Raw genomic sequence first — 70282 nt, forward strand, 5'->3', positions numbered from 1 at the left:
AATAATCTTTAAAAAATAATAATTACTTTGACTCTGATGGTGCTCCTAAGAGTGGGGTGGAGCTTGTGCAGCTGATAGGAGTTCACACTGTGCTGAATGTAACCTTCTTTGGTTTTCCGTAACTGGATTTAGCTTGGCTTCAGTAACCCAGGTTCCAATGAGGCAGTGAGTCGCTCCTCCAAGCCTCCCTTGTGAGTCTCTCCTCCATGCCCTCAGCTCAAACTCTTCCTTTGGGTGTGAAAGAGGTTCTTGATCGCTGTGCAAGCAGTCCCACTCTATGGTTTATAGTGTAAACCATAAGCTTTTGCAATTCTATTTTTTCCTCTCCAAAGTCCCCAATTTGACACCAAAAAATTAGTTTGGCTTTCAGACAGTTGTCTTTTCAAAAGACACTGAAGTCTACATAGGAAGTTGAAAAACAGATAGGTGGCTCCTCTAGGGCTCAATCTCCTCCTCCACTGGCCCTCTCAGAACTCCCTTCCCCCACCAATTACCTTGATTATTGGGGGAAGAGCAGTGGATAAAAGGAATGAGAAGAGCGACTTCTCAATATCACAGACTATTCTCCACCACGTTTATTTACATCTCCCTAATTTATTTCAGATAGGACTAGAGATGGTTCACCTAGATATGCAGAACAAGATAAAGTATCTTCAATGTGAGTAGAGGAGAAACAGACAAAAGGGAAGTGAACATAAGAAAGATGAGGTGCTCCATGGGCTGATCTCACTTCTGTTGTGGAAGCAGGGTTCTGGGAGAGGCTCCCACTAGCATGTGGCTCACAAACTACCTCTACATTGCAACTTCAGGCCCAAGACCTGATGAGTGCTGAGCAGTGTCAGGCCTGCCTGGACCTGGACATAGCAGCTGCTTCGTTCATCCTTATTGTACTGCTAACACTTTCCAATGGTATGGCAGTGGGATTTACTAACCCAAATTCTGTTCACCATGCCACCCTCCTCTTCAAAGAATGCTCCCAACAAACCTGCTCCTTAATTCACATCAGACTATAGTCAAGAAAGCCCCCAACTCTTGCCACTTTATTGCTAAGCCAATTCTCCTGTCTTGTTAGATTGAAATGATGTCACAACCAACATCCCTGACTGCAGGGCTGAGTCTCCACCCATGGTCTTCCCCAGCAACCCAACATTTGCAAGCTGGGTAGAAAAATTCATGTCCTCATCTGTGGTAGAGACCATGCCAGATGTTTGCCACAGTATCTCCTTTTCCTAGGCACAGGGGAAGACTACATCTCTCAAGCTCATTTGAAGTTCATTCTGGGTATTAAAAAAGTGGACAAAAGAAAAGTAGGTCACTTCTACACTGGGCCTTAAAATATTCTTGCACAATCCTCTGGCAATCCCCTGCCCTTCTGCAGTAACCCTGGAGAAGCAACCACAGTATAAGATGTCAGTACAGGGCAGCCCCATGGCGCAGCGGTTTAGCGCCGCCTGCAGCCCAGGGCGTGATCCTGGAGACCGTGGATCGAGTCCCACGTCAGGCTCTCTGTATGATGCCTGCTTCTCCCTCTGCCTGTGTCTCTGCCTCTCTCTCTCTGTCTCTATGAATAAATAAATAAACTCTTAAAAAAAAAAAGATGTCAGTACAAGATGGAAGGATCAAGAACCCCGTGGACTTTCTTGGAGGAAGCCCTCCCCCCAACCCAGGAGAGCCATCCAACCCACACTGGACAGTGATGTAAGTGATAAATGAAATTTCATTATGTTAAGCCACTGAGATTTGATGTTGTTTCTTACAACAGCTAGCATTAATCACCTTGACTAATACACTACCAAGTTGCTGATGAAAGCCATAGCATGGCCCCATGGCAGTCATTAAAATGTCCTCAAGATGCCATTATGTCATCAGTCAACTTCAGTTCTCCTGTCATGGGTAGGGACAATCATCTTGTCCAACCCCTCCATCCCCCAAGCAGGTAGTCTCCTATTCCCTGCCTCAGTCACCTGAGGATATTTTGCAGATATACTCAGAGGCTTTGAGTAGTAGGACATGACAGGACTACAAGATATTAATGCCTAGTTTGGTCTCTGTCTACTCAGTCCAAAGTGGCTGGATATGACAGGTGGACTTGGCATGGGCAAAGGACACCAGCTAATTTTAAACTTATGTCTGGGTTTTCCCAATCAATTCTTTTCTGCCCCTCCCCCCTCCAGTCTCCTTAGCCAAACCACTTACCCAGCTCTCAACACCTCCTGAAGGAGGAATCTTTTAGCCAAACTCTGATAAAATTTCACTGTGCAGTGCATTAATTTGCTAAGGTACCATAATAGAATACCACAGACCGTGTGGCCTTTTTTAAAAAGATTTATTTATTTATTTATTTATTTATTTATTTATTCATTCATTCATTCATTCATTCATTCATGAGAGACACACAGAGAGAGGCAGAGACATAGGCAGAGGAAGAAGCAGGCTCCCAGTGGGGAGCCCGATGTGGGACTCCATCCCAGGACCCCTGGATCACGACCTGAGCCAAAGGCGGATGCTCAACCACTGAGCCACCCAGGTGCCCCTGAGTGGCTTAAACAATAGAAATTTATTTTCTCTCAGCTCTGGAGGTAGGAAGTCTGGATCAAGATGTTAGCAGGCTTGGTTTCTCCTGGGGCTTGTAGATGGCCATCTTCTCGCTGTGTCCTCACATAGTCTTTCCTGAGTGAATGCACATCCTTGGTGTCTCTTTATGTCCAAATTTCCCGTTCTTGTAGAGAAAGCAGCCATGCTGGGTTGGCCCCCACCCTAACAGTCTCATTTTTACTCCATTACCTCTTGAAAGGAGATAGTCACATTTTGAGGTTCTGAGGGTTAGAAATTCAACATCTGGACTGGAAGGGACAAATTCAGTCCATAACAATCAGGATCCATTCTATGGTGTTCACAGTCATATTTCTGTGGATTATTTAAGAGAAAAAAAAAAGCCTGTTCTCATGGAAGAGTCAGATTAATGACAACACAGTCTTTACAGGGCATCAAGATTGGACTGGATGTTTTCCACAGTTTTCTAGAAGAAAAAAATTGGGAGAAAATCTCTATACCACCTTGGGTTTGGTGATGAGTTTCTAGATACAACAGCAAAAGCATAATACCCCCACCCAAATCTAATAAACTGGACTTTATTAAATTTAAAAACTTTGCTCTGTGAATAGCACTGTTAAGAGAATGAAAATACAAGTTACCTACTGTGAAAAAATATTTGTAAATCACACTGCAGATAAAGGACTTGTATCCAAAATACACAGGTTTAAAAAAAAAAAAAAACTCTGATAACTCAACAATTACAAAAATTTTAATAGGCAAAATATCTAAACAGATACCTCACCAAAGAAGATATACAAGTGGCAAATAAGTTTATGAAAAGATGCTCAACATCATTTAACATTGGATAAAAAAACAAACAAACAATGAGGGAATCCCTGGGTGGCTCAGTGGTTTAGTGCCTGCCTTTGGCCCAGGGCGCGATCCTGGAGTCACGGGATCGAGTTCCGGGATTGAGTCTCGAGTCTCGCGTCGGGCTCCCGGCATAGAGCCTGTTTCTCCCTCCTCCTGTGTCTCTGCCTCTCTCTCTCTCTCTCTCTCTCATGAATAAATAAAATAAATCTTTAAAAAAAAAGAAAAAAAAAAACAATGAAAACAATGAGAGACACACACACACTAAAGTCCCAAATAACCTTTAGACCACCAATTGCCCACAACAATGTGGAGCAACAGAAACTCTTCATTTGTTGCTGGCAGGTTGCAAAATGGTGCAGCCACTTTGGAGACAGTTTGACAGTTTGAGAAAACTAAACTTTGTTTAACTGTAATCATACAACAATTGTACTATATATTTACTCAACTGATTGGAAAGTTATGTCTGCCCTAAAACCTGTCTGTGATTTATTCATTATTGCCAAAAACTAGAAGCAATCAAGATGTCCTTTCATAGGTGAATGGGTAAAGAAATTGCGGTACATCCATACAATGGAATGATACCAAAAAAAAAAAAAAAAAAAAGAGCTATCAAGACACAGAAACATGGATGAATATTGCTAGGTGCAAAAAGGACAGTCTGAAAGGCTACGTATCATATGATTGCATTTATGTGACAATCTAGAAAGGGCAAAACTATAGAGATATCACTTTATAAAGAGATTGGTGGCTGCCAGAAGATGGGCGGGGGGGGGGCAGGGGCAGAGAGATTGAGTGGATGAAGCACAGAAACTATTCTAGGGTGGTGACACAGTAATGGCAGATAAATGCCATCACACACTTGTCAGAATCCATAAGCAGTTATAGCACAAAGAGTGACCTTCAATGTATGCAAATTTAAAAATCTCCTAGCAAGTTGGGGCATCCTAAGATGAAAGACAGAATGTGACCGAAAGAATGTAACTGCATTACAAATGTCTAAGGTAACCTCAGTGAGGGGGACAAAACGAAAGGGTGCTGAACTGAGTAAATGTGGGACCAATTGGAGACCACATGGCTAGGGGAGCATGTGTGTGCTTGCCATCAGTGACCCAGCCGAGAAGCAATGACATCCCAGAAGCAATGAACACATCCAGTGCCCAGAACTTAGTTTTGAATATTATTCCCTCCTCTTCCAAGTAAATCAAAGCACCTTGGAGAAATGGCTGATTCTAGGGCTGGGATGACCCTGGGACCAACTTGTCACGCCAATTGTAAAACGCACATATGCACACATACCACACACACACAGAGCAATGGAGACTTGCCAAAGGAGCATAGGAGTGAGCTAAAAGAGACTCCCCTAGCCAAAGATGGAACAATATGAGCAACAAAATAACTTAGTGCTAGATTATAACCCAAAGTATAAAATAAATATCCATAAATCCATACTGATATAAATAAATGATCAAATAAATAGGGGAGAAGAGACATATCTCCCATGCATAAGGATTCCAAATAATTTATGTTGAGCATAACTCTACCTTCTTAAGTGTGGACTGCACACAGTGACTGTCTTCCAACGAAGACAGTATTAAGGAGTGGGGGTCACAGTACTTTACAGTGGAGAAACTGACAAATCCAACCTCAGATAGATGATCAAGGTTAACAGCATGTAAATCAGGCTTTTAGCATGTGCCATTGATAAGATGTGATGAGAATGACGTTTTTTATTAAGATTTTATTTATTTGAGAGACAGAGAGAAAGAAAGAGAGAGATAGAAGGAGCAGGGGGGAGGGGCAGGGGGGGAGAGGGAGAAGCAGACCCCTGCTGAGCAGAGAGCCTGATATCTGAGCAGAGAGACTTTTGTTACCAGCTTCTTTCACTTAGCATACTGTTTTTAAGGTTCATTCATGTTATGTGTATCAAGAATTCACTTATTATTATTATTGAGTAGCATTTCATTGCATAGATATACCACAGTTTGTTTATCCATTTGCCAATAGATCAATGTATAAATTGTTTCCAGTTTTGGGCTATTGTGATTGGTACTGCTATAAACATTCACGTCCAAGTCTTTATGTACACATATGCTGTCATTTCTCTTGGACACATAAATACCTAGGAATGGGATGGGCAGGTTGCATGATAAGTGTACATTTAGCTTTCCTAAAAAGACGATTTTATTCATTTATTTTGAGGGAGAGAGAGAAAGCATGAGTAGAGAAAGAGGGAGAATCTCAAGTAGACGCCACACTGCGTATAGAACCCAAGACAGGGCTCGATCTCATGACCCTGAAATCATGACCCAAGCCAAAATCAAGAGTCCTGCGCTTAACCCACTGAGCCACCCAGGCATCCATAACTTTTATTTTTTTTCCCATAGGCTCCATGTCCAGCGTGGGGCTCAAACTCATGACCCTGATATTAAGAGTCGAGTGCTGTACAGACTGAGCCAGCCAGGTGCCCCACGTTTACCTTTTTAAGAAAACATCAAGCAGTATCCCATAATGGATGTACCATTTTACACTCCCATCAGCAGCATTGCGTGACTCTATTTTTTTTTTTACCATGTAGAGAAACATCAGTTTATTAATCAAGAAGTCAAAAAAGCACACCAAGTAAAGCCACTCATGTGACTGTCACAGCTTATGCGTAATTACCATGTAGCACAACAATTACGCAGCCTGTTAAGCATTTGGAGGTATGCTCAAAGATGTATTTTATTCCAATATCAGTTGTTCTTCGACCATGTTCTGGGGACACTGGTTCACGCACAGTGTTAGGGTTTTTTCCCCCCAAAGAAGATATACTGTAACCTACCCAGCAGAGTTTGTAATGTAAATGAGACTAGAGAACACGCATAGACACATCTACCTCTCTACATGCATGCAGTGCATGCACTGCATGCACACACAATAATTTAGAGCATCCTTGCCTAAGCAAACTGCAAAACATCCAGCTCCATCGTGATGACCTATTAAAAATACCACCCGATCCATCTTTTTTTTTAAAGATTTTATTTATTTATTAATGGGAGACACAGAGAGAGAAAGAGGCGGAGACACAGGCAGAGGGACAAGTAGGCTCCATGCAGGGAGCCGGATGTGAGACTCAATCCCGGATCCTGGGATCTGGCCCTGAGCTGAAGGCAGACACTCAACTGCTGAGCCACCCAGGCATCCCTCACCTGATCCATCTGATCCCCATCACCCACATCCTCAGAAAAAAAATTTAATAAAATTTTAATTTTAGAATACTGTTGGGTGTGCAAAAAAAGCTGTTATGGTAGTTCCCTGTTGCCCCACACCCGACATCTCCTATTGCTGGTGTCTTACATTACTATGGTACATTTGTCACAACTGATAAATGTTGATCTTTATCATTAGTTCTGATTCCTTAGCTTTCACCTAATGTCCTTTCTCTGTCCCAAGATCCCACACTGCATCTAGCCATCAGGTCTCCTTAAGCCCTTCCAGTCTGTGACAATATCTAGACTATCCTGTTTTCGATGACCTTGACAGTTTTGAAGAGCCAAGTATGTTTTGTCTGTATCAGTATGGACCCGTGGATATTTATTTTATTTGGGTTATGATCCAACACTCTCTTATTGACTTTGTTGCTCAAATGCTTCATCATTGGCCTCTGGGAGCTCTTTAGGCAGGTTCCTGTGTCCCTTTGACAAACCTCGTGTTTTAAGAATGTCCCTCAATTTAAGTATGCTGATGTTCCTCTTTCTCCGAGTTGAACGGTTATGGGTTTAGGGGAGGAAGTTCACGGAGGCAAAGTGCTGCTCTCATCACATCAGATAAAGGGCACATGCCATCAACCTGACTTATCCCTGTTGCTATTAACTTCGATCACCTGCCTGAGGGAGGGTTGATCATTTTCTTCACTGTGAAGTACTGTGACCCCCACCCCTTTGTACTGTCCCTGTTGGAAGGAAGTTGCTACGTGCAGCCCACACTTAAATGGGGGAAAGTTATAAATCATTTGAGATTCTTCTGCATGGGAGAGATGTCTTTTCTCCCCTACTTATTCAACCATATGTTTACATCAGCATAGACTCATGGATATTTATTTTATGTTTGGGGTCATAACCTAGTACTACATTATTTATTTTGTTGCTCATATTGTTCCATCTTCAGCCAATGAGATGTCTCTCAATTTGCTCCTGTGTCCCTTTGACAAACCCCACCATATGTAGGTACATGCACGTGAGTGTGTGTGTGTGCATTTAGCATTTGTGTACTCTCTGGTACCAGAAGATGCTCTAGGATCCTCTTGCATGCTTCCTGCTCCAGGCCTAGAATCAGTCATTTGTCTAAGGATCCTGGACTCCTTTTATTGGAGAATATTAGAAGCCAAGGCCTGGCACTAGATATGCTCATTGCTGCTGGGGAGTCTTGCTTCTAGGCCCTCTTGCTGACAGAATAAGCAGACATAAGTCCATATACTAACCTATGTATAATACACACAGTCATAAATATTTCCACAGCTGTAGTAAGCAAAACACGAGTTCATACTGACATCCCCAGCTTTGATCTAGTACCACGTGGATTATTCTAGCTTTCCCCTTAGCTTGTCTATAACCTCCCACTCCACTAGGGAGAAACCTGGCTCCTGCCATCCATTTACATAATCATTTGATTCCAGTGTGCATGTGTGTGATTTCAGAATTGTTAACCTGCACCCTAGTGGGAAACCTCCTAGAGTACAGGACTGTGTGCAGTTCCATCTGCCTTCAGTTTTACAGACTCCACTCATTTCCAAAGTTACTTAGGTGAGCATCTTTTTGCCCATCCAAACCGGTTTTTCTGGGCTGGATCTCACCTTTTTCTGAGGATAAATCTGACCACTGGGGCTCTGGCAGTGATATTCTCTGTGGAGACTGGATCCCCACGCCCTACTGAGTCTCACCAACCCCCTCTTCCATCTTACATTCCCTCATCTCAAAACAGCCTAGATGAACCCTCTCAAACCACCCACCGAGTTCTATGACCTCATGGGTGTACCCAGCCCATGGCCCAGCTCCAGCCAGCCTCCACTCCTGCCTGAGCATAATTGCTTGCCCCCCAGGACCACACAGCAGGGGCCAGCCACTCTGGGCCCTAGCCAAGCTGTCCAGCCATCCTGCTGGTCTGCCTGGTAACTGGGGCCTTCTCAGGTTACTCAGAGGATCACTTTGCCTTAGAAACTCCAGCTGTCACCTCGGGCTCATCAGTAACTGACGCCAAGGTCATACTGTTCGTACAGTAGCAGAGGGCTGGCAACAAGCAAGTGTCCCCAGGCATTCCACAAGCCCTGTGCTCTGTCCCTGCAACCACTGAAATCACCAGTGAGGAAGGTGAGCAAACTTGGGAGCACGGGGTGGGAGAGGCACCCAATAATCTGGGATGGGTAGCCCTGAGATGCCTCCCTCTCATGCCCTGAGATAGCCCATCAGCCCTGTCAGGAGCCTGGATTTCTGTTTCTAGGTGAAGGTGAGAGGGCAGACTGGCCCACACAAGGAGTTCTGGGTGGGTGGGAGAGAGCTTGGGTGACTCTGCAGGGTTGGCGACACATAGGAGGGCTTGACATGGTGCAAAAGCCCAGTGGGGTCTGAGTGCTGGTAGCCACTTTTGCACTGTGGGCTCCACAGGTTGGGTGTAGAGGTATTAGGCATTGCCTGCTCTGGTCTCTGACAGGCAGCCTTGCCACGGGTATGTGGGCCAGAACAGGTGTGCACATGTATGGGAAACATATGCCTCTGCCCCAAATTCAGAGTTTACAGCCAGCCCCTCTTTGATTGTGGAGGAGCTACTACTTCTCTCATGGTATAAGAACTGACCTCGGGCTCCTCTAAGACATGGTGATGCCCCCGACCCCATCTGGGCCCAGTGTACCCAGGAGTCCAGTGCTGCCATCAAGCAATAGAGTAAGTGTCCCTGAGGCCCCATGGCAGCATGGCCACCTGGCAGAGGAGGACCAGGTCCCCTGGAATGGGCTTGGAAAGAAGCTGGCCAGCCTTGGGGTGTAACAGCCTCCACCACATGCAAGGTGAAAAGTGTTCACACTGTCCTCTGGTGGCCAGGTGAGTCTCACTGTTGGTCACTTAAGACCATTTTTTACTAGTCCACGACGCTGCTGGAACCCTGGATCTCCTCCTCACCCCAACTCTCCAGTCACTAAGACATGTTCAGGCATCTTGGGAAAGGGAGCCATAAGAGGATGACTGACTCCATGCTGGGGGGCTCTGAGCATCTGTGGAGGGCCTTCAAATCCAGCCCTCAGAGGTTCTTTGAAACCAGAGTCAGGAAGTCCTCAGAACTAAAGACTCTTCCTTGGAAAACCAAACCTTCACACCACATATTGCCTACAGTTTCAGAGGCCATCCATGAGCTCTAAGCAATCCCTGCTCTAAATAGACATGTAGAAACACACCTAGATTGTTCCATCTGGGACAGTCACCCTTTTGCCTCCCCAGGCTGTGTTTGTTAACCTTAAAAATAAAAGTTCTTTTTCTAGTAAAAATGGGTTAACCCAGGAATCGTAGAGAATAGCAATTCAGGACAAACAAGCTATGGCAAAAACCATAGGCAAGTCCAACAAACAAAGGAGAGGAATTTTATAGAGAAGAATAAGGAAGTTGGGAGGGATTATTTTGAATAAAATAATAATAATCACGGTTGCTCATTGGCTGAGTTGCAAGGGTGGTCCTCTTGTAGGAGAGGCAATGCGTGTCTTTTCCTGTTGGGCTTGTAATTGATGATTTTTTTCTGTTTGACGATTCTCCTGTTGGGCTTTGGGAGAGATAATCCTTATTATAATTGAGGTGGAATGGTATGGCTCCCCCTTCTTGGTATGGCTCCCAAGCCTCCTGACTTGGGTTTAGTGAGATTTCCCTTTATTTTCAGGTTTGTGTCTCGTCCCACCTCACCAGGCCACACAACCTGGCCTTTTTTGGAGGACAGAGGTTCCCCCTCCCCCTGAGCCTGTCCTAGAGTCAGGACCTGGGAGACCTCCAAATCAGTCATACCATGCTTCCCCAAGGAAGTCCAAAAGGAGAGTCCTACAATTCAAAGGGCAAATACCTGCCAAAGTCAGTAGGCATTTGTGAGCGCATGGCACTGGGAAGTCCTTATTTTACATGGAAGTTGGTGAACTTAAGGCACAGCTGAATCTAGGAGTTGAGACACAATAGTGTCTTAACTTAAGCACTAATCCTCCAGCTGGAGGCAGAGAGAAGTAGAGGCCCAGACTGGCACATCTCCTGGGTCTTTAAGCGGCCTGCAGCGCAGCAGACCAGGGCCTCGATGAATCCCCTGTGCCCTCTCTTTCCCTCTTCAGCTGCCCCACCAGCGCTGCCATGCCCGCCACCAACCAGGGCTGGCCCGAAGACTTCGGCTTCCGTCTGGGTGGCTCGGGCCCCTGCTTCGTCCTGGAGGTGACAGAAGGGAGCAGCGCACACGCTGGGGGGCTGCGGCCCGGAGACCAGATCCTGGAGGTGGAGGGGCTGGCTGTGGGTGGCCTGAGCCGGGAGCGCCTCGTACGCCTGGCCCGGCGCTGCCCGCGCGTGCCGCCCAGCCTCGGGGTGCTCCCCAGTCCCGACGGCGACCCAGGCGCGGGATCCCGCTGCGCATCCCCGACCGCAGCCCCGCGGCCCGCGCGCTGCGGCCCGGGCCTCTCCCTGGGCCGCGAGCTGCTGCGCCTGGGCCGCCGCAAGCGCCCGGATGCTGTGCACCGGGAGCGCAGACGCAAGGCCCAGGAGTTCAGCCGCAAGGTAGGACGCGCGGGGGGTGGGGGGGTGTGGTTGGCCGGGTACCCTTCTGGGGCCTGGTATGGCTCCCACAACCTGGAGCCGAGGAGTCTTCTAGGGACACATTTGCCAGAAATATAAAGACACGCGAGCTTCAAGGCCCTTTACCTAATTTTGTAATTCTGTTTGGTTGTTTTATGGGGGTTGCTTCTCTTTTTTACTGAGATACACAGGTGTAAAGTACATTAAGTGTACAGCTCACTAGATTTTACATGTGCACACACCCTTGTAAACCACCCTGATCAAAATGCAGATCGACAGAATATAGGTAATGATAGAAAATGGAATGATTCCTTCACCCCCAGAAAGATCCTATGTTCCCCTTTCTCTATTGGTTCCATCAAGAGGTTGCTGCTATTTGGGCTTGCATCATTAGAGATGACTTTTGCCTGTTTGTGAACTTTTTAAAAAAGATTGTATTTATTTATTTGATGGAAAGAGAGAGAGAGAGAGCAAGCAGGGGGAACAGCAGAGGGAAAGGGAGAAGAAGTAGGTGTCCAGCTGAGCAGGGAGCCCTACTCAGGGCTCAATCCCAGAACCTCGGGATCATGACCTGAGCTGAAGGCAGATGCTTAACTGCCTGAGCCACTCAGGTATCTCCCTTTTGTGAACTTCGTATTAATGGATATACAGGGGACGCCTGGGTGGCTCAGCAGTTAAGTGTCAGCCTCCCGGCTCAGGGCATGGTGCTGGAGTCCTGGGAATCGAGTCCCACATCAGGCTCCCTGCATGGAGCCTGCTTCTCCCTCTGCCTATGTCTCTGCTTCTCTCTCTCTGTGTCTCTCATGAATAAATAAATAAAATCTTTTTTAAAAAATGGATGTACAGCACATAACTCTTTGGTGCTGAGCCTCTTGTGCTCAACATTTTGCTGTGACTTTCATCCACATCGTGTGGCAGTGGATCATTCCTTCTATTGTCTGTCTGACTAACGTAGTGTCTTAGTCTGTAACAAAATCCCAGAGACCAGGAGGCTTATAAACAACAGGAATTTATTTCAATTCATTTCTCACATTTCTGGAGGCCTGAAGTCCAGGATCTTAGCACCAGCGGATTTGGTGTCTGGTGAGAGCCACTTTCTGGTTCCTAGCTGGTGCCTTCTCACTGTGTCCTCACACGGTGGAAAGGGCAAGGAAGCTCTCTGGGGTCTCTTTTGTAAGGGCACTAATCCCATTCATAAGGGCTCTACCCTTATGATGTAAGCACCTCCCAGAGGCCCCACCTCCTAATGCCATCATCTTTGGGGCTTAGGGTTTTAAGATATGAATTTGGAAGGAACACGAACATTCAGACAACAGCACATAGTTGTTTTGTTTTGTTTTGTTTTATTTTTTTGTTTTGTTTTGTTTTGTTTTAAAGAGCCACACTTGTTTTAAGCCCTCACAAAACTGGGATCTGGCTCTGCCTTACACAGTAGTCTGGCTGGCTAGTTGGCAACAAGAGGCCCTGATTCAAGTCCCCTGATCTTCCAAAGGCATCAGACTTTGGCACGAGCAGGCCCTAAGGGGTGGCTGGTGGAAAGTTAGGACTTCCCTGAGGACTGAGCGTCAGATCCTATAATGACTAACATCCTTAGCCACAAGAGGAGCCCAAGGTCTAAGTCATCTACAGGAAGCAAGAAGCAGCCACCAAGAGAGGTAGAGACCCAGAGCTGGAAAAGGACTTCTGAGGATGGAGCTGGCCTTTAGACCTGAATCCCAAGTAATCCCTGATTTGCAGAAACCTGGATCTTTTCTGGAAAAATCCAGGCAACCTGGTTGGGACACAGTCAGGGAGAAAGAGGCTGAGTAGTATCATCATATCTACTGGGACCTACTGGAAGGTGTCAGTATAGCAACTACCTGAGACCTTCCAGAGGTCTCCTAACTTGTCCTTCAGAGTCTTCAGATGTGGATGCCCAGCCCAACATCCTGGAAACTCAGTTTGGTGATTAGGACACTTAAGTTCACAGGCACCCTCACTTTTCCTCCATGGAAAGGGCACTGTTCATTCCTCCTTTTGGCAGAGCTTGGCCATGAGGTTTTGGTGGGCAGAGGACTAGGAGCCCTGCTATTAGAGAAATGGCTCCCAGCCCACTGCCCAGGTACCAGATCTCTATCCACCTGGCCTTCTTCAGTGCCCAAGCATGGTCCAGTCCTCCTTCCTTCTAAACTGAATCCCCTCAGGAGCCTCATCCCCACCATGTACCCTGGCATGACCCTGTGTCTGGGCAGGACCCCAACTTGAGCCTTTTAGCCCATGATTCTGAGCAGGCCAGCCTCTGTAGCCAAGTGTATGCAGTCACTCACACATACATGCAAGATTCAGCTCTCGCCTCCCTAGGTCACCAGGGTACAACTCCTCAGAAGATGCAGTTTCTTTCTATCCCCAGAATAGGCTCTGCTGTTATAGCAAACAGCAAACATCTTGGGTCCTTTGCACACCCCACAGGTTTATTCTCCATCCACACAAAGTCCTCTAAAAGTCCAGGCAACTCTCCAGGATGGCTGACACAAGGCCTCAACATGCCAGACGCCCCCATCTCAACGTGCAGCTTCGGAAGTTTCTGTAGAAGAGGAAGAGAGGGTGGAAACGTGTGCATTGGCTCTTAAGGACTTCAGAGAGGGAGCAAAGCACTGCACCCGCAGCCCGTGCTCATTGGCCACAATTAGTCACGCCATTGCTTCCAAAGGGTGCCGGGAAACGCAGTCTTCTGTGCGCTCAGAGAGGGGAGGGGAGCTAGCAATATTGGTGAGCACTAGTGGCTTAATCCCTTCTGGCTGCTGTAACAGAATATCAGCCTGGATGGCTTAGAAACTGCAGGAATTTATTTCCTACAGCTCTGGAGGCCAGAAGTCCATGATCAGAGTGCCAACATGGCAGAATGAGGGCTCTCTTCTGGGTTGCAGACCTCTCGTGTCTTCACTGGAGGGAAGGAGCTGGGAGGTCTCTGGAGTATCTTTTATAAGGACACTGATCCCATTCGCAAGGAACCACCCTCATGATCTCATCCCTTCCCAAAGTTCCCACCTCCTGATACCATCACATTGGACATTAGGTTTGCAGCCTATGAATGGGGGCGGGGCGGGGGACACCACCATTCAGACTGCAGTCACTAGTAATGTCTGCTATAATTCCAGATGACCTGCTACAGAACCAAAGGCGTGTCCCAGACTCCATCCAACCCCTGCAAAGTTGTAAGAGGGCATGCTCAGAGCCCCCAGAAGGGCAGGGTGGACATGCAGACCTGGCCACAAAGCAGGGCCAGGGTGGCGACTGCCAGAGGGAGGGAGGAATCTGACTGGCTGCCCAGGCCAGCCATGATGTGTGTTCTACCAAGGGGGAGTGGGAGTGGTGGGCTCTGGTTTGAGCTCACCAAGCACCTGCAAAAACTGAGAGCAAATCCCCAGAAGAGACTGCCTGGGGACAATCAAGGACTTTCTGACAATTAGCTCCCGGGTTGTCGCCAGTGCTCTCTCTGCCCCAGTTTTTCCTCCTTGAAGATTCTGATATTTAATAGAAAATCCATTAGCATCCCGTGATGGTGCCTCATGCTTAGATGTAGGTTGAGAGCATCTGGGTAATGGCTGACACCAAAGCCGCACTGTGGCACAGGCCCCGGAGGGGGGGGAACTATTTTTTCCTCTTTCTTACATAAAACGTCTTTCCAGCTAGCCATGTTCTCCTTTGAATTGAGGCTGCAGCTGACTTTGATTGCAAAACCCTAACCTTCCTTGGCACAGTGGATGTGTGTGTGTGTGTGTGGATGTGTGTGTGCCGGTGCTGCAGCCTGCCCTACTCACTGCCAGGGAAACTGAGGTCGCCAGGGGAGTCACAGGAAATGCAGTGAGAGAACAGCTGGCCATTTGTGGCTCTTCAGTTCAGTTCCATAAACATTCACTGAGTGCCTACTATGTGCCAAGCCCTGTGCTTGATGCTAAGCAGGAACAAGACGTTAGGTCTGGGTCTCAGGCCATCATATGAGGTCATAGCAGGTGGAGGAGACAAACAGTAACACAGACTTTGTGGGGTGCACGTGCTAGGACTCTGGCATGATGCCCTTGAAGTCCCGTTTTATGGCATCACCACCTCTGGAAAGCCTGCCTTAATCTCCTGGTGCGACTATCTAGGAAGGAGTTGGGCATGCCATTCTGAAGCTCTGGAGCAAGCATTGGGCTGAAGATTGAGCTCCAGAAGTCACCCTTTGGGGTCCTTGCCCAGAGAATTGCCACGGAGTGCTGCAGTAGATCAGGATAGTAGTATCGAAGCAAGGAGTGTAGACAGCTCTGGGCCAGAAGAATTAAGAGGTTGCTTGGGTTGCAGGGTAAGAGGACTTCATGTACTCATGTATTTATAGGAGAGACTTGAATATTTATGCAAGCTGAAGGGAAGAAGGCAGTAGAGACACTGAAATCCACGTGTTTCGCCATCATTGGTTGTGGATCTGTGATGCGCTGAGACCGGGGAGATGGCTGTGATGAGGACAAGCAGGGAACCTGTTGTCCCTGTGGGAAAAAGCCAGCGAGGAAGTGCACAAGTCTATAAACAAGCTATCTGAGGATCATGATTGTGGAAGGAAGAAATGAACAGGGAGATGAGAGAGAAAGTAGGAGGGCTGCTTGGCCAGGGTGGTCAGGAAAGCTCTGTGAGGAGGTGACTTTCGAGCTGAGAGCCGAGTGACAAGTAGGTGGAGGAAAAGAAGGTGGGGTCGTGTGGGGCCGTGGGTGTCTGGATTGGAGGGTTGACCTTGGCCAGGGGGATGGGGAGCTCTTCATCCTCTGACAGCAGAGGGTGGTGGGGAAGGATGCTGTCTACGGATGTTGGGGGTGAATGGAAGGTGATAGAGGTGGTATCGAACAGCCCTAGCTCTGGCTAAGGTTGCATCTACTCTCCCCTGAAAGCGAGACACAGCAAACCCACACATTGACTCCACGCCCAGCCTCCCATCTCTGCTTCAGGGTCAGCTCAGGGCGTCAGCGTTCAGACACCCCCAGACCTCCTGACTATCACAGGAGGCCTCTCATGGAGTATGGACAGACAACGTTTAAGTGTTGCAAAAACAAAAAGTAACAATTTCAGACACAAAAGTCACACACTGTATGATCCCATTCACAAGAAGTATCCAGTATAAGCAAATCCACGGAGAGAGAAAACCAATTAGTGGTTGCCAGAGGCTGGAGACGAGGGGAATGGGGAGCAAGTATTTCATGAATACAGAGTTTCTATTTGGGGGGTATGAATATGTTCCGGAACTGGATAATGGTGATAGTTACACCACACAGTGGATGTACTTAACGCCACTGAATTGTACATGTTAAAATGGTTATAATGGTAAATTGTATGTTATGTGCATTTTTACCACAGTAAAAAATAAAGGAAAAGAAAAGGAACAATAATAACATGTTTCCCTTTTCTTGACTGTATAAATCATACAAGCTTGCTATAGAAAAAATGGAAACCATTGACTTATTTTAGAAAATCCAAATCACTATAAAACTTAGTGCATATTTCTAATTCATAGATATATGTGTAATCATATATATCTAAAAATATAACACTGTGTATTCCATTTGTTTTTTTAAAAGATATTATTTATTTATTCATGAGAGACACAGAGGCAGAGACATGGGCAGAGAGAGAAGCATGGTCAGTCCCAGGACCCTGGGATCACAACCTGAGCTGAAGGCAGATGCTCAACCACTGAGCCACCCAGTGGCTCAGACAACCCTGTGTATTCCATTTGTAAACTGCTCTTCTCACTTGCCTGTTCATCGCATTTTTCTGCATATTTTATAATGGCCTTATTGAGATAGATTCACATATCATACAATCTACTCATTTAAAATGTACAATCCAGGGATCCCTGGGTGGCGCAGCGGTTTGGCGCCTGCCTTTGGCCCAGGGCGCGATCCTGGAGACCCGGGATCGAGTCCCACATCGGGCTCCGGGTGCATGGAGCCTGCTTCTCCCTCTGCATATGTCTCTGCCTGTCTCTCTCTCTCTCTCTCTCTTGACTATCATAAGTAAATAAAAATTAAAAAAATAATAAAATGTACAATCCAGTGGTTTTGGGTATATTCATAGATTTGTGCAACCATCACCATGACCAGCTTTAGAATACTCTGGTCACTCCCAAAAGAACCTCCACACCCTTAGCCATCACTCTGCATTTCATAGTTCTATTTTTTTAAAGATTTATTTATGAGAGAGAGAGCAGGGGAGGCTCAGAGGGAGAGAATCCTCAAGCAGACTCCTCACTGAGCGTGGAGCCCAGCATGGGGCTTTTTTTTTTTTTTTTTTCCAGCATGGGGCTTTATCCCAGGACCCTGAGATCATGACCTGAGCTGAAATCAAGAGTCGGACACTATCCACTGAGCCGCCTAGGTGCACCTTATGGTTTTATTTTATTTTATTTTTTTTAATTTTTTTTTATTTATTTATGATAGGCACACAGTGAGAGAGAGAGAGGCAGAGACACAGGCAGAGGGAGAAGCAGGCTCCATGCACCGGGAGCCCGATGTGGGATTCGATCCCGGGTCTCCAGGATCGCGCCCTGGGCCAAAGGCAGGCGCCAAACTGCTGCGCCACCCAGGGATCCCTACCTTATGGTTTTAAATAAAAATCCCCAGCATCATTCTTTCTGGCCAAAAAGTATACATTGCATCAAATTGAAAGCATGTTAATTGCAAGACACCCCATTTGTTTGTTTTTTTACCACAAAAAGAGAAATACCTCTGGCAATAAACCCATGACACATGCTTCCTTATCACCTTACTTTTCACTTGATTTAGTAGTTATTGCAAAAGGACTTTAGACTTATTTGAACATATTTAGTACCAGCAATGCACATAAATCAGTGTAAGTAACAATATGAACACCCATGACTACATCCATATATACATGCCCAGGAATGGCTACTAGTCATAAGATACATCCTGATTTCAGGGACGTTAAAATATGAAAAAAAAAAAAAAAAAAAAGGTTAACCCAGAATCAACGATATCCAGTACTACAGAATATCAAGTGGACTTGGCTCTCAAACAACAGAAGTTGACTCTGCTAACTTAGGCAGGAAAGGGATTTGATTTGTGGGAGGAACAGTTTGCAGAATCCCAGCTGGATATCCAGCCTTAGAACCAGGATGGGATGGGCAACCTGGAGCCCAGCTGTCCTAAATTACCCCACTAGGGAAGTCTGCTCAGGGTACTCTGTGGGCCTTGGCCACCACCCTCAGCAAGCTCTGCTGTCCCCATCTCTCTGCATCATATTTTCAAGAGCCAAAACCCTAGACCAGAGCCTACAACTGCCCCAGACTACCACATAACTGCCAGGGTCCTGCCTCCCACATAGTCTGGGGTTTCCTCTTTTCTTAGCCAAATAGCCAGGACTACAAATATCCCTCAAATGGATGAGCTAAAATTATCCATTCCATATTATCAGATATCTATATTGCTTCCAATATATCTGTTTTATGAACAATGCAGAGGTGAACCTTTTCACTCATATATCATCGTGCACCATCTTGTTTCTCAGGACATACCTAGGATCCATTTCTAGATCATTGAGTAAGATGATGGGTGCATTTTTAGGCTCTGGATACACTTACCAAAGCTGCCCTCCAGAAACATGGTGCCTATTTGCATGCCCCTTTCCAATAGCTGCATGGACTCCTCTGAATAGATGTACCTTGATTTGTATCAGCTGGTTTGTACACAAAGCAGAAAAAAACAGAAGTCCAGAGGGGGCACTAAGGGAATCCAAATTCAGGGAGAGGCACACACTCCAGGGCTTCTTTGTAACACCAGAATATTCTCTGTGGGATCTCTCAGTGAACAGTGTGGTGGAAAGGAGTATAGTGTTATAATAATAGTAACTAGCAATTATTGAGTGCCTGGTGCATTTTAAAGCTCTTTTTTAAGAGCTTTTAAAGGATTCCTTTGATCCTTATAATGCTCAGTAGAAGGCCTTTCTCTTAGTATGAGTCCTGACCCCATGGCCTTGGGCAAGTCACTCCACCTAGACTAGCCTAGGTTTGCTTGGATGTAAATAAAGATACTGGCCCTGCTATCTTGGATGGCTGCCCTGAGGCTGGAAATGACGTCATTTGGGTAAAAAGCTTGCAACAGTGCTCAAGCAGGGCTCCCTTGGCAGCTGTCCTGTGGAGGTAAACTGAGGGAGGAAGGGAAGAAGGTGAGCAGGGTTCCGCTCTGGTCCATGTGGTCATTCACCAGACCCTTCCTCACAGGTGGATGAAATCTTGGGGGACCAGCCAACTGCCAAGGAACGGGTATTTGCTGCACTGAAGCAATTCGCAGCTGAGCAGCAGGTAGATGACCTGGTGTGGGCGCTCACCCTGGAGCTGCCCCTTGAGGCCCGTGCACCACTCCTGGACAACCTCAGGTACCTCATTTGGGGGAGGAATAGGCAGGCAGGGTGTGCCTAGCTCAGAGGTACCCACTCTCCCACCAGCACCCAGGCACTGCTGCTGCACGTCCTGCTACTGAACTGGGCCCAACACTGACCCACTCCCAGGGTGGGCCAGTGACCCTGAACGCTGACCCTGGTCAGGGTGGCTGTTGGCTCTGCTGGGTATGAGGGCATTGCTGTGGGTGAAAATGGATTGGCTGCTAGATGTTGGGCTGGCACAGGCTGCAGAGAGGACCAACCTCCTGCAGAAAGGACATCCCCATGCTACAAACAATGGGTACCCTCTGCCCTTTGATGATGCCAAGCCCTGTGCCGAGGACCTCATCAGGGCCTAGAGGAACACTCTCTGGATGAATCATCCCAGCATGATTGTTATCCCCATTTCTTGGAAGCGAACTGAGGCTCAGAGAGATTAAGAGGCTGGCCCAAAAGTCACACAGCAAATGAGCAGCTGTCACAGGACCGTGAAACCATCAGCTATGCACTTTCTGTTCTTCTGCTTAGCTTTGGACCCCTGTACGTTTATCCTTTAGGAAAAAAAAATTCATGGTGGGTTTATACCTGGAGTGGCCCTGGAATTTTCCGAACCCCCCCACACTCGCCACTTTCCTGCCAGGGCATCACTGACCTGTACAGCACAGCTTTGATCAGGCCCCCTCTGGGCCTTAGTGATGCCTTTGCTGCCGGGATCCTGTGGGGGGGGAGGGGGTGGTTTCTCTCCTCACCCTGCCTCCAGGGCCTGCCACTGCTCCCCCCACTTCCTGGGCACAGCCCGCCCCCTCCCCTTGCTGCCATTCACCCCGCAGCCTGCCCCTCCCTCTGGGCCTGGCCAATGTCAGGGATGGGGCTGGCCAACCTCCCCCCCCCAACAAAGCCTGGGCGCAGCAGCTCAGCTCTGCAGCGGAGCACAGAAGGCCACCGAAAGAGGCCACCATGAGCTGCCTGGGGTGAGTTAGGGGCTTGCCCCTTGCTAGGAAAATCCAAAGAGGAAAAAAAAGTTATTTCTACAGCCTAATTGGCAGTGGAGATGATGCGCTGGCGCCGAGGGCTCCCTGGGGAGGTGATGAACGGGAAGCCCCCTACCCCGCCCAACTCCACCAGGGCTGGGCCAGGGGCGCGGGTGGCTGGCTGTCCCCTGGGAAGTTGGCACGCGTGTCACAAGGCTGCTAGCAGCTGGCCTCCGGACTCCACTGGAGGCCCCCGCAGTTCCCCCCTCATCTCCCTTCAGAGCTGCCCTGGCTTCCATCTGTGTCGCCTCTGCCTCCCGGGACAGCCTGTCTCCCCACGCCTGCTTTCCCGTCTGCAGTTCATCCCCAAGCGACTGGCAGTGGGTCAAGAAGAGCCCAAGTGGGGGAGGCACCCCCTTGGGTGCACTCAATTTAGAGCCTGGAAAGCGGGAAACCTGGACACCTGGGGATGCCCGGTCCCCCGCAGCATCCCCGAGACGCTGGTGGGGAGGATGAAACAGCAGCCTCTATTGTCAGCGCGTGTCAAGCGCGACATGAAAATTGGGGAGGATGCTGGAGGAAGGGGCGGCGCCCAGCTGGGCTCTGCAGGGAGCGGGGTACCTTGGTAGTGTGGTTTCAGCCACCCCAACCCCCAACTCCTTACCCTCTACCTCCCCACCCCACCCCTAGGCTGTGGTGGGCCACATGCTGGGTTCCAGGATTGCAGTAGGGATCCTCATGCAGAACTTTCTATGGGAGAGTTCTGAGGGGGCATGGAGGAGTCACAGATACAGTTATCTGTGATTCTGAGGGCTGAGTGCCAGCAGCCCAGGGCTAACTCAGCGGGGGGCAGGGTGGGGGTTAATCAGGGCAGGCTCCTTGGAAGAGGCAACAGGTGCCAGTGCTCAACTCATTGACCCTCAGAGTCTGGCAGTATGTCCTATGGGGGCAGAAAGACAGTCCCCAAGAAGAGTTAATCAGGGCCAGGCATCTAGCTACAGAAGTGGACCTTACCAAGCAAGGGTGGTGCCACTTAGTACCCAACACTGCATACTCAACAGTACCATGGTGTGAACCACCTTGCCTAGGATGGGTGGCCACAAAGAGCTACAGTGGTGGCCTTAGGATGCCCCATTGAGGAGAGATAAGGTTTAAATGAGAGATTGAGTGCAAATAGGTGAAGCTGTGTGTGTGTGCATGTGTGTGCACGTGTGAGCATGTGTGTGTCTGTGAGCTTGGCAGAGGCTGGAACCCACCCAAGTTACTGTGTGACCTCTGAGAGGTGGTCTCCCTGGCCAAATCAGAAGGCTTGGGGAGGGCAGCCCCAGTGGCCCAGCGGTTTAGCGCCGCCCTGGGCCCGGGGCATGATCCTGGGGTCCCAGGATCGAGTCCCACGTCAGGCTCCTGAGTGGAGCCTGCTTCTCCATCTGCCTCTCTCTTGGTCTCTAAGAATGAATAAATAAGAGCATTATCAATTGCCTTTAAGAAAAAAAAAAAGAATGCTTGGGGAGAAAGGAGAAGGAGCAGTGAGACCAGGAAGCACAGTAGCCACATGTGGCTTTTTAAAATTAAATTCAGTGGATATTAAATAAAATTTAAAAGTCAGTTTCTCAGTCTCATTAGCCACATTTCCAGTGCTCAATAGCCCCATATGACTAGCAGCCACTGTGCAGGACAGTGCACATTTAGAACATGTCCATCATTGAAGGAAGTTCTCTTGGACGGTGCTGCCATAAGAGTAAAATTTGGGTCAGTGATGGTAATGTAAGCAGAGGGTCTCATCTTCCTTCATGACGGCAGTTCATCCTGCAGCTCAGAGTCTAATTTGGGTCTATCCCCAAAGGGATCCCAGTTTGATGAAGTGATAAAATGACTTTCTAATTAGGACAGGCCAGGCAGCTTGGGAGGTGTGACGTGGTTAAGAGGGAGCAGCTTTGTGGTCGGCTGTATTTCAGGAAATCTGGAAGGAGAGGGAGGAGCAGGCAGTGCTGGAAGAAGTTAGGATCTGGAATCCTGACAGACCTAGCTTGGACCCCCCAAGTCTGCTCACTGGCTGTGCAACCTTGAGCAGGTTAATTGACCGCTATGGTCTGCTTGTAAAATGGGGTTGGCAATCCTTACGTGTTCCCAGCAGGGATCTTGGTAGGAAATCATATAAACGAACACTGCCAACTGCAAGCAGAAAAGAGATTAGTTGAGAATCTGGGGGTAGGGTGTGAGGGAACACGTGTACCCCCTTCATCCTCTTCCGCTTTAATGACAAATGTCAGACACACCATAATGCAAAAAGATTGGGAGAATTCTATGAAACTGTGTAGAAGTACAAAGGACATACATAGTATGTGCTCAGCTAGTGTGGGCTTCCCCTAAGGAAGGTGTCTTTCTCCGTCGAGCAGGTTTCTCAACCATGGCACTTGTGACATTTGGGGCCTGACATTTGGGGGCTGGCCTGTCTGTTGTAGGATGTTTAGCAGCATCACTGACCTCCACCCATTACATGCCAGTAGCACACTCCCCAACCCAATTGCCATTTTGTGACAACTAAAACTATCTCCAGGTAGTGCCAGATGTCCCCTGGAGGGCAAAATCACCAACTGAGAACTACTGCCCCAGAGAATGAATGAATAAATAAGAGCATTATCAATTGCCTCTCGCTGGGGCAGGTACTTCAGCCAAGGCTAGCTGTTGCTTGACCTCCGCCTCCCCCATGCTGTCTTGGGCTATCTGGCCAGATGCACCAGCTGCTGTCCCTTTCTGACGGCCTCACTGTGCAATGGGACAGAGGGACAGCATACAGTGTGGACAGACAGGGACAGGGATACAAGAACACTGGGCCCCATGGAGATGTGCACTTCTGCCTCTGTCTGAATTTGAGCATGAGGATTCGCTCCCTACTCATGCCTCCTCTGCCCCCAGTGAGGTGGACAGCTGTCATAACCTTTGGGCTGGCCTGGTTCTGGATGCTGGGCCATTGCACTCAGAACCAAACTTCGGAAATGTCTCTATCATGATACGCTGGCTGTGGCCCTACAGATGTCAGGGAGCTGTACTCACTGTAGAGGTTTTCAGGGATCTCTCTCCCTGGCAGGGCTGAGGACAAGGCCTGGAAGGATGTGGCATGAGTGCTGGCTCTGACTTCCTAATGCTGCTGGGGAGAAAAGCAGCCCTGATTGGTCACAGGAAGGTGGTGGCCTCACTGGGGCCAGGAACGTGGGGGCTGAGGTGTCGGGCAGCGTGGTTCGAACCCAGTACCAGTCAGACCATCAGGCCTGTAGGTGCCTCTCTGTGACCCGCTGCAGGAACCTGTAGGCAGAACCATGTAAGATGTTCCTTCCTTCTAGCGACTGAGACACAGGGAGAGTCCTAGGGTTTTCTGCCTCTGCAGCTCCAGTCTGTCTGGGTAGTGGCCAGTGCCTGGTGAGGAGAGAGCCTTGTGTTAATGTCCCCCAAGGAGCCCCTCCTCAGGATGTCCTGGGCTGGTTCCCAGGTATCTATGTGCCCTTCCACCCGCAAGCGGGACAGGACCACCGAGAAATGACAATGCAGTAGCTTCCCTGCAGTGAGCACCTGCTCTGACTTCCACCAGCAGCAGGCCCAGAGCCAAAGGTCCAGACTCCCTTTCTTGTTATCACCCTCTTTTACCTTTAGCTGGTCCTCCCATCCTCTCTCCCAGGAGGAGACCCTCTGTCCTCCCCTACACCCCAACCTGACTCTCCTTCCTCATTTTCACTCACTCATCAGATCTCATACATTCCCTTTCCTCTGTGTTTCTTAGAAGCTAGCCACTTGCCCCACTCCACACCCTTCCCTGTTCCCCTCTCAGCCTCACCCACTCCCCGAGTGCACCAAAACCCCTGGGGTCCCTCCTCCTCTCCTTAAATCCAGAGACCCTCCCCGGGCTCCTCAGTGTTCTCAGAGTTCAGCGATAGTATTCAAGGCCTCCCTCTCTAGCCGCATCTTGATTGGCGCTTTGCCCTGGGTAGGTGAGGAGGGCTTCCCCTCGCGGACCAGCTCCCTAGCGCAAAGGCCACACCCTCCGGAAAGCCTTCGCAGGCTCTACAAAGAAAGTCGGGGCTTCTTCCGAACTGTGGGGTTCAGTCTCGCCGCAGCCAGGTGCCAGGGACTCGCCACGGTGCCGGGGACCTGGGCGCGGCGGCCCGAGAGGTTGGAGGCGAGACACCTGGGGGCGGCCGAGAGGAAGCGGCGTTGGCCGCGCTGAACCGCCCCCCAGCTCCCCGGGAGCTAGCCGGAGGGTCCCCCGTGGGGGCGGGGCGGGGCGGGGCCACCCGTAGGGGGCGGGCGCGGGGCCGCGGGCCGGGCAGGCTCGGGAGGGGCCGAGTGCGCTCGCCCGGCAGAGGCTGGCGGAGTCGCGGCGCCCTCGCTCTGCTCGCGGGCTTGGCCACCCATACCTGCCGGCACCTGCCACGCCGCCGTCGCCGGCTCCAGATGGGGAAGGACCAGGGCTTCTCTCGGCACTTTCGGTAGTTCCCCCCCGCGCCCCGCGCCCCGCGCCCCCGGGAACTGTGCGCCCTAGGCGCGGCGGACCCGCCTCAGGCGGCCTGAGAAGGGGTGGGGCTGGGGTACTGAGGTGGACACTCACCCGGCGCAAGGGGGGCGAGCTCCCCGCGTTGGATGCCTGGAACCTCCACGCGCCCCTGGGGGTCGGGATGGGGGTCGGAGGGCACCGAGGGTCGGGACCGGAAAGCCCTCTTTCCTTTCTACGATTGGGCAGGTCTAGGGAACTGGGGATGTGGTGGAGAGAGAGAGGACCCTAGCGCAGCCTCTAGGAAGACTCTGGACACGGATTTGCACCTGACCCCCCAGGCAGAGGGAACGGAGCTGGCTGACAACATTGTGTGGCCAGGGAAGAGCCCTGTGGTCTCCAAGAAGCCTGTTGGCATAGCAGGGACCTGGACATCCTGGGGCAGCTGTACTGTCAGGGTCAGAGGAGCAGTGATGTGCCACAGTGGTCCATGAGGCCCCATTGTGCCTGGCTGTCCTGGGGTGGGGGGGGGAGTGGATTCAGAGCAGGCCCAGGGCTAGCCCAGACTCGTGACTGCATGGAGGGCCAACACAAGCCAGGAAGGGCATCTGGCTCATGAGGCAGCCTTGCGCTTTGGCTTAATCCCAAGGACGCAAAGCAGGGAAAAGGCTACCAATCATCTCCCACCTGTGCACTTGGTGACTCACCATGGTTACCACCGGGGTGGGGGGAGGTGAGGGGCAAGGCCTTTTTGAATTGCTGCTGGAGAGTAGGGCTGGGATGGTCATCTGGCCCCTGCCCAGGTTGGACCTAGGGTCTTCTGGAGCCTGAGGCTAGAGCCCAAAGCATGAAGTGGACAATCTCCAGCTTGTCATCCATCTTTGACTGGGCATGAGGCACATGGTAGATCTGGGAGGGTGTGGGTAATGTGCAGGCCAGGCAGATGGAGGTGTCAGGTTCCAGGGACCTTGAGTAACCATCTGGGGAATGAGGCCTAGGCTCTAGATTTTTGGGAATCACTGTGAATGGGTGAGGATGAGCATCAGGCCAGAATGCTCCTGGAGGAGTTGAGTAGGTCTTTCATTTTGGCCTCCTAGAACATTCAGACCCAGAACAGAGGTCACTGAGGGGCAGCCTTGATGCACCCGCCTCCTGGAGGATCCACATTCCTTCCCCCCCTAGCAGGCAGCTTATACTGCCTGCCTGGTCTTATTAAAATCCTACCCATAGAAGTCAGGAGAACTAAGTGGAGGACTCCAAACAACCTCAGAGGAGTTGTATTTCAGTTGGCTGCAGAGCCATTGTTCCCATCTTCCTTCCTCCTCCCCACCATGCCCTTGGCACTGGCTCCTGGTACAAAGAGCATGGAAGGGAACGTTGGGATGCAGTCAGGGAGGCCTCACTAGCAACCAGAACTTCAGAGGCCCTCAGCAGAGTCCTGCCACAGTGCTGAGGCTCAGAGGCTGGCCTTCTGTCCAAGCTGTGCCCAGGGCCAGCTGTGTAGCCCTGGCAAGTTAACAGATCTCCTCTGAGCCCCCTGATCCTCTGCCACAGAGAGTCCACTAGGATGTTAACTGCTGCCATTACTTGGAGAGGTACGTTTATGCTGCTGGCGGACCCCCCCCCCTTGTTTCCTGAGTCACTGAGTCCCTCCCCGTGCCAAACTCTGACTGGTCACTATGGCTCTCAGCCCAGCTACAGATCTAGCCCTCAGGGAACTTCCAGCCTTGCAGAGGACACTCACAGGTACCAGGGAATCATCCCAGGGTGTACGCTCTGCACAGGGTCCCTCCAAGCCTCCCCACTGCCTCCCATCACATCCAGGTGCCCTCTCTGAGAGGAGGAACCACAGAGCCTTCAGCTCTGAACCCAAGTGCCTGGCTGGCACAGACAACAGAGTCTTACTGAAGCATGTAAGATCAAACTCACAGAGGGCCAGCGCTGGGCGTTGAAGGTTGAGCCCAGTGTAGCTAGGAAGCAGAGAGAGGACCCTGGGCGAAGGGCTGCAGCCAGGGCAAGAGTGTAAGAGGTAGGGCTGGATGTGGCGGTTCTGGCAATTTCTGAAGAGGCAGCTATAGAAAGGGTTGGGCAGAGAAGCAAGCAGGACGGCTGGGAGTGTGATGAGTGTCTGGAGGAAGTCTGACCGTGGCCGGGCTGTGGTTTCAATTTCCTCCAGCAGACTTGCCGGGCATCAGGTAAGAAGAAGATGGGTGGTGGGGGATCCCTGCTGGGGTTTGGCCTGGCAGGTGCAAGAGCATGAAATGAGGAGAAAGGCCAGAAGTGGGAAGGCAGAGACAGGAGGAGGAAAAGGTCCACGGATGGGATTTGGGGGCCCTGAGTAATGGGGGCGGTCCGATTGTGACTTTTCCGAGGTGGAGAGCCAGGCACCGCGGTCCTTGTGTGCCCACCCCCCCGCCCCCGCCGGTTGGGGCGCAAGTGCCAGCACCGCGGGGGAGAATGAGGCGCCGGCTGCTGGTTCCCTTGTTACCCCTCGGGAGGGGCGGGGGGAGAGCCTAGGTCGGCGCCCAAGACAGGAGACTTTTAGGGCGCGGTCTGGGGACGCGCCCCGACTCAGCGGTCCTCGCCGGCAGGATCTTCATCCCCAAGAAGCACCGAGCACGCTTCGACGAGGTGGTGTCGCAGGGTCTGCTGGGCAAGCTGTGCCGCGCTCGGCGGACGCAGGGAGCGCAGCGGCTGCGCCGGAGCCGCAGCGAGGAGCGGCCGGAGCGCCTCCTGGTGTCCACTCGCGCCAGCGCCGCCCCGCGCCGCCCGGATGAGCCGCCCCCGCGCAAGGCTGCCTCGCTGCTGGGCGGCCGCGCGGGCCCGGGGGGCGCGCGCAGGTACCCGGGGCGCGCGGGCACGGGCCGCGGATGCCTCCTAGTGGGCGGGCTGGGATGCACATCTGCGCAGAGGGCTGGGGTCTGGCGTGGACACCCGGGGGTGGGGGTGGAGGGCAGGACGCGGGACATCTCTATCCTCTACCGCCTCCACACCCCCCTCCCGGCCCAGTCTCCCTCTCCCGATGCTGCCAGCCCCCGACCCCGCCCTTTCTTTCTTCCCAGGACAGTCCGAGTCTACAAGGGCAACAAGAGTTTCGGCTTCACACTGCGCGGTCACGGGCCTGTCTGGATCGAGTCTGTCCTGCCTGGTGAGGGGTGGGCGGGTTGTCTAGGATGGGGTGAAGCACTGTAAGGCTGATATTCAGTAACACCCCCCCCCCCCCCACACACACACACACTCTGCCCCTAGGTTCTCACCTTATTTAGCCTGTGTCCTCTAAGTGTCCCAGAGTCACTGTCTGAGTTGGGGCAAACCTCTACCAAGCTCAGGGTCACTGAGCTCAGAGAGCCAAATGTTCCATCCAGACCTTTGGGGGCCCTGCCTCAGACACTGGATAGCCAGGACACACCTGTGCTTGCCCAGGCTGCACCCAAACAGCATGCCCTGTGTGGAGTGCCCACTATAAACTGGCACTTGCTGGGCAGGCCAGACTCCGAGAAGCATCAGGCCCTCGGGATCTCTGCCCGCTATATGGTCCCCTACCCCTAATCTGGACTCTCCTTCTACCCCCACCCAGCCTGCCTCTTTTTGATCCTGGAACAGTGATATCTTGAAGAAGGCAGAGCCTTCTCAGTGCAAGAATTCTTCCTGCCTCTCCAGGGTGGGTGGGGGGAGTGTGGGAAGAAACTCGTTCCTTCCTGAGGTAGCACATTCCATTGTGGAAGGTCTCTGTGGGGCAGAAATGTTTGGTGGTGCTAAACTGAACCCTCCCTCCCGCTGACCACCCCACAGGGCTGGGTCACCCGCTCTCTCTGTCCTGCACCCATATCCTCCCAGCACCTGAGGATGATGCTCCTGGTGATGCATCCCCATTGGTGGCCCTGCTCATGATGACTCCTTTCTACCCTTCCCCATCTCGCACCTCTCATGCAGGGATTTGTGGATTGGACACCTGAACCCCAAGAAAGTGCCCTCCTGCCTTTACATCATTGTTCTAGCCATCCGATCATTTTGAGACCAAATCCTTTTGAGGCTGACATGTCCCAGTTCTTCTCAAATTTGTGCATTACTAAGTTGTCAACACAGTGTTGTAGGGGAAAGGGCCAAGACTGGTCCTTTAGAAATGAGTAATCTCTCCTCTTTCTCCTTTCCAACTGTGCCACAACCAGCACAACTACCTCCCATCACCTACATGTGCAGACAGGGATATGAGCTTGGGGCCATGTTTCAAATCCAGCTGTGATGTTCTCCCCAGCCCAGCCTCCAGGTTGGAAACCCCATTCCTTCCTTCTCATAGGAAGCCAAGTGGATGCTTAAGTGAGAGCTTTTACAGATTGGGAAACTGAGGCCTTTAGAGGCTCTGGCAAAGCAAGGACCAGAGCCTGGGATCTCCTGACTCCTGATCCAGTGATCTTGAATCCCCAGCTACAATCCCTCTGGCCCTCCCACCCCAGGCTGGCCCAAGCTTCCCAACAGGCCAGGTTGGATTTATCACCACCATCGTCCTCCCCTCTCCTTCTTTTCAGTTCCAGGGGAAGGATTCCCCTTCCCAGAAAGTCTTTCATGAGCTCCCTCTTCCTCCCTGGACAAACCCCACAGCCTCACCACAGAATTCCTCACAATCTGAGATTTTCTTTAGGCATTTGTCACTAGCCCCCCTTGCTTCCAAATCAAATTTATTTTTTTAAAGATTTTATTTATTTAATAGAGAGAGCCAGAGAGCACAAGCAGGGGGAACAAGGTGGTGTCCAAGCGGGAGAGGGAGAAGCAGGCTCCCCACTGAGCAGGGAGCCTAACGCAAGGCTCAATCCTAGGACCCCAGGATCATGACCGCAGCCAAAGGCAGACACTTAACCAACTGAGCCACTCAGGCACCCCCTCCCCACCAATCAAATTTAGACTAACAGCTGACAAAAGAGGCAGAAAGAAAAAAAAAAAAAACCCTACATCCACAGGAGCAAATCTACCAGTCCCCTCCCCAGGTGTTACATTACTCAAGGCTACCCAGGCAGAGTGAGAATCAGCTGCTCCCATGTGTATAAAATGCAGGTTTTATTATTATTCTGGTATGGTGAGGCCAACAGATCAAGAGATGGTTACCATTTAAAGAAGAGCTTGTCCCTCACAGTTCCCAAGAGCAGGGGGCATGCCACACCACTCAGGGCCATAACACACAGGGCCATAGTGCATGGGGAAGGGAAGGATAGGCAAAGCAGGCTGAGCAGGTACAGGATTAGTCTGAGCTGGCTCTGAGGCAGAGGAGCTGTCCCCAGTTGGCAGGTACCTGGCCCTGGGAGATTAGGGCAGTATGCAGATGTGGCCCAGGGTGTGAGAGCCCCATCAGGAAGGGGTTTGGGCGTGGGCTCTGGATCAGTTGGTGTGCATACAAGAAGACCTCTTCTGAGCCAGTTATTTACCATGTAGGAATTGGCTAGCCAGTTGGAAGGCTGTGCTTCCTGGTTCAGCAAGACCCCAAAATACCAAAGCCTCAGGAAGTACAGAAACAAATAAGCATGATTAACTCGCCATGTTTCCCAGCCTGGGGGAGGAAGCTGCCTCCCTGTAGGCAGATGCATTTTCTCCCAATAACAAAGACACAGAGGAATCTATGATGTGAACTGTTACATGCAGGGCAGAGAGCGGGGTTCTCAGCATGTGTACAGATGCTACAGAAATACGGCTCCCAACAAACTTCCTTGTTTCTGCTCTCCCGCAACAGCTCAGGCTGATCAGAGGTCCACACTGCCCCAAAGCCTCCCACCCTTACCCAGGGGCTCACTCCCTGCTCAGAGCAGCTGAGAGCAGAGGGATGCTGGGTCTAATGTGGGATGTGCTGGCCTGAATTTGGCTCTCCTTTGCCACTCATCCTATTTGGCACCTGTAAAATGGGCTCACAGACTGCAGCCCTGCCCAGCTGACCAGCACACACTCTCTTTTTGCTTCTAGGGAGCCCGGCTGACAATGCGTCCCTCAAGTCAGGTGACCGGATCCTCTTCCTCAATGGACTAGACATGAGGTCAGAGGCTACTGGGGACATCAGAGCTGGGTGACAAACCCATCTTCCAAGGCTCTTGACTTTTGGGACACCTAGGCCATGGTCCCAATCTCCTATGACCAGTTTGTCTCCAGGATCTACCCCTCTTCCTATGGGAACTCTTGAATTTGTCCCCTCAGACTAGATAGGATGTCACTTCATGCAAGGAATACAGAGGGTTTTTTTGTTTGTTTGTTTTGTTTTTGTTTTTAAAGATTTTAAAGTAACCTCTACACCCAATGTGGGGCTTGAACTTATAACCCGAGATCAAAAGTGACATGCTCTCCTGCCAAAGCCAGCCAGGTGCCCTGAGACACAGAATTACATGGACTATGAGTGTCTTGCCCTTTCAGGGGAGCCCTGCCTAGGGATGACATGGGCACAACCCCTCTGCACCCAGAAGTGTCCAGCTGGTCCTGGTCCTGGAGCTTCTCCTGCAGAGGACATAAATAGGCAGGAGAGGCAGGGCCCTGGCTTCTGGTCCTGGCCCAGCCTCAGACTGCTGAGTGGCCTCTACAGGCAGGACATGGATATCTGGTGGGTGGCTGTGGACAGGGCTCATCCTGGTCAGGCCCTCCTGGGCCATCTCTTCTTGGCAGGAACTGCTCCCATGACAAGGTGGTGTCCATGCTTCAAGGCAGTGGTGCAATGCCCACACTGGTGGTGGAGGAAGGGCTCGTCCCATTTGCCAGCGGTGAGACACCCACTGCCACTTGGCTTCATGGCCCATGGAGACCCTGTCAGGGTCTCCATGTGTGGGACTTACAAGTCCACAGAGGACTCTGCTTTTCCCCCACACCTGCAGCCTCCCTCCCCAAGTGGTGCTGTAGACTCCAGTGGGACAGCCTCAGGGCCCTGCCTGGGGCTGTCCCTCTGTCCCTGTCTCCAGCCTCTGGCAGTAGGTGTGCCTCCCGAAGCCTGGCACTCACCCCAGCTGCCAGAGAAACTGCATCTGACCTGGGGATGCTGGGTCACCCGTGCCTCTCCTGCCTGTGGCCCTGACAGACTCCGATTCTTTGGATTCCCCCAACCCGTCCTCGGCGCTCACCTCCCTGCAGTGGGTGGCGGAGATCCTGCCTTCCAGTATTCGGGTGCAGGGGAGGACTTTCAGCCAGCAGCTGGAGCACCTACTCACGCCTCCCGAGCGCTATGGGGTCTGCCGGGCCCTTGAGAGCTTCTTCCAGCACAGGTGGCTGGGCCAGAGGGGTGGTGTGAGCTGCCTTGGGTGGGCCTCCAATCCTGCCCAGACTCACCATGCGGGTCTCCCTGTCTGTGCCTCCCGAGTCTCCTTCTCCTGGGAGAGACTCAGAGAAAGCAGCAGCTGGTACCAGGGCCACCAGAGTGGTGGTCAAAGTGCCCTACCACAAACCCTGCCTCTGAAACCCCCTAGCCACGTGACCTAGCCCCTGCAAAGTGAAGTGCTGACCTGCAACGTTGTTTGTGGGAAGGTCACAAGACTAGCCTGTGGGCATTTGCTACTAGCTGGCCAGGTCTGTTGGGGTTGGTTTGGGGTTTTCCTCTTTGTACCTGAGTGCCAGCAGCAGGCAGCATCTGTCACCCTCCTTGGTCCAGAGGGTCATTGTCATGGTCTGTGCAAACCCCTCACCTGTTCACCCCCTTTTCTTTTTTTGTTTAAACAGCTTTATTGAGACAAAATTCACACACCATAATATTCACTCTTTTAAGTGGACAGTGCACAGCTTTTTCATTGACAAATCTGAGCACCCATCACCACACTCCCATTTTAGAACATTTTCATCACCTCAAAAAGAAACCCTGCACCTCTTCGCTGTCATCCCCTCCTCCCACCCCTCCCCCACCCCAAACAACTGCTAATCTATGTTAGGGTCTTTGAGGCTTTCCCTATTCTGGGCTTTCCTATGAACAGGCTCCTGTAGTATGTGTGGGATTTTATGTCTGGCTTCTTTCACTCAACATCATGTTTTCAATGTTCATCCAAGACAGAACATCTACTTCTTCCCTTTATCTTGGCCAAGTAACATTCTACTGTGTGTATAGACCACATGTTGTCTGTGCACTCATCCGTGATGGACACTTGGCTTGTTTCCACCTTTTGTTCCCTTTTAGCTACCCCCCCCCTTCTGTGTCCCTCCCCTGCCAAGGCCACCAGTCCCATGAGTTTAATGGACATCCTTTTCTCTGATGTATTCTTGAAGTGTGGGCATTGCTGTTTCATAGGATGTATTTTTTTAAGTTTTTTTTTTTTTTAAGTAATCTCTACACCCAACCAACATGGGGCTCAAACTCTCGATCAAGAGTTGCATGCTCTTCCCACTGAGCCAGCCACATGCCCCCCCCCCCCATATGATATATTTTTGTTCTACATCACAGTTGGGGATATTCTGTGCATATTCTGTGTGTGACTTTTTTTTTCACCAAGTGCTATTTGTTTAGATCTGTCCATGTTGCTCTGTATACATGTAAGATTTCATTGATTTATTTGACAGAGAAGGAAAAAGAGCACACAAGCAAGCACACACGGGAAGCAGTAGGTAGAAGGAGAGGAAGAAGCAGGTTCCCCACTGATCAGGGAGCCCCATGCAGGGCTCAATCCCAGGACCCTGGGATCATGACCTAAGCCGAACTCAGGCACTTATCCAGCTGAATCACCCAGGAGCCCCCTCTCTGTATACATTTAATACATTGTTTATAACTGTGGCCAAATTCCTGTGGACCAAGGGTACAGGTCTAATCTGCCAGTGATAGAAACAGGCTTGTCACCACTCTCTTCCATCTTGATAGTAGGTGATGAACATCATCATGCACATTTCCCCATGGAGCTGTGTATGATTCATTTGAAAAAAAAAATTTTTTTTTATGATAGTCACACACAGAAAGAGAAAGAGGCAGAGACACAGGCAGAGGGAGAAGCAGGCTCCATGCACCGGGAGCCCGATGTGGGATTCGATCCCGGGTCTCCAGGATCACGCCCTGGGCCAAAGGCAGGTGCCAAACCGCTGCGCCACCCAGGAATCCCCTCATTTGAAATTTATATCTAAGAGCAGCCTTGCTGGCTATTAAGGTGTTTGTTTTCTGAATTTGACTAGATCTTCCCAAATTGTTTCCCAGAGCACTGCTATCACTCACATCCTCGGGGCTCCCTCATCCCCATGTACTCACCAGCATTTGGCACTATCCAGCTTTCTACTCATGCTAGTCTTTTAGGCATAAAGTGACATCTTATTTTATTTTGGGTTTTGTGTATTCGGTTTTTTTTTTAAGATTTTTATTTATTTGAGAGTGAAAAAGAGAGCGCATGAGAGAACAAGCACAGAAGGAGAGGGAATTCCCCACTGAGATTCCTCACATTCCCCACTGAGCAGGGAGCCCGATGTGGGGCTGGATCCCAGGGATGATGACCTGAGCCGAAGGAGGACACTTAACTGACTGAGCTACCCCAGGTGCCCCTATTTTGGGATTTTATTTTATTTTTTAAGATTTTATTTATTTATTTAGGAGAGACAGAGAGGGAGACAGAGAGAGGCAGAGATGCAGGTAGAGGGAGAAGGAGGCTCCTCCAGGGGAGCCCGGTGTGGGACTCGATCCCAAGACCCTGGGATCACGACTTGAGCCAAAGGCAGATGCTCAACTACTGAGCCACCCAGGTATCCCACTATTTTGGGCTTTTAAATTACTATTTTAAATATCTTTTAATAGCCTTGTTAGCTTTTTTTGTTTATCTATAGAATACCTTTTTAGACCCTTAATGCATTTTTATTTTACGGGCTTTTTGTTCTTGTTAATTTGGAGGAGTTCCTTGTATATTTTAGACACTGGTTGCTTGTTGATTTTAGACATTGTAAACATCTTCCACTTTTCTTGTTATTATTTCTTTTATATCTAATATCAATGTGCCAAAAGTGGGCTTCTTTGAACAGATATCCTTGATTTTGTAAAATCAAATTCAGTACATTTTGGGCCTTATGGCTTTGACTTTTGAAATTTTAAGAACTCTCTCTCCACCCCACCCCCCACCCCTGGCCAAAAGATATTTTTCTGCACTGTTTCTATTTATTTTACAATTTTGCCCTTCATATGTTGTCTTTTAGCCACCTAGAGTTCATCCTTATGTGTGGTGTTACGAGAGGATCCAGTTTTATTTTCCCATATAGTCCAAGGATCAGCAAACTATTTCTACAAAGGGCCACATGTTAAATATTTTAGGGTTTGTGGGCCATATGGTCTCCACAGAAACTATTCAACCCTGCCATTGTAGCTCGAAAACAGCCACAGACAATGGATAAATACACAGTCATGGCTGTGTTCCAATAAAACTTTCTTTACAAAAACAGAAGGTGGGCCAGATTTTAGGCTGCAGGCCATCATTTACCAATCCCTGATATAATGAATCCACTTGCCCAATGCACTGTGTATTTTCTTTTCTTTTCTTTTTTTTTTTTTTTTTTTTTTGTGTGTGTGTGTGTGTGTGTGTTTTCATCTTACAGCGACTCTATGGGGTAGATGCTATTTTTATCCATGTTTTACAGAGGAGGAAACTGAGGCACAATGGAATTAAGTATGAGAAAGGTCACTTGGTTGGTAAGTGGCAGAGCCAGGATTTGAATCAGGGTGGCCCATCACCAGGGCCTGCATTCCTACCTTTCCTCACTTCTCTGTTTTGGCCGGGGTGGGTTCCATGGCCTGCAGTGCCCCCATATCCCTCTCTCCCTCCCCTGCATTGAGCCCCTGAGAAATGAACCCCTTGCTTCTGCACCTTTCCCCAGGAACATTGACACCCTCATTGTGGATGTCTACCCTGTGCTGGACACACCTGCCAAGCAAGTCCTTTGGCAGTTCATCTACCAGCTGCTGACTTACGAGGAGCAGGAGCTCTGCCAGGAGAAAATTGCATGTTTCCTGGGCTACACAGCCATGACAGGTAAGCAGCCTCTCCCCCTCTCCAGCCCACCAGGTGAAGAGCCAGACACCTGTTCTCAGATTACAGCCGACCTGGGCTTCTCCCACATATAAATGGACCTCCATATCATGCAGACCCATGCCGGCCGCACCCAGGCTGGTCCTACACTTGCCCCCACAAATGTGCCTTTTCAGTTTGATCTTTAAGTAGCACTGCAACATTACCTTGGACTCTAGACACCCTACCTATCCACCCGGAACCCCAGGATTCTCACCCACAGAATGGAAGTGACCTCAGTGGCTGTACATCACACACCAAGAAATATGTCACAGATCAAGAAATTCATGTGGTTTCTGTTTGCAGAGCTGGATAGCAAGCACACAGCCAGGTCACACCTGATTGGTGAGCCTTGATGCACACAGATACACAGTAGGGCCTGCCAGACCATCTGCGGCCTCAGTTTCCAACTACTTCATACCTCTTACAGTGGGCCCCAGGTGCCCATACAACCATGCATGTTATCATTGAGGCCACAGGAGTCGAAAGTGTGCCAAACACTGTGCATTTGTTCTAGGCACTCTACACCTGCTATGGTAAAGCTTGCAGATATCCTACATTCTGGCCCTTGTGTGTCCACTGTCCCTAGTCCTGGGGACCCACAATTTGCTGGAGGAGGCTCGAGGGTTTTAGCAAGAGGCTCAGAACATAGTCTGGGTAGCAATGTTCCATATGTCTGCCTAGACCTGGAATCTTGCATCTTACCCCACATGCGAAGCAGGGCCTGGGGTCACAGATTGGTGCAGACAACTGCTGCCTTCACTCCTGTATTTGGAGGCCATTTGACTGGCTGAGAACACAAGGGGCCCATCTCCTGTTCATGTTGCACAGCAGAGCCGGAGCCTGAGCTGGACCTGGAGCCTGAGCCTGAGCCTGAGCCTGAGCCTGAGCCGGTGCCGGAACTCCAGCGGCGGAGTTCCCTGAGGGCCTCCTCCATGTGCCGCCGCAGCCTCCGGTCCCAAGGTCTGGAGGCCAGCCTCAGTTGCGGTAAGGCTCTGGACCAAAAGGCGGGACTGGGTGTGAGGATGCCAGCAGGGCTCAGTTTTCCCACCTGCAGAATGGGGTGGGTGAGATGAGAGATCCCCGAGAACAGGTTAAGCAGGGCTGAGTGATGGCCCTCCTAATGGACCAACCACCAGGGCTTGCTGGTTCTTTCTCCATGGCTATGAACCCAAGCCTTAGAGCTCAGAGGGGTCACTAGACTGTTCCATGGTGGACTCCACCCTCCCCGATTCCCCTGGCAGGTCCCGGCGACTGCCCCGAGATGCCTCTTCCTCTAATCCCAGGCGAGCGCCAGGCAGGCGACGGCACGTCCCTCCCTGAGACCCCCAATCCTAAGATGGTGAGACCTCACTGCCCTCCTGGTGGTTCTGTGGCCACTGGGAATAGGTGGCTCATGGGGCTGGGGCAGATCCCTGCCTTCCTGATCACCCAGGCCTGACCTCTGAGGCTATGTGAGGGCCTCATGGGGGAGGTGAGGGTGGGCTGGACTCACCCTGGCCTCCTCTCCCTGAAGATGTCGGCCGTCTATGCAGAGCTTGAGTCCCGACTGAACAGCAGCTTCAAAGGGAAGGTGGGGACCTCGTCCAGATCCCGTGCCTCCCCACCAGTGCCCAGCCCGTCAGGCACAGCAGGTAGGGGCTCAGCCAGCCCCGGTTCCTGAAAGCAGCACTGGCCTGTGGCCTCTGGGCTACCTATCTAGGTGTTGCCCCCATCTGGGGCACATCCTTGGAGCCTCCCCTTTGTTCCATTACCATGTGACTGAGTTGTGGGGAACCTCAGCAGCCTCCATGGCAAAGGTCCCTCAAGGTCAAGGTCATCAGAGGCCTTCCCATGTCCCCTATGATCCTTACCCCTACTGCAGATTTAGAAAAGCAGAGGTCTTCCCTTGAAGGAGCCCCAGGTTAGCATGTGGCTGTTGGATAAACTATTAAGTGCATGCATTGCTCTGTGAATGGCACAACTGGGAAGATGGTTTCTCTGCAGTTCAGAAGGCAGGACCCCTGGACAATGTTCCTGTCAGCCAAGGGCCTGGTGGGTGTGGGAACCACCTCATGATCCTTGATCTAGGGTCTGGAGAAGTCCCCCTCTGCCCTTTCAGTTGTGTTCAGTTGGTCCTAGGTGGGATCCCTGAGGTCCCTTCCAAGATAAGCTGGGGTCTGGCCTTTCCTGGGGCTAAGTAGTGCTCCCCCTCACCTGCTCTGACCTGTGATTTCCCTCAGATAAAGGCCTGGGGAGGCAGGGTCATCTAGGGTCTTCTTGTGCTGTGTCCAGAGAGGGAAAGGAAGGTACCCAGGGACACAGAGCCAACCTGCCCCCGGCCCCTACCCTCAGCCTGCACCTGGAACCCAGGTACTGACTGAAGAGGGGTCCTCACGCTTGATCCCCCACCCCAGGGCCCAGGACCCTGTCCAGCGTCTCGTGGCCCAGCGAGCGGCTCCTGCCCTCCCCCTGCTACTACCCACTGTGTTCAGGGGGCCTGGCCTCCCCCAGCAGCTCTGAGTCCCACCCCTACGCCAGCCTGGACAGCAGCAGGGCGCCCTCCCCACAGCCAGACCCTGGGCCCATCCGCTCTGACAGCCCCCCAAGCCCGGACCCTGCCCGCCCGCCCAGCCGCAGGAAGCTCTTCACCTTCTCCCGCCCCATGCGAAGCCGAGATACTGACCGCTTCCTGGACGTGCTGAGTGAGCAGCTGGGTCCCCGGGTCACTGCTGTGGATGATTTCCTGAGCCCTGAGAACGATTACGAGGAGGTGAGCACATGCCAGCAGATGTGGAGGGTCAGGGGCCCAGGGGTGACATGGGGGTCTGTAAGGGGAACAGTATCCCTGGGCTCCTGCAAGAATCTTGTTGCCCTTGGGATCTGCCCCAGGCTACTCACTCCTCTCCCTGCTCCAGTCCATCCTGAAATCTGTCCCAGACTACCCCACCCCCTGGCTGAGCTATCCCACCCTTTAACTCAGCTATGACACCCCTCACTCAAGGCTCCCCCATATACCTCGTCTCAGGTCACCCCATTCCTTTTCCCAGACTACTTGTCAGGCCATCCTACCCACAGCCTCAGGCTAACCCACCAGACTATCCAATCCTTGTCCCCAGGTTATCCCACCCCTTGCCCCAGGCTATCCCACCATCCCTCACCTTGCTCTGCCTGGCAGATGAGCTTCCATGATGACCAGGGAAGCTTTGTGACCAATGAGCGGAGCAGCGCTAGTGAGTGCATCAGCAGCAGTGAGGAAGGCAGCTCCCTGACCTACTCCTCCATCTCCGACCACATTCCCCCACCCCCGCTCAGCCCCCCGCCTCCACCACCCCTGCCCTTCCATGACCCCAAGCCCAGCTCCCGCACCCCTGATGGTCCCCGGGGCCCTGCTCAGACGCTGGCCAAGCCCCTCGCCCAACTCAGCCACCCAGTCCCTCCACCGCCCCCGCCTCCCCTGCCCCCACCGGTGCCCTGTGCACCCCCAATGCTGTCCCGGGGCCTGGGCCACCGTCGAAGTGAGACCAGCCACATGAGCGTCAAGCGCCTGCGGTGGGAGCAGGTAGAGAACTCGGAAGGCACCATCTGGGGTCAGGTAGGTGGCCTGGGGCCTGGGGTGCCCTGTACCAGGGGAGTCTGGCCTGGGGAGCAGCATTGAAGACAAGACCCTGGCCAGTTTCTAGTGCCTGGCATTTCCCTGCTTCCATTCCCCCAACATCAGAAGCTCAGGGCAGCTCTGCTGAACTCACCCCCTGCAAAGGACCCCTCAAAACAGGGCCAGACCTCTCAGCCACCTCCGTTAGCCCCCTTGGTTGGCCTCAGTCCCTTAGCAGTCCCTTTATCCCCCTGCTCCACTGAAACTTGCTGCTTTCTGCTTGTGTGCATTACTGTCCTCACAAAGAGGCAGTTCACCATCCCATAACTTGGATGATTTAGCTTCTCCTGCAGTCTCCTCTGGTCCTCAGTTCTCTCCCAGGGCCTGATGAGGGCTCTCCCTTAGTAGTTCCCAGGGCAGCCCTTAGAGGATGGGTGGTGTGGGGGGTGGGAGTCCAGCTGTCAGTGTTTCTCCTCCCTCTGAATCTCTCCTGGCCTCCCCCACCCCTGCCTTGCAGCTAGGGGAAGATTCTGACTATGACAAGCTGAGCGACATGGTGAAATACCTCGATTTGGAGCTGCACTTTGGCACCCAGAAACCTACTAGTGAGTGGCCTGGGGGTCCTGGGGGAACCCTCATACCAAGCCATCTGTGGAAGCCCACCTGCTGCCTTCTGTGGCATCCCCGGGCTTAGAGTCCCAGAAGTCTGCGCTGACTGCCATTTACTTCCTGTGTCCCTGAGTTTACCTCCCAGAGCTTCAGTTTTCCCATCTCAAAGTGGACATAATCATAGTAGCTGGTATTTATTCCATGCTCACCAAATGCCAGACACCCCCGTTTCTAAATTAATCCTGTGACAATTCTATGAGGTAGAAACTGTGATCACCTTAACTTCCTCATGAAGATGCACAGAGAAGCTAGGTAATTTGCTCAAAGTCACACAGCCAGAATAAGGGTATCAGGAGGTAACCATATCTAGGAGACTAGATGTCCCTCCAGTCTCTCTGTCCCCTTGCCCTTCTCAGGGTATCTCCCTATAGTCATCGGGTGGGACTCCAGGCAGTGAGGAATATTATGTGTGGAAGGTGGTTCCAGGATGGAAGAGAAAGGCCTTTGTCCATCCAGGAAGCATCTGCAAGGTGGAGAGGTGGTTAGTTCACCTTCCTTGGACAGCTCAGCCCCAAGGACCCAGGGGAGAGAGGGTGGGGGAGGGGCACGCACTGCCCATGCTGAGAATGTTGCACTAACCCCGAGAGTGGGAGGCTGAGGAAGGAAGTAACTGGACCCCTGGAGCTGGACTGTGGGTGTGGCCAAACCCCTCCTGGGTCCTCCAACCAGCTTGGACTCCCATCATTAAACCATTTTGCCTTCCAGAGCCGGTGCCTGGGCCTGAGCCCTTCAGGAAGAAAGAGGTGGTGGAGATCCTGTCTCACAAGAAGGCCTACAACACCTGTGAGGGGTTGGGGAGTCCCAGGGGTATGGGGGACAGGAGGTGGCCCTCTGGGCCGCAGAGCTTTGGATCCACCTGTGTGGATGACACATTAGTTCTTGGGGGCCCGACACCGGCTGCTGGGTGAAGGCCCCTTCTGGGGTCCTAGATCCCTCCAAGGCGCAGGTGCGCGCTTGGGCTCCCCCCTCGTTGGCCTCCTCGTTGGCCCCCCGTTGGCCCCGCCCCCAAGGGTCTAAGGCTCCTGAGTTCTGGCCACGCCTCGGCCATCCCCTATTCTCCCTCTCGCGGTCTCCTCCCTCGTTTCTGGCGCCACCGCCACAGGCCCCACCTGTCTACCCCTTCGAGAACCGTGTCCTCACCTCTGTTCGGCCGTGGGAAGGACCCTCCGTCTCTGGGCCGGCCCCGCCCCCGCCCAGGTTCCTCGCCCCGCGCAGGTTCCGTCCAGTCGCCCCGCCCACCATCCGCCTGGCCCCGCCCCCGGCTCACGCTCGCGGCCCCGCCCGCAGCCATCCTGCTCGCTCACCTGAAGCTGAGCCCCGCGGAGCTGCGGCAGGTGCTCATGAGCATGGAGCCCCGGCGCCTGGAGCCCGCGCACCTGGCGCAGCTGCTGCTCTTCGCGCCCGACGCTGACGAGGAGCAGCGCTACCAGGCCTTCCGCGAGGCGCCCGGCCGCCTCAGCGAGCCCGACCAGTTCGTCCTGCAGGTGCTGCGGCCGTGACGGCCGCCAGGGGTCAGGGGTGCTGCCCAGTGGCCTTGGCCGCCTCTGTCGGGGCCCTCGTTGTACCGGGGCTGTGTGGGTCCCGCTCCCCTACGGCCGCTGCGCCCGTGCCTGTGTCCCATTAACGTCCGGTTCCCTCCTGGAGTCCAAGGTAGATGGGATTGTGCTTCCTTTGGGGGCTTATTCTTTCTCGAGGGAATGCCGGTTTGCCGGCTGACCCCCACCCCAGGCTGCGGTGGGGCAGTGGGTCTCCTGGTGGGGCGGGTGAATCCTGGCTTTGCCTTCATGACAGATGCTATCCGTTCCCGAATACAAAACCCGCTTGCGCAGCCTCCACTTCCAAGCCACCCTACAAGAGAAGACGGAAGAGATCCGGGGCAGCCTGGAGTGCTTGCGCCAGGCCTCCCTTGAGCTCAAGAACAGCCGGAAGCTCGCCAAGATCCTGGAGGTCAGGGCGCACCCCCTCCCTGGTCACTCCACCTGCCTGTCTGCCCCCTGGGGCTTCCTGTCTGGAGGTCCACCATGATGGGGGTCCAGGGGGTGAGGTGAGGACCTGGGCAGGACCTGCCCACCTTCCTTTCCACAGTTTGTGTTGGCCATGGGCAACTATCTCAATGATGGACAGCCTAAAACCAACAAGACCACAGGCTTCAAGATCAACTTCCTGACAGAGGTGAGGGAACCAGCTGGCAGTAATCGATGAGCATGCTCTACCATCGAGGATGGGGAGGTCAGGCCCAACCCAAGTTGTGGCAGAGGAGAGAAGAGAATATCATGGCCAAGGAGGGCCCTTTCCCCAGAAGCAAAAGCTGGCTGCCTGCAGGCTGGAATGCAGCAAAGGTTGGGGGTGGGAGGCTTTTATAAGGCAAGGCAAGCCTCAGGATCTGGGGAAATGGAGTGTGGGGGGGCAGGGAAGGGAGACTCCAGGAGGAAGGAGAGAATCCCACTTGGTAGGTTCTGTGCCCTTAATAACAGCACGATTGCCAGGCCATCCTAACCTCGAAAGATCTAGGATCTGAGAAAGGACAACTCGAATATCCAGCCTTCCCACTGTTTCTGAGACCTTTTACCGGGGTACCTTTTGTTGTTTTAAAAGAGAGGAAGAAATCTCCATTTGTAGACATGAATGTTTTAGGATGTCTGAGGCACAGGTGGGCCAGAGATGGTTCCAGAAAATCACAGGAAGGAAGATATGTGAGTGGTGCTCCCCTGGGGGTCAGAAAAATCTTGGGCTATACCTGCTGACAAGAGCACGCTCCCAAGGACAGAACAGCTGGTGGCCTCCTCTAGCTGGTGGCTATGACCCTGGTTCCTGGGTGGTGGGGTGGGGAGGTGTCTCAAAGATCTGGGCTGGAGAGCTTTCAAACTCCTAGGGAGGCCCATGGGCATCCCAGCAGAGCCTCACAGTGAGGAATACTAGAAACTTTGGAGTTGGTGAGTGTCAAGGGCCAGGAACTGCTGCCACACTCCAGGGGAAGTGGGGCCAAGGGTACCCAGACCCATATGATCAGCAATCTGATGGGGTCCTTGAGGAGGTTGTATGTTGGGCATCACTTGCAGCTGAATTCCACAAAGACTGTGGATGGGAAGTCCACCTTCCTGCACATCCTTGCCAAATCACTGAGCCAGCACTTCCCAGAACTGCTGGGCTTTGCTCAGGACCTGCCCACTGTGCCCCTGGCTGCCAAAGGTAAGCTGAGTGGATGGACAATGGGTCAGGAAGCAGAGGCACTGCTGTCCTGGGCTGGGAGGTCAGTGCTCATGAGGCTCTGTTGCCTTCCCTACAGTGAATCAACGGGCCCTGACCAGTGACCTGGCTGACCTCCATGGCACCATCAGTGAGATACAGGATGCTTGCCAGAGCATGTCTCCCTCTAGTGAGGACAAGTTTGCTATGGTCATGACGGTATCCAAAGAGCAGCCTGTCCCAGTAACAAGGTGGGCCCTGGGGTGGCCAGGTAGAGCTGGCTTCAAGATCAACTCCCGTGGCCACTGCAGACCCTGTGTCCCAGCAGAGATTCTGGGCAGAGGCTGCTGTAAGTGGGTCAGGGGGTCCTGGCAGAGGGTCCATCCTGGTGATTTAGAATCCAGGTACTCACACCATGTCTGCATAACTGAAGAGGAGCTCTTTGGACTATCTGAAAGCCACCACCTTGCCCCATCTGTCCTCATGGGCAGCCCAGGCTCAAGTCACAAGATACAGGGACAGACCTCTCAGGCCCTAACCAGCCAAAGGGAATCAGGAGAGGGGCATGTTGCCACTGAGCACAGATAGGGATGGATACTACAAGGGGAAAAAAAAGGAGAGATCAAAACCGAGAGAATGCCAGGGGGCTATTATATGTGGGTGTTTGAGGAGGAAGGGGTCATGGCATCTGAGAAGTGCCCAGAGTAGGGAGAGGGCTGCCTTACAGAGAAGACACGTGGATGGCCTGGATGTTGTGGACTTCAGAGGCAGCTGAGGGAGCAGTGTACAAAGGTCCTGGAGCCGCTGGACATAGCTGAGCATGGGGCACGGGGCAGGCAGGAGCCAGGCAGCTTAGAGAACCTGAGGGTAGTTTCCTTAACAGAGGCTGATCAGTCCTTCCTAGATACAGCCCAGCCGGTGCTGCGGGCACTGGACGGGTTGCAACATGAGGCCATGGAGGAGCTGGGCAGGGCACTGGCCTTCTTCGGTGAGGACTCCAAAGCAACCACTTCTGAGGCCTTCTTTGGCATCTTTGCAGAGTTCATGAGCAAGTTCGAGGTGAGCCATCATGGGAGATCTAAGGGGCCTCTTAGAAGTCCCTCCAGGGGTCAAAAGCAGGCGCCTCCATAAAGCCCAGATTGGGAAAGGGCCTCCAGCAAGTGTGATGCGAACCCCACGGAGCTGATAGGTCTCTTTCCTGGCTTTTTTTTTTGGGGGGGGGGAGGGGAATGAGGTAGGACAGGGGTCAGGGGCTCCTGGGACCACTGACCAGCCCTTCCTCTTGTACCTTTTCCTCTCCAGCGAGCACTCAGTGACCTGGAGGCTGGGGATGGCCCACGCAGCTCGGGGATGGTTTCACCCCTGGCCTGGTGACCTGCGGAGTCCATCCTGCCTGAGGCCCATCCCAGTAGCCTGGAGCAGTCCATAGCAGCCTAGGTGTGGGAGATGGGGCCCGGCCTCCCCGTGTCTCCAGCTACCTCAGCTGTCAGGCTCTGGGCACTGGGAAGGTGCAGGGTCAGCCTGGTTCCCCTCTGTGGGCCTTGGCTTTGGCTCTGGCTCCAAGTGAGCACTGGGGGCATGGGACAGAGAGGAGGTGCTAACTCCTCGGAGAGTGTGAACCTTAGCTGCCCACAGGCATGCTCACACTGGAAGGCCTGGCTTTGCCCGGCCTCTCTCTGGGTCTTGGAGTAGATGCTGGCTATGCACACCCTCAGGACTCTGGTCTGGCCCAAGGGAGGGGTGGCCCGGCTTCCACCAGTGAGTGGATTGTGAAGTGGCCCCCACCTGGGGGCAGTGTCTACTGTCTGCCCCTCAGAGCTTGGCCAGAGCATTCTCTGCCCCAAGCAAGGACATCGGAATCTCCTTTCCGAGCCTGCTCCCAGTAGGCTGGAGGGACGCCCTTGCAGAACATGCACTCTGGACCCTGGACAAAGTGACAGATGCCCTTGAACATGCCATGCCAGTGAGCATGACAGGCCTTGAGGTTCCTCACCCAGCCCTGGCCTCCTGGGGCTGCCTGGAAGAAACTGGAAGAAAGGATATCCCCAAGTGCAGGGACCTGGGGGCCTGTGTACCAAGCCTGGGTCTTGGAAGCTAGAAGCAGGGAAGGGAGGACAGACGCTGGGCAGGAATACAGGAGAGGACTGGATTAGGAAGACCGCGATGTCAGACTGTAGAACTGAGGGGTTTCAGACTGTAGAATTGAGGGGTTTTATCCAGCAAACAAATTTGAGTCCAGTTTGGGGAGCCCGAGAGTGGGATGGCGTGGTCAAGTAGGGACAGAGAGGATGGAAAGCTGTTTAGGTGCTGGGTGAGCAGGACTTGGTAGCTGATTGCCTGGCTGGGTCATGGTGATGTTCCCTGGAATGGGTCACATGAGCAGAGTGGACGTCAGGGTAGATGACACAGTGGGACATAGTTGGGATCCCAGAGGCCATTTCACATATGTGTCTGGAGGCCCTGGTGAGGTCAGGGGTAGAGGAGACAGTTACCTGGACACCAAGAGCAGGGGTGCTGTGGACGGGGAGGATATGTTCATTTCCTCCATCCTTTTCATGTTCCAATTGGCAGTCCCAACATCAGGCAGATTCCTGTTGCCTCTTTCCTTAACTTTCTTCCAGAGAAGTCTGCAATGGGCTTTAAATTTGTCTCGGATTCTTTTTCTCTCCCTACAATCAAATGGCTAATGTTGCTTTTGGACAGTATCTGGGACCCGTTCAGTTCCTGGCAATCTCCCAGACTATTCTTTGAGGCCATGTATATATTCTTTCCTTGTCCCCCACTCACAGCCACCATATAAACTTGGGGCACCAGAGTGGCTCAGTCGGTTAAGCTCTTGATTTCAGCTTTCCTTGTCCCCCACTCACAGCCACCATATAAACTTGGGGCACCAGAGTGGCTCAGTCGGTTAAGCTCTTGATTTCAGCTCAGGTCATGATCTCAGGGTCATGAGATCGAATCCCATGTCGGGCCCCGTGCTGGATGTGGAGCCAGTTTAAGATTTAAGTTTAAGATTCTCTCCCTCTCCCTCTGCCCCTCCCCACCCTCTTAAAAAAAAAAAAAAGGCTAACCAAAATGTATAATTCAGTGGGGGTGGGGAGAGAGATCCAGATGTGGCTAGAGGTGTTCATTTCTTCCCAGCAGCTTAAGCTGGATGATTTAATGAATGACCAAAGCCTGTGTCTCTGAGAAACATGTCAGACAGTGAGTTAAAATCCCTGTATGAGATCCATAGAAATGATAGGCTCCAGCCCCAACACACTCTCCAAGTAAATCCAGCCCTATGCTGGGGAGGAGGGTGTGGTGCGAGGGTACACAAGTTGGCAAGCCAGCACTAGCTCTGTTTTCTCCCTGAACACCTTCTATTGGGAACCTATGTGTCACATGATGTCATGTAGCAAACTGTCCTAAATCTTGGTCACTTAAAACAGCAGCCACTTACTGCTCATGAATCTTGGAGTCACCTGGGCAGTTCTGATCTGAGCTGGGCTCAGTGGACTCACAAATCAAATGTCATCTGTAAATCAGGTAGGCAGCTTTACTAGTCATGCAGGGAGGGCTCTCTCCCATGTCTGGGGCTTTGGCTGGGACAACTGGGGTGGCTTTGTGTGACCTCTCATTCTCTAGCCAAATAGCCAGGATGGTTCCCATAGTGAAGGCAGGGGTCCAGGAGAAACAAAGTCACAGAAGGCCCCTTGAAGTCTAACCTCAGACCTCAGACCTGGCACACCACCATTCTATCACAGTTTCCTGTCATGTAACAAGGCCAGCCCAGATTCTAGGGGCGGTCTAATTGGCTCCGCTCTGGATGAGAGATGAAGCCAAGTCACACTGCGTAGGGTGTGGATTCAGGGTTGGCTGGAGAATCAGAGCCATTTTTGCAATTGGTTTACCACCTGCCTGCTTGGCCAGACATCCTGGTACAGATCTCAGCCTCTTTAATTTTCAGTGGCCTCCATCCTGCCTGGACTTGGCTCAGCTCTGGTTATCATCTCCATGTGTCGTCCTGGTGTCATGCTTCCTCCTCTCTCTTACCTATTCTCCCATTACCTAGTCCCCTGACTCCACTCTGTCCAGTGGGCAGCAATGGCCTGTGCCTCCCTAGCAACTAGTTTCCCTGCTACAGGGAAAGCACCCTGTTTTTCCTTTGATAAATTATCTCTCCCCTACTCACAGGCCCTGAGCGGTGCCAATTGGACAAGGATGGTCTCATGACTCTGGCTGGGTGGCTCAGAGTCCAGTTAAGACTCAAGTTAGCACTATTTGAAAAGGGAGGCTCCCTCTCTTCTGGATGAATTGTTGGATGTATAGAGGGTGGAACCCCAAATGGGGCTGCCAGGACCACCATGTGGAGACACCTGCCTGGGGATAAACCCAATACAGGGAAGAAGAGAAGAGAAGACCACTCCATACATCTCTTTGTCCCTGGATCCAACCATGCCTGAAGCGGACTTCCAGACTTGTCAGTCTCTGAGCCAACAAATTCCCCCTCCATTTGTAAACTTTTAAAATTTAATTTTTTGGCTTAGGCTGGTTTGAATGGGTTTCTGTCACTTGCAACACTAAAAGGGTTAACTAATAACACCCAAGGTGGTTATGGATGTTCACTCTTTTCACATCCTCAGTGAACGTTCTTCATTCATAAATGCATTGGCCAATACATTTTGACTGCCTACTTGTGCCAAGCACCATACTGAGTGCAAACATCTTATGGGTTAACCTCTCCGAGTTCAATTTTCTAGGGTTGTACTTCACGGTGGTTCAACACCCAAGTCACTACAAAGCCCTACATGTGAGCCCATATATGTGCCATATCCCCCCAGCAACTCCTTACCAAGTGACAGGTTGTGAATGCAAGCATTTATCCCCGGGAATTTACTTATTTCTCAATATTATGTCATATATATGTGTCCCAGGGTCACAGATGCTGGTGACTTCAACATAAAGCCCAAAGGCCCTTTCTCACCCCTTCTGTCTTTCCCTGCATTCATTTGCTCAGGCTACCATAACAAATACCAAGACAAAGTGGCTTAGACTCCACCAGTTTTCTGTCTCACAGTCTGGAGGCTCGGAGTCCAAGGTTAAGGTGTCCTCAGGTTTGGTTCCTCCTGAGGTTGCTCTCTTTGGCTTGCAGTTGGTTTTTCTCTGTGTGTACACATCCTGGTGTCTCTGCCTCTTATAAGAACATCAGTCCTCTTGCTTTAGAGTCCCACCCTTATGACCTCATTTAGCCTTAATTGTCTCCTTAGAGACCCCACCTCCAAATGCATTCACCTTCCGGGGTACTTTATCAGGTACCCTGGAGGCCTCAAAGATCTCTGGATGGAGCTGATGTTTCAAAGAGAAAGGCTGCTGTAACCAGGATGTTTTCCCCTTCCCCGTCTTCATCCCTTTGGTCTCAAGTCCAACTCAGAGTGAATTTTGTGTGCTATATTCCTGCTCTCCAAGCTCCCAGAGGACTGAACACAAATCACTCTCCACTGGCTCCCTGCCCATCACCTATAAATATCCCTCCCCCAGCAGCCCTCCAAGAACCGTCTAGACCCCAGCGCCCCATGCCTTGTCACTGCCCCCTTCAGAGCCAGTCTTTCAGAGCTGTGGCCCACTCTCCCTGCTTCTGTGTCCCCACCATCCACTCACCTCTCAGCGCTTGGCCACCTAGCTTTCTCTCCCATCATCCCCCTTAGCCTGCTGTTTCCCAGACAGGAAGCCAAGGGCACACTTGTTCTTATCTTAATTGACCTTTATTGAAGCAACACTGGGCACTGTTTGTCCTCCCTTGGCAAATTATCACACACCCAGGCTCGGGCTCCCAGGTATCTATGCACCGATAACCCTGCCATCAGCTTGATTTCCCCCTGGCCCGGCTGCTTGCAGCCTTTATACGCAGCGAGTGCTCAATAATTGCCCATTAAATCAAGCTGAAATCACATCCAAATAGCGGCTACCAAGCTGCTCCAGAAAATGACCGCCTTCTTTCTGTAAGACAGTTTGGCCACGTGTACCCAAAGCAGTAAAACAAGGGTTGTAAAGTAGAAGTCCACAGAGGCCAAGCAAGCAGGGGGAGCACAGGAAGTGGGCAGGTGCAGGAGAATGATGCAAAGCCCGGGATGAAGGGGAGTTGACACAGAATGACAGGGAGACCCTGGGGGCGCTGGAGGGCAGGTGCTCTGTCTGCAGGGAGACCTCCCCTCTGGCCAGTGGACCTCCCTGTGCGGGAGGCAAACCTTGTGATGCCCTGATCTTCAGGCTTTCTCAAAGCGAGCCAGAAACCCAGATTTTTTAAATTTAAAATGTCCTGGTGAAATGTTGGCAGCCAATGCAAAACTGTAAGGAAGATTATCAGTTATGAGCACCCCCCCCCCAAAGAAAACATGTCTGTGAGCCAGATGGAGCCCATCTGTGAGATTGTAACCCCTGAAATAAGATGCCTGAATCATTTGACACATTCGTACTACCCTGGGGTATAGAGGGGTACCCCATAAAAAAGACTTGAATCTTTTTTTTTTTTTTTTTTACTTGAATCATTTTTAAATTTTAACAAGGGAACTGTGTTTAGGGCTAATTGACAGTTCCGGGTTCTGGATGGAAAGATGCTATTGCCTTATTGTGAAGATGCCCTTTGAGGAAATTCACTCGATGAGTGCTTCATTCATAAGAAGGTGGGACCCACACTGTTCTGGGGGAGGAGGGACTGTGAGCTACCATGAAACCAAACGCTGGTTCCACAGACCAAGAGATAAAGGGTCTGTTTAGTTGAGCAAATGAGCTACATCTATACCTTGACAGGGTCCTGAAAGGAAAGTATTTTCTCTAAAGAGAATTTGATTAGATTCCCAATGTCGCCAACACTGAATTCACGCAGTGTGTTCTGGACCGTGTAGGGATAGTGTGGGGGTTTCCACAGAAAGAAATGGATGCCCCTCACCCTGTCACACATCCGTGGGCAGGAAGGACAATAAGGTATAGAGAGGAGAGCCCACTGGGGTGGAGCTGGGAACCCCCCAGCAGCGAGAGGTGAGCTGGGCCCTGCCTTGTGAGAGCTACAGGGACAGAGGTCCTGGTATGAGATGAAAGTGTCAATCTGGAAGTACTCTCTCCCGCCTGGGTGCTGGGCAGACACCTTGATGTGGCCTTAGCTACACTGGCAGAATTTAACTGTGTTAGGAGGAGAATTGGTTCAGGGATACAAACAGGATGGGAAGAAATGACAACTCAGACAATAGGAGCCAGGCCAAAGTTCAGGGGCCCACCAGAACAGATGTGTGGCACATGGACCCATCCCTACAGAATCCCCTGGAATTGGGGTGCCTGGGTGACTCAGTGGCTGAGTGTCTGCCTTCGGCTCAGGTTGTGATCCTGGGGTCCTGGGATCGAGTCTCACATCAGGCTCCCCACAGGGAGCCCGCTTCTCCCACTGCCTCTCTCTCTCTCTGTCTCTCATGAGTAAATAAAGTCTTTTTAAAAAATCCCCCAGAAGCTATTTGAGGAGGGAAACCCCAGGAGAAAGACTAGAAGTCCCGCCAGTTGGAGCCACAGCAGTCTTAGAAGCATTGTGACTCGAGCAGTTAAAAACCCCACTGTGTCATCAATCCACCCCCCACCCCTGCCCCCTTACCCTCACCCCCATCTGGTGAAATGGGTGATATCCCATTTCAGTCACTAGGAAAGTCACCTCACCGAGACAGTCAGGAATGCAAATAGACAGCCAGGCATACGGTTGGTTTTTTGTGAAGTTGATCTAACTTCCATGTGATTACCTTTCTGGGAGATGGATGTTCTTCTGATGGAAATATTAATTGTACCATCAGTCATTCTCAAAAAGGTAAATCTCAATGCCTGAAATGAATCAGAGCGAGCTTTATCCTGGGCTGAAGATGACCATTCTTTCTGGCTTGACCTCTAAAACCAGAAGATGCCTGGAATGTTTTCACAGGAGCCAGAGAGCCTGCCCTTGTCCCATGGAGTGTGCAGGGCAGCTCTCTTGGTTGTCTATGTAGACCCCACCCAATGCCCCTCCTCCCAATAAATCCAATGGACCCTTGGCACACACATTTTCCACATTGTGTCTTTTCCACTTGGCTAATATGTTGGACTTTGAGTGGAATCCTGGCCTCAGCTGAGCCAATCAGAACCCCTCCCAAGGAGATGTGAAAGAAGTACCTAGAGATTTCAGGCTCATTATGGCTGCTCTCTGGAATGAAAGAGATGTAAGCTTGCTGGTGGGCCAGAGAAGGAAAGACCAGTCTGCAGAGAGAGAAAAGAGCAAGATGCATGCCATTCAATCTGTCTTGCCATTTCTGTGTTCTCAGCCATTAAACCTAATCCATGAGAAATTATCTTTGGATTGTCAAGGGTTTTTAAGCAATCATTAATTTAATCCTCACTGGTGAAGGAATCTGCAGAAAGTTGTTCTCTTCAAATAATTTCATATTATTCAAAAGTATATGCATGCGTGTGTGTGTGTGTGTGTGTGTGTTGAGGCCTATATGAATGTATCTGTATATATACACACATAGAAAATAATTTATCATTCTTCTGAAGACATGGACTCAGATACATAATATGCAGAAATAAATCTCAGATATAACCTCATTCACATACAGAGATTTGCATTTTCTTTTTTTTTTTAATACTTTATTTATTTATTCATGAGAAACACAGAAAGAAAGAGAGGTATAGGAAGAAGCAGACTCCATGCAGGGAGCCCAATGCGGGACTCGATCCCGGGGCCCCAGGATCATGCCCTGGGCCAAAGGCAGGTGCTAACACCACTGAGCCACCCAGGGATCCCCAGAGATTTGCATTTTCATAGCAAACTTACGTGCAAAAAAAGAAATGAGAGAGAAAATGAAGTACAATTTTGTGTCCCCATATTATGTAGTAAACTGAAATGTGTATACAAGGTTTTGGTGATGCTAACTTAAGGCTGAATCTTTATCTCATTAGCTCTACAGAAGAGTCAAAAGAAATTATAAATCTCTTAGATGTTACTGTCCATATGAGTTGAGGTACCACAAGTTTTTACAAAAAAAAAAAAAAAATTCACAAAGCTGACTATACCAAAAGAGGCATGCATCCACTATACTCCAAATGGAAGCAGAGATGAACAGAGGAGAACTTTTTCATAGTATCTGGACACTTTCAGTGTTTAACTTTGTATTGCCCTGATAGGAGACTGTTTTATCCATCTGTGGCTAAGAATGAAAAATGGTTGTGTGCTTGCTCTGAATCTTTTTCACTACCCCTCCCCAAAAAAGGGTAATAGGTGATAGGACCCCAGTCACATTGCTGAAATATACAGGTGTATAGTGTATGTGAATACAACTGGCAGCATCTCACTACAAATCAATTTGTTTTGCAATGCTTTCCAATGAGTGAGCCAAATAAGAAGCAACCAGGATGTCAAAAAATAGGGGACCAGTGAAAAAATTATGTTTGCCCATGAGTGACCCAAAATATTAAAAGTGGTCTCAGATTTTTTTTTTATTTTTATTTATTTATTTATTTATTTATTTATTTATTTATTTATTTATTTATTTATTTTTTGGTCTCAGATTTTTACTTACCACTCGGTAGAAGTAGTCGAAATACATAAGATCGCAGAAAACACATGACTTAGTTACCAAAAACTATTTAAAGTTCCCAGAAATAAATGAGAATATTTATGACCATATCAAGAGCCATTTCTTAGGTGCTCAAGAAATGCATCCCAAAACCTTGGTTAGCCTTTCCTTCTACTGAGGACTGATATTTCTGAAAGAAGGTGTGTAAATGGACACTAATTAATGCAATGCTGAGTCAGGAGCTGAACTCCTGAGTCACAAGGGATCACTGGTATAGGAGATGTTTTTAATTTTCTCAGTTTTTTCTCAGGCTTAGTGGAAAACTCCATCCTGGGAAACAATCCGGCCCATTGTCTCCTGTGTGCAGAGCTTCTGCCTAATGAAAGGCTGACTGCTGAACCCTTGTGTTGTTCTGGGACTCCCAGTTTCCACCACTGAGGACTTCTTATCTTCTCATTCTCCTCAATTGTTATTCCTTCTTGGGATCATTTTCACACTTCTCAAGTATATATCTTAATTCAGAACTTTTTTTTTTATTGAGAGAGAGAGAGAGAGAGAGACAGGCAGAGGGAGAAGCAGGCACCATACAGAGAGCCTGATGTGGGACTCGATCCAGGGTCTCCAGGATCACGCCCTGGGCTGCAGGCGGCGCTAAACCGCTGCGCCACCGGGGCTGCCCTACTTCAGAACTTTTTAAAAAAGTTTTTATTTATTTATTTATTTATTTATTTATTTATTTATTTATTTATTTATTTATTTTCTAAAGATTTATTTATTTATGTATCATAGACAGAGAGAGAAAGAGGCAGAGACACAGGAGGAGGGAGAAGCAGACTCCATACCGGGACCCGGACGTGGGACTCGATTCCGAGACTCCAGGATCGCGCCCTGGGCCAAACGCAGGCGCCAAACTGCTGAGCCACCCAGGGATCCCCAAGTTTTTACTTATTAATTTAAGTAATCTCCACACCCAACATGGGGCTTGAACTCGGGACTGCAAGATCAAGGGTCCCATGCTCCACCAACTGAGTGAGCCAGGTGCCCCTACTTTAGAACTTTATGTGGTGAGAGCCTGTCAGGAGTAAATTCAGGTTTTGTATCTGAAAATGTCTTTTTAAAAAGATTTATTCAAAAAAATAAAATAAAATAAAAAGATTTATTCAGGGGATCCCTGGGTGGCGCAGCGGTTTGGCGCCTGCCTTTGGCCCAGGGCGTGATCCTGGAGACCCGGGATTGAATCCCACGTCGGGCTCCCTGCATGGAGCCTGCTTCTCCCTCTGCCTGTGTCTTTGCCTCTCTCTCTCTCTCTGTGTGTGACTATCATGAATAAATAAATAAAATCTTTAAAAATAAGATTTATTCATTTGAGAGAGAGAGAGAGAGAGAGAGAGATTGAGAGAAGAGCATGAGTGGAGGAACGGGCACAGAATCTCAGGCAGATCCTCCACCACCACCCCCACCAAGCCCAGAGCCCAGCTAGGGACTTGATCCCATGATCTCTGAGATCATGACCTGAGCCAAAATCAGAAGTCCAATGCTCAACTGACTGAGCCATCCAGACACCCCTAAAAATATCTTTTTATCACCTATATTCTTGAAAGATGATTTTAGTGGGTATATGTCTCTAAGTTGACAGTTACATTTTCTCATCAATTTGAAGATACCATTCTACCACTTCCAATCTTGAGAAGTTAGCTGTCAGTCTAATGATTTTAAGATTTTATTTATTTATTCATGAGAGACAGAGAGAGAGAGAGAGAGAGAGAGAGGCAGAGACACAGACAGAGAGAGAAGCAGGCTCCATGCAGGGATCCTGATGCGGGATTCGATCCCAGGACTCCAGGATCACTCCCTGAGCCAAAGGCAGATGCTTTTAACCACGGAGCCACCCAGGCATCCCTAATGATGGTTTTGTTGTAAAGGGTAGACGTATTCATTTTCCAGGTCTGCTGTAAACAAATTACCACAAATTGGGTGACTTAAAATAATGGAAATGTATTCTCTCACAGTTTGGAAGATCAAAAGTCTAAAATCAAGATGTTGGCAGAATTAGTTCCCTTTGGAGGCTCTGAGGAAGAATCCATTTCATGTATCTCTCCTACCTTCTGGTGGTTACCAGCAATCCCTGGCATGCATTGGCTTATAGACATGCCACTCCATCCTCCACCATCAAATAGTGTTTTCCGTGTGTGTGTGTGTGTTTTCATATGGTGTGTATGTGTGTATGTGTGTGTGTCTGTGTCCACATCTCTGTTTTCTTTCTCTTATAAGGACACCTGTCATTGGCTTAGGACCCATCTTTTTTTTTTTAATTTTTATTTATTTGCGATAGTTACACAGAGAGAGAGCTAGAGAGAGGCAGAGACATAGGCAGAGGGAGAAGCAGGCTCCATGCACTGGGAGCCCGACGTGAGATTCGATCCCAGGGCTCCAGGATCGCGCCCTGAGCCAAAGGCAGGCGCTAAACTGCTGCACCACCCAGGGATCCCCGTTTAGGACCCATCTAATCCCATATGATCTCATTCTAACTATTTACATTTGCAAAGATCCTATTTCCAAATAAGGTCACATTCTGAGTTTCCAGGTGGACATAAATTTGAAAGGGATGAGGGAACACTATTCAACTGAGCACAGTGGGTTCTATGTATTTTCCCTGTGGTTAATTTCAAAGTTTTTTCTTTCCTCTTGACATTTTTCTGTGTCTAGAAAGGGATTTCTTTTTTTATTTTATTTTATTTATGATAGGCACACAGTGAGAGAGAGAGAGAGGCAGAGACACAGGCAGAGGGAGAAGCAGGCTCCATGCACCGGGAGCCCGACGTGGGATTCGATCCCCGGTCTCTGGGATCGCGCCCTGGGCCAAAGGCAGGCGCCAAACCGCTGCGCCACCCAGGAATCCCCAGAAAGGGATTTCTTTATCTCACTTGGGATTCACTGGGATTCCTGAATCTGAGAATTCAGATATTTCATCTGTTTTGGAAAGTTCTCAGTAATTATCTTTCTGAATATTGCTTATCTCTCATTCTCTCCATTTTCTCTTCCTTCTGAAATGCCAATTGGGTATTTTGTTTCTTTTTTTTATTTTTATTTTTGGGGGTATTTTGTTTCTTACTCTATTCTCTGTCTCTTCCAACCCCTCTCTTTCATGTTTTTCATCTATTTGCCCCATAAATTGTTTAATTTCCATATCTAACTTCTAGTTCATTAATTCTCTCTTTAGCTGTGTTTAATCTGTTTGCTTCATCTATTGAATTTCTAATGTCAATTATTATGGTTTTTATTTATAAAAGTTCTATTTAGGGGGTGCCTGGGTTGACTCAGTCAGTAGAGCATGTGACTCTTGATTTCGGGGTCATGAGTTCAAATTCCAGATTGGGTGTAGATGGCTTAAAAATAAAATCTAAAAAAAAAAAAGTTCCATTTGGTTCTTTTTCAACTATGCCTGATAATTTTTTATAGTCTCTGGCTTCCCATTCATATTTTTTCCTCCTTTTATCTATATAAACATGTTAAACACATTTAATTTTTTATTCTGTGTCTGCTAATTCTAATAACTGAAGTTTATGCAAGTCCAATATCACAGTGTCTTATTTCTGCTCTATCTCTCAGTGACTTTCTCCTTGTGTGGGTTTTTTGCTTTTTGTTTGTTTGCTTTTGCAATATTTTTTTTAAAGAATTTTATATATTTATGATAGTCACACAGAGAGAGAGAGGCAGAGGCACAGGCAGAGGGAGAAGCAGGCTCCATGCACTGGGAGCCCGACGTGGGATTCGATCCCCGGTCTCCAGGATCACGCCCTGGGCCAAAGGCAGGTGCCAAACCGCTGCGCCACCCAGGGATCCCATGCTTTTGCAATATTTTATTAAGAACTCTTATTCTTGGAAACTGGCCTGTGGTAATTTTTTTAAAGTGTGGATTTAAAATGCATTTCTGGGGCACCTGGGTAGCTCAGTTGGTTAAGCATCTGTCTTTGGCTCAGGTCATGATCTCAGGGTCCTGGCATTAAACCCTGTATAGGGTTCCCTGCTCAGTGGGACCTGCTTCTCCCTCTCCCTCTGACCTTCCCGCTCCCCTCATGCTCACTTGCTCTCTCTCAAATAAGTAAATACAATCTTAAAAAAAAAAAAAAGAATTCTCAAGAGAGGGGTGCCTGGGTGGCTCAATCAATTGGGCATTCAACTCTTGGTTTCAGCTCAGTTTATGATCTCAGGGTCATGAAATGGACCCTTGTGTAGGGCTCTGTGTTCAGTGTAGAGTGTTAAGATTCTCTCACCCTCTCCCTCTGCCCCTCGCCCTGCTCATTCTCTCTCTCTCTCTAAAAACAAATGAATAAATCTTTAAAGAAAAAAAAAAGAATTCTCAAGGGAAGGGCACCTGAATGGCTCAGTTAGTTGGGCATTCTGCTCTTGGTTTCAGCTCAGGTCATGATCTCAGGGTTCTGGGATCAAGCCTACATTGGGCTCCAAGCTCAGAGAGGAGTTCACTTCAGGATTCTCTCTCTCTCTCTCTCTCTCTCTCTGCTCCTCCTTCATATAAATAAATCTTTTAAACAATTCTCAAGGAGACTTTTTGTTTTTTGCTCCCTTCACCTGGGCCCAAGGCTGAGAGAACCCCTTCACTCTCTGGGATTTCCACCCTAGTCTACCTCCTGAGGTCCCAGCTCCTGAAGTCCTCCCTTCTGAGGGTCCCACCTCCTGAGTGTACCACTTTATATGCAAGTCTGCAACACTAACCCTCTCCCATACTGTACAAGCTTTTTCTCCTGTGTCCTTCTGAACCAAGAGCCATCAACACAAACCTCCAGGCTGATTCTAGATCCAGGGCTTTTCTTCTCTGGATTTTTGCTCTTTTGTCATTTTGGTTTTACCTTTCTTCCAACTCAACCATGCTGTGTAGGTCTCTCCTCACAGCTTGGCTGCCCCAGCAGGGTAGCTGGGGTCCTGGCAGAGCAGTCCAGGGTTCCCAAAAACACATTTCCAAAGAGAGAGGACTGGGAAACTGCCAGTCCCATTGAAGTCCAGGTCCAGAGCCAGAACAGCATCATTGCTGCTTCATTCTGAGTTAATGTGAGTCACAGGCCCATCCCAGAACCAAACAGAAGAGGATTCACAAACACATGTCTACCAGGTGGTGTGGTTATGGAGGGTGACCACGTGTGGTAACCCTCCCCAGTCTCTCTCCAGTGCTGAGGCTCCATCTGCTGAAATCCCAACACCACAGATGCCAGTCTGCCTTCCCTCCTATCAGTTAGGCTGGGTGTGGGGGACAGAGTCCACAGAGGTCTCCAGCCACATCCCCCAGCCTTATAGCCACTTGGCACTCTATTGTGAAGGAGAAAAGTGAAGAACTCATCTTGCTCCAACCCCCTGCCCCAGATCTTGCTCTATCAAAGAGATACAGAGCAAAATGTCTAGGACCCCAATTACAGACTCCAGTGGTGCAGCCGCCTCAGGCCTTCAAGCTAGATCCTCCTGCTAGGATAACTAAAGTTGTTCTAGTACCAGCCACTCCCTCCTCTCTCTTCTCTTACAGGGAGCCCCCATTGGGGGCTCACAGGATTGTCTGGAACTAGGCTTCCGTTGCTTCCCCAAGTCTTCCCAAACAGGTCCATATTTGAGGAACACCCAGTTAAGACACAGTTTAAATTCCCCCCAGCCCACCCCACAGTTGGCAAGACTCTGAAACTCTGGCTGTTCCCTGGGAACTGGGTTGTTGTCATGAGGGGGGGGTCCCTTCTTAACATGACACCTTCTTTGACCTTCTGCCTTAGAGCAGACAAGGTCTCCAGTGACTATGATTATCTAAGTTGTGAACTTACAGGTGATTTTGTTCCCCTGTCACTTTTACCTTTTTATATTCTCAAATATCCTATAATGAGCGTGTGTTCCTTTCTATTATAAAAGGGGTACAATAAAAGCTTAAGTTCCATGGAACAGTGATGTTCAGAACGAATTAATGATGAGAAAGAATGATTATACTGTTTTAATCTATTAAAAGCAAGATGTAATTTTACATTATATGTGTGGTACATACAAAAAAACAACAGGACAAAATACCCCCTGGCCATCTGTTTACCATGGGATTGAGTGAAGCCGAAGCTCCAGAGCCCTGCCCTCACTTACCCAGGCTACTTCCAAGACCCTGGCAGGGGCTTCTAACACTGCATTCATAGGGACATATGCTTTCAGAAATTTTATAAAAGTGGAATATTTGAGGTTGCTCCTATTTGCTTGTTTTCCTTCCCTCACATTCTAAGTGTTAATGGAGAGGCCACAGGCACTTTTGTGGTCTGGCTAACGGGAAGTTGCACAGGGTTTATGTTTGGTTGAGGTTCAGTGGGAAACATGTATGGGGCCCACAGTCCTCTGTATGTATAGTTATGTGACTGCTAGCTGTCCCCGCAGGGGAATGGCTTCCAGGAACACCTGTACCAACTCCCTTAATATAGGGACAAGCCCATGACATAAACATGTTAGGATTGATTCTGAGAGGAGCACATGTTACCTGGCATGGAGAGGTCTTTGCATAGCCTTCTAGCTCCAGGGAGTGCTAGCTCTTGGGCGAGGGTGAGGAGTGGGGGCATTTCTACAGGCTCAAAAGTTTCATGGTAGCCAGGGAGCTAGAAATGGTTGAGGCCTCTGCCCAAACACCTCCAAACTGTGTATGTGGATTCCAGGTTCTTTCAAGCAAGGCCCTGACCTTGACATAACAGACTTGTCTTGGTTGGGCAAGTTCATTAAGTTTCTTTCACGGTCATCTCCGGGACTATGATGGTTTGAACTTGAGCCCTGATTCCCGACCTCCCATTATGCTGGAGGACTTCCCTGCACGCAGCCATTGTATCTGTTGGCTTTCTAGCCTTTCTTTTTTTTTTTTTAAGATTTTATTTATTAAAAAAAATTTTTATTTATTCATTCATGAGAGAGAGAGAGAGAGAGAGAGAGAGAGAGAGAGAGAGAGAGAGGCAGAGACACAGGCTCCATGCAGGGAGCCCGATGTGGGACTCGATCCCGGGTCTCCAGGATCATGCCCTGGGCTACAGGCGGCGCTAAACCGCTGCGCCACGGGGGCTGCCCTCTAGCCTGACTTTCAAGGGACTTGAAACTTGTTCTCACCTCTTTGTTGTCTTTTTGTAGATGTTGAGTATAAGCTGCACTTAGGAGCCACCAGCCAATCCTATCATCCTCCTTGTGTCTATTTCCTCCATAAGGTTCACCTGGCTGATACATTGTACCCACTGGTGTTTTCACTTCCACTGATATAACCTCCCAGTCCACCACCAGTTAGCTTTCATGATTGAATATCTACCTTCTGCCAAGGGCTGGCCGTGCTCCAGTGGCAGCCACTGCCAGCCAGCTCCAAAACCACACCTAATCACCTGCTTTCTTGAACCCCTCCCTGTTCCAACTGTCATGAGATGGGTTCTCCAGAAGCAGCCACTGCTGAGACAGTTGGAGGTATGTCATGTTTATCAGGAATCTATATCCGTGGAAGGAAGAAAGAGAAGCAGCCCTGGGCGTAGAGAAAGCAAATTGTTACACAGGCCCAGTAAAGTCCTGGCCACATGATGGATGTTCTAGACTAAGTGTGGTCTGCTAGAATATTCTTCTTCAAGATGAACTGGCCAAGCCTTTATATCTGCTTCACTCAGTCACTGGAAGCCGATATAGGTTGCTCCATGAAAGGTGTGACCTTGGGTGAGGTGGCACTCCATGGGTGAGGCCATCCCTGATGATGCTGACACCTGCATCCTGACTACATTTCCTACAGCTGGGCAGCAAGCCCCCCGCCTTTTAAAAAGATTTTATTTATTTATTCATGAGAGATACAGAGCGAGAGAGGCAGAGACACAGGCAAAGGGTAAAGCAGGCTCCATGCAAGGAGCCCAATATGAGACTCAATCCTGGGACTCCAGAATCACGCCCTGGGCTGAAGGCAGGTGCTCTACTGCTGAGCCACCCAGGTGTCCCAGCAAGCCCTTTCTTGAAAGGGGATCTGGGGTGGGGTGGAGGGGGGATGGTGCATCTCTGTGAAGGAGAAACAAGTTGTGCAGGGTAGAGGACCAGACGCTAGTCTGCAAAAAATCCTGCCAGCCAGTAAAAGCGTAAAAGGGCAAGCGGAGGAGTGAGTTCTCCCCGATGCTGCATCCAAATGGAACTTCTCTCCTGTGCGAATAGACTCAGTAATCCAGTTTATACAATTATGGACACATGACTCATTTTTGTTTTTATGGAAATCCAGGGAAATAGATCACAATTCCTCTGTACTCTGTGTGAGGCACGAACCCTGATAGAACTCGGACATCTCATGTGTCTTTGATGAAGCTGCATGTTTTATGCATCACTTCTGTATTAGTTATCTGTGGCCAGGTAACAAATTACCCCAAAACTTAGTATCGTAAAACAGCAAATATTCATTATCTCATAGTTTGGGAAGTCCAGGAATTTGGGATTGATTTAGCTGGCTGCCTCTGGCTTAGGAAATATCATGAGGTTGGGTAAATAAAAATCTAAAAATAATTAAAATTTCCTTGGTCCCCAAAGGGAAAGACACCATGAACTTTTCTTTTAGCATTTCCTTTAGAAAACTTGTAATCTCAAATCTTTTCTGTCTCTTTCAGATTATATAAATCTTTCTAAAAGCTAAATATATCTCTTGCCATTTTTGCATCCCAGGACAGTCTTTCATAGGGGCTATGGGAATGGAAGCACCAAAGAGGATGACACCTTGTCTGTCTCTCTAGGAGTTTAGCTTATGTGCCTGGCTCCAAGTTTTAAGTTTCTGCTTGTTGAAAAGATACGAGGTGGGGCACCAGTGTGGCTCAGTCAGTTAGGCAACACTTTTTTTTTTTTAAAGATTTTATTTATTTATTCATGAGAGACACAAAAAGAGAGGCAGAGACACAGGCAGAGGGAGAAGCAGGCTCCCTGTGGGGATCCTGGATGTGGAACTCGATCCCAGGACCTAAGCATCACAACCTGAACCAAAGGCAGACGTTCAACCACTGAGCCACCCAGGCATCCTTAAATTGTATTTTTCAATATTGCTAAGAGAGTAGATCTTCAAAGCTCTCATTACAAGAAAATAAATTATAGCTCTGTGTGGTGACAGATGTTAACTAGACTTATTGTAGTGATCATTTCATAGTAACTACAAATATTGAATCATTATGTTATATAACTGAAACCAAAATGATGTTATATATCAATTACATCTTAATACAAATATAGAAAAAAGTACAATGTTCTGCACTATTAAAGTTTTAATCCCAACACACAGTCATACATAAAAATCATTGTCATGGGAGGAAGTGTCCAAAGAATATACACTGAAAAAAAAAAGAGGTAAAAGGATACTATGGAATTGTATGAGGTTGTTAGTTAATAAAAATATAGTGATATTTTCAGGATTTTGTGCTGTTTGCAGTATCTGTCAGCAGGGCTGAGTTCTTGGTGAGCGATCAATGCAGTTTCACAGGGACAGAATGGCCCCACATTTAAGGCTTAATGCTCTGTGGTCACCATCTTCAAATTCTTAGTAATTTTATCTTTGAATTTGTGTTTTGCAGATGAGGTTCAATGAGACAATGGGACATACAGTGGGGACTTGGAGCATTGGCTTCTGTGTGGTTCCACTCTTGCCTCCTCCTTGCCTCCTCAGAATGGGTTCTGGGCTGCCTGTTCCCCTGTGCCCTGGCATCTAGCTTCCTCCTCTCTGCTCCCGACAGTGACTACAGTCACCCTCCACTTAGGTAGGGGCATGGGTGCAGGTATGGGGTGGGTCCAGCTGGGTCAGAGTGGCTCTGGGTTGCCCTTTGGCCTCTCTGAGCAGGACATGGCAGGTAGCTATCCCACCATTTAGCAGCCAACTCAGCGGGGACAAGCCTCTCACTCTCCCCTGATCCAGATACCTCATGCGTCCTGGCACTGAGGTTACAATACCCTTGAGGGCTACCTTCTGCCTATGGGTTGAGCATGGAAAGGGAAGCTGCCTGTCTTGACCTCTCAGCCACAGAATTACCAGCTGTCTGAAGAGGCAACCAGCAGCCAGCCATCAGATCCATGTGCACACTCCACTGGAGTCCAGAGCAGACCTTGGCTCACGTGAGTGATGGCACTGGCTCATCCAGTACCCCCATGCCCAAAGATGTGCTCTCTGAGGGGCTCTGTGCCTGGTGGACCCCCTCTCTATCCTTCCACTCTTCCTGGGTCTGTGCTGTGTCCATCTCTCCTGACCAGCTCCAGGACAAGCCCTGAAATACGAATTGTGTCCATTTCAGGGACTTAACATTAAACAGTTAAGGGTTCTGGTGTTTGCATTCAAAACTGACATGGACCCATATAAAGAAAATCTGTGAAACTCTTGATCATAATTTAAAGCTTTTTCTTATTCAGGGGTGCCTGGGTGGCTCAGTGGGTTAACCACCTGCCTTGGTCTCAGGTCATGATCTCAGGGTCCTGGGACCCAGTGTCTGGCAGGGCTCCTTGCTCCCTGGGGAGTCTGCTTCTCCTTCTCCTCCCGCCTCCTGCTTTCTCTCACTCTCTCTCTCTCTCAAATAAGTAAATAAAATCTTTTTAAAAATGTTTAAGGGACACCTGGGTGGCTAAGTGATGCAGAGTGTCTGCCTTGGTGCAGGTCACAATCCCCGGGTCTTGGGATCAAGTCCCATAGGCTCCGCCTGTCTGAGGAGCCTGCTTCTCCCTCTGCCTATGTCTCTGCTTCTCTTTCTGTGTCTCTCATGAATAAATAAAATCTTTTTTAAAAAGTTTTTTAAAAAGACTTTTTCTTATTAAGAGCATTAAGTAGCAAATAGGAAACACCCCAAAAGAGACTGCAAAAGATAAAAGGAAGCAGGGATCCCTGGGTGGCTCCGCGGTTTAGCACCTGCCTTTGGCCCAGGGCGTGATTCTTGCGATCCTGGAGTCCCAGTATCGAGTCCCGCGTCGGGCTCCCGGCGTGGAGCCTGCTCTACCGAGCATCTATCTATCATACCGAGCATTTATCTATCATAAATAAATAAATCTTAAAAAAAATAAAGGAAAGCTTTGTATTTTGGCCAGAGCTTTTATTGCCTGCTTTTGAACCCGAGACCCCAAGTTTTCAATTAGCACTAGGCTCCGCAAATTATGCAGCGGATTGTCAGCTTTTTTCTATTTTGTAATTCCTTGCAATTTATTTTCTCATCCTACAGAAATGTTCAGATTTTTTTTTTAAAGATTGATTGAATTATGATAGAGAGAGAGAGGCAGAGACACAGGCAGAAGGGGAAGCAGGCTCCATGCAGGGAGCCCAATGTGGGACTTGATCCTGGGACCCCAGGACCACGCCCTGGGCTGAAGGCAGGTGCTAACCTGTTGAGCCACCCAGGCATCCCCAAAACACTGATTTCTTAAAATTAAAATTAGGATCTATGATCCAGACGTTTCTTTTTTTTAAGGTTTTATTTATTTATTCATTATAGACATAGAGAGAGAGAGAGAGAGAGAGAGAGGCAGAGACACAGGCAGAGGGGGAAGCAGGCTCCATGCAGGGAGCCCAATGTGGGACTTGATCCTGGGACCCCAGGACCACACCCTGGGCTGAAGGCAGGTGCCCAACCGCTGAGCCACCCAGGGATCCCCGAAATGTTCACTTTTTCTCCTAATTCTGCACTCTCTTTCTCAAAGAGAGTCCCCAGAATGGTAAAAACTGCAACTGCCCGGCCGAAGCGGCATGCTTCCGTTCACCCCCAATAACGACCTCATGTCTGAAGCGAACCCATCGCTCATTAATGTTTTATTTTCCCCTTCACTTTTTCATCCAGCAAGCTTGCAAGAGCTCTTAAGAACAGTAGGAAGGTAGGGAAAAATCCCTCACAAGGAAGTATCATTTCAAAAATTAAAGGAAATCGCTGGAACCCGAGGGGAAGACGGAAACCAGTAGGGTGAAGTTGGCCAGGGGTCGGGATCCTGGGAAGGGAGCCCCCCCCCCGCCCCCCTAAGCGGGCGCTTCGGACCGCGCCTGCGCTGGGCGCGTCCCCTTTAAGGGGCGGGGCTGGGGCGGGGCCAGGCGGCGTCCCGCTCTCCCAGACTCCCCCGCGCGCGCCGGCAGTTCGGCCACGTCCCTGGCCACGTCGCGCCGGCTCTCGCCATCTTCGCCGCTTCCTTTCAGGGGCCGTCGCCGCCGCCGCCGCCGCCTGAGCCGCAGAGCCCCGGGCCGCCGCGCCGACCGCCGCCGCCATGAACATCTTCCGGCTGACGGGGGACTTGTCCCACCTGGCGGCCATCGTCATCCTGCTGCTGAAGATCTGGAAGACGCGCTCCTGCGCGGGTGAGCGGCGGGCCAGGTCCCGGAGAGGCTCGGGCGCCAGGCCGGGTCGCCCCGAGGAGCCGCCGACCTCGGCCGCCCCTCTGCCCGCGGGCCTGCGGCGCCCGACACACCCCCGCGGCCAGCCCGGCGAGCTGCCAGCCCGGCGTGGGTGTGTGTGTGGGGGGAACCCTGCGGCCGCTCCGGGGTGGGCGCCCAGGCCGGGCGGGGTGTCGCGGCGCTGGGCCCAGCTCGGCGCTGGGTCGGCCCCTGAACTTGAGCGGTCGGGGCGGGGCGGGGGAGAGGGCGCCAGCCGGAATGCGCGGGCCTCATTCTGTCTGAAAAGTTTGGATGGGGCGGGGGCCGGGGGAGTCCGGCAGGCTCGCCCCCGGCCTTCGGCTCTGATGGGCGCTGCTCCGCCCGCCTGGGCGCCTGGGCGGCGGGTCCGGAGGTGCTGGGAGCCCGCGAATCAATGGGACGGGAGGGAGGAGGATGGGCAGGCCCGCGGCCCGCTTGGCCTGACGTGGCAGCCAGGCCGGCCCGGGAGGTGGAGCGGGCGCGGGGAGGTCACCCCGCTCCCCACCCAGCCCCTTCGAGCACTGGCCTCTAGGTTAGGGTGTCGGGCCAGGCCTGATTAGAGTGGTGTGGGCTTCACCCCAGCGCTGGGGCCCAGGGGCACGCCCGCCGTGGGAGGGGGTGTGAGGAGGTACCTAAGTAAAATTTTGGGGGGACCATCAGTGCTGCTTTGAGAAACGAACTAGTTTGTGGAACTCGGGTGCCTCCGTCTAATAACGGGTTCTCTTCAACCTGCGGCGCCGGGGTACCGCCGAGGTCTGATGCGGTCTCCTGTAATTCCTCACTCCACGTCACCAGTGAGTTGGCGACTCCCTCCTCTGGAGTACACATTTCATGCATGCATTGCTGGAAGGCAGTGGGACAGATCTTCCCCAGATAATAGCAGTGAAGTTTTAACATTTCATTACCCCTAAAAGCTTCAGAGTGGCGACTTTTTAGATGATTTCTTAAAATGCAGTGTCTTTAAACGTCTTTTTGATGCCATGGCGTCAGTGAAATAACTTTTGAATTCAAGAGCTTAATTTTCTCAGAGGCAGTAAAAGATGGACCTGGTGGCAGAGATCCCATTTCCCTGATCAGTTTCTAAAGATTTCCACATCTAGAGTAACACTGCACATCACTGACTGTTGTTGTCTTCAGGACTCCCCTGTCTCCCCAGAATATACCTGAGATGGAGGAAGTACGCAAAAACAAAAGAGACCTTTGAGCAATCAAAATGGATGTTACAAAGTCCATGTACTGAAACCAGTGTTGTGTGGCTTGGAGGTGATCTCTCATTTTTGTACATTTTCTGAGAGATTCAGTTGTAAGATTTCCAATTATAGCAAGGTGATTGCAGCAATTGTGATAGCTGACATTTACTAAGTACACTTACTGTGTACTAGGTAGTGCAGTAAATGGTTTGTATTGCTTATTCCACTTAGTCTTTAAACTGGTCTTAAGAGCCAGGTGCTATCCTCCCCATTCCATGGATCAGGGAACTGAGTTTTAAGGGAGGTGAGGAAATTAGTGGTAGAGCCAGGATTGAAACAAGGAAGCTAACTCACAGTTAAGGATTTTGAATCAGTATCTATTTTGGCCTAAGTACTTTTAGTTTAAACTTTGATGCCAGATCGGTAGTTTAGGTCATCTTTTTTGTTGCACTCAGGCAAGGTGTGATAGTGTCGTGTCCTGTCTCCCCCCCCCCCCCACATACCCCATTTTATTAAGATATAATTGACATATAACCTTGTATTAGTTTTAGGTGTGTAATGTGATTTGATATGTGTATATATTGTGAAATGACCACCACAATAAGTTTAGTTAACATCCATCACTGCACATAGTTAACCATTTTTTTTTTCTGGTGATGAGAACTTTTAAGATCTACTCTCTTATTAACTTTCAAATATGCAGTATAGTGTTATTGACTGTAGTCATCGTGCTGTACATTGCATCCCCAGGACTTATTGATTTTAAAACTGGAAGTGTATACCTTTTGACTACCCATGTTTACCCATACCTCACTCAGAAAGTGTTACTTTTAATCTTGGTTTTTGCTGCGAAATTTTTGTATGAGTCTCTTCATCTTCCCTCATGTGTTTCTCAGAAGCCTGTTTCTGTCAAGTCCTTAAGTGTTGAAGCATACTGTCTTTTAAACACGTATCTAGGGATGCCTGGGTGGCTCAGCAGTTTAGCGCCTGCCTTTGGCCCAGGGCGTGATCCTGGAGTACCTGGATTGAGTCCCACATGGGTCTCCCTGCAGGGAACCTGCTTCTCCTTCTGCCCATGTCTCTGCCTCTCTCTGTGTGTGTCTCTCATAAATAAATAAATAAAATCTTTAAAAATAAATAAACACATATCTAAGATACGGGGGAGAAGCCAGTGCACCAGGTATAGAATTCTTTTTTTTTTTTTTTAAGATTTTGTTTATTTATTCATAGAGACACAGAGAGAAGGAGAGAAAGAGGCAGAGACAGAGGCAGAGGGAGAAGCAGGCTCCATGCAGGGAACCTGACATGGGACTCGATCCTGAGTCTCCAGGATCACACCCCAGGCTGTAGGCCCTGCTAAACCGCTGCGCCACCGGGGCTGCCCCAGGTATAGAATTCTTAAGGGAACCCTTGAGTCATATGGAGAAAGTGAGACAGTTTGCTGTTTAGTTTGCTTAATATTCACTATCTGCATATGGGAGATTTAGGAAAATAGAAAATACTTCAGCCAAAATAATAAGGAAGATAAGTAGTTAAGTTCATGTGTATTTGTCTGGTGTTCCTACAGTTAACCTGTACTTATAGGGCATTATTGAACTCTAGTATCTTTATTAGAGTTAGGATCATTTTAGTTCTTAAACATGAGATTTCCTGGTCTTTTAAAAATCAAAACCACTGAGATCATTTATTCAGACTTAAGTGCTAAATTTGATTGGCTGCTTTGTTTTTCCATTCTAAATTATGAAAGTTGTTTAGAGGCCTTTGAAAGAGTAAGAATTTGATATGAGTTTCTCAAATAACTGGAATAAGAGACTTGTACATTCAGGTTGTGTTTCTCACTCTGACAATACTGGTATTGGGAATCATTTTAGGATTTTGGCACCTGTTTTAAACTTGCCTGCAGCTAGAACCAGGGGACTTTGTTCCCTTAGGGTAAGGGATGTGACAGATTAGTGAGGAAGCTGGAGATTCTGTTTTCCTGACCATCTAATTTGAGAATGGCTACCTTAAGGGGCCTGTTTTGAAGTGAGGGCAGAAGAGCTGATCTTGGTGTAGCTGTCTGTGTCTTTCTCTGCCACTGTCGCTACAAAGTGGTGCGCCCACATGAAGTGTGACTTTCTCATATCCCTAAACTGTCACTGCAGCTGGATCCACAGTATGCTCAAGATATGCACTTTATCCTTGTTCTAAACACTGACCTGGATAGCCTTGGGAGAAAAGCCTTGGTTTGTAGATGAAGAACTTCCCAGCAACATTTTTTCTGTAGGCTGGCTGATAGTTATTAATAGTGCTGTATCTATTGTGCTTAAATTACTAGTGGAGTCCTTTTGAGATCCATGACTCCCAGCCACCATCTCCTAGTCTCTCCTCCTCCCCCATCTATTGCTTTGATTGTTGTTAGCTGTTGTTATGTGGGTTGTGTTGACTTTTTGTCCTTCCAAACAAGACAGGAACATATAGTGTCCCCTGCATTCCTCATAATTGGACAACTTATAATTTTGAAGTATAGAATCTCATCTTTTATTATGATCATTGAGAATTCAAGAAGCTTCTGTATCACAGCTTCCTCTTAGTAGCAGCTGTCACCTCTATTCTTTTGACTGCCAGTCTGTTGACTAATTGTTGCTCTCAAACATCTACTGACCATGCATTGTGTGCAAGGCCCTGAGGACACAAGAGCAGCACCTTGTACCTATCAAAGTCTCTGTTTCAAGAAAGTTGGCAATTTATTTGAAATGATAAGAAATACATAAAAAATTTAAAAAAATAAAAGGTATTAAATATTAAACCATGTAGGCAGTAAATCTTGTGGATGTGAAGTGGCTTGGAGGATCCCAGGGAAGGCTCCCTTGACTTCCCAGCAAGGTGTATATAAGACCTCTGTAAGAAAAGTCTGAAACTTTGTTGATTGACACAGAAGATGACCTGACCTAATGTATCTTCATAACCATGGTCCTGCATAGGACCAGGTAGGCTGGTAAGGAAGCAAGATGATTCATCTCCCGAAATGAAGTCACTGATTTAGAATATCATCAAAGTTAAAAGACAATAACCTGAGAGAAATAATCTGTAATATATCTAAGTGACAAAAAGTTAATATGCATAATTAAATACTCCTATAAATAAAAAAAGGGTAGAAAAATGCGCAAAGTTGGCAGTTCACAGAAGAGTAACAGAAGGCTCATTAAGCATGAAAGCATGCCCAGCCTTACTAATAGTTAGGAACTGGGATAATAAAATGGCAATGCATACCATTATTTCCTTACTGGGTGAAAAAAGAGGTTTATAACATCTAACATAGGCAAGGATGTGAAAGGGCATTCTCCTTTAGTGTTAGTATGAAAATTGGCACAGCCTTTCTAGGGGAAATCTGACTGTTTAGCAATTTGATGTTCATATGTTTTATCCTAGCAAAGGATATCCTAGCAAAGGGCATCAAAACCACAGAAACCGCCACATATGTGAATAAACTGTCTATGGGTATAAAGATATTCTTGTACCTAAATAAGTACAAAACACTGTTTATAGGTAAAAAGATGTTTGTAGTATTCATAAAAACAAAAGTTGTAAACAACCCAAATATCTGTTAATAGAGTGGTTGCTCAAATGTGATATGGTTATACTATAGAACACTATGCAACCTTTAACAAGAAAGAGCTAGAAGTATTAACAGGAGAAGATATCTGAGAGGTTGAGTTTAAAAAAGCAAATTGAAGGGGCTCC

General features: G+C 49.9%; 2 protein-coding genes and 1 long non-coding RNA gene across 7 annotated transcripts in view; 2 read left to right on the forward strand and 1 right to left on the reverse strand.

The window, feature by feature from the left end:
- The first annotated feature begins 24909 nt into the window (after positions 1-24909).
- GRID2IP (Grid2 interacting protein) lies at positions 24910-52040 on the forward strand. Of its 2 annotated transcripts, none has more exons than XM_072836944.1 (21): positions 24910-25038; positions 27632-27880; positions 28103-28188; positions 30987-31056; positions 31674-31768; positions 32080-32263; positions 35820-35974; positions 36842-36997; positions 37255-37352; positions 37527-37644; positions 38407-38762; positions 39168-39584; positions 40102-40189; positions 40959-41036; positions 41541-41737; positions 42045-42200; positions 42339-42425; positions 43313-43442; positions 43540-43658; positions 44334-44498; positions 44742-52040. In XM_072836944.1, exons 1-21 carry the CDS (start codon positions 25004-25006, stop codon positions 44811-44813), a joined length of 3111 nt encoding a protein of 1036 aa, XP_072693045.1. In that variant the 5' UTR covers positions 24910-25003; the 3' UTR covers positions 44814-52040. The 2 variants fall into 2 exon arrangements, with proteins under 2 accessions (XP_072693045.1, XP_072693046.1); XM_072836945.1 differs by having other exon boundaries at positions 36845-36997.
- On the reverse strand, positions 33882-48640 carry LOC140638872 (uncharacterized). Of its 3 annotated transcripts, none has more exons than XR_012035832.1 (6): positions 48497-48640; positions 45932-46108; positions 41558-42101; positions 38676-38742; positions 37506-37570; positions 33882-37061 (listed from the first exon to the last, which is right to left on the reverse strand). It is a non-coding gene; the product is annotated as an uncharacterized lncRNA (long non-coding RNA). The 3 variants fall into 3 exon arrangements; XR_012035830.1 differs by having other exon boundaries at positions 48456-48640; XR_012035831.1 differs by having other exon boundaries at positions 41558-45800; positions 48456-48640.
- A 13037-nt stretch (positions 52041-65077) lies between the features above and the next one.
- The window catches only part of KDELR2 (KDEL endoplasmic reticulum protein retention receptor 2), a 19030-nt gene continuing 13825 nt past the window's right edge, over positions 65078-70282 (forward strand). Inside the window, exon 1 of one of the 2 annotated variants that reach the window (XM_072836950.1) lies at positions 65078-65315. In XM_072836950.1, the coding sequence (XP_072693051.1) occupies positions 65225-65315 (91 nt within the window). In that variant the 5' untranslated portion in view covers positions 65078-65224. The remainder of the gene's footprint in view (positions 65316-70282) is intronic. The other variant, XM_072836951.1, reaches the window with a different exon arrangement.

This window comes from Canis lupus, chromosome 8 (assembly GCF_048164855.1).
Source record: "Canis lupus baileyi chromosome 8, mCanLup2.hap1, whole genome shotgun sequence".
NCBI classification, from domain to species: Eukaryota; Metazoa; Chordata; class Mammalia; order Carnivora; family Canidae; genus Canis; species Canis lupus.

Bases quoted from the DNA above. Each gene is read 5' to 3' on its own strand.
- GRID2IP (XM_072836944.1), top strand. From the start codon at position 25,004: ATGGGGAAGGACCAGGGCTTCTCTCGGCACTTTCG. The intron at 25,039-27,631 runs GTAGTTCCCCCC...CCTCGCCGGCAG, and splicing joins GGCTTCTCTCGGCACTTTCG to GATCTTCATCCCCAAGAAGC. The intron at 44,499-44,741 runs GTGAGCCATCAT...TTTCCTCTCCAG, and splicing joins AGTTCATGAGCAAGTTCGAG to CGAGCACTCAGTGACCTGGA.